At 38.7% G+C, this 72,089-nt stretch overlaps 1 protein-coding gene across 1 annotated transcript; it reads right to left on the bottom strand.

The window, feature by feature from the left end:
* Positions 1-11,442: 11,442 nt before the first annotated feature.
* Positions 11,443-16,858, bottom strand: LOC142520700 (choline-phosphate cytidylyltransferase 2-like). The gene is made up of 8 exons (XM_075623803.1): positions 16,623-16,858; positions 15,958-16,071; positions 15,227-15,322; positions 14,254-14,296; positions 13,977-14,132; positions 13,755-13,835; positions 11,941-12,051; positions 11,443-11,846 (listed from the first exon to the last, which is right to left on the bottom strand). Exons 1-8 carry the CDS (start codon positions 16,811-16,813, stop codon positions 11,655-11,657), a joined length of 984 nt encoding a protein of 327 aa, XP_075479918.1. The 5' UTR covers positions 16,814-16,858; the 3' UTR covers positions 11,443-11,654.
* Between the last annotated feature and the right edge of the window lie 55,231 nt (positions 16,859-72,089).

Genomic DNA, 72,089 nt, shown 5'->3' on the forward strand with positions numbered 1-72,089 from the left:
TATGTTCCACTATTTTTATTCTTGCCTATTTAATGACGGGGTCTTTTATTTCATGGCCCGGATGCATTATCGGTTTTTAACTGACATCTCTTCCTCTTTGAAGGGGTGGAAAACAAAATTTTTCTTTCTTCAATTCCCGACTCTTCCATCCTGTGCCTTGAGTTTCCTATCTTCCCTGCCCACACAACCTGAGCTTCCCCGGGGCTTCAAGCTTCTCCCCCCTTTTACCCACGCCTGGGATACTTTAGGGAAACAATCTTACCTGTCCTCGGTGCTGATCGGGTGGGGGGGGGGGGGCAATCTAGTTCATTATGGGATCGGGTCCCGGCCCAAGGACCCAGTGGATCGGATTATTGATGAATTTGATCAACCCGGGTCACAGGCTGGTAAATTACTTTCCTTGGTCTACTCATCTCTTGTATGCTTTAATTCTAATATGTCGATTTTCGATGCAGCTGAAGAAGATATGATCAGGGCAAGTCTTCAGGAGGCTGCTGCCAAGGGAAAAGCCGAGCAGAAAAAGATCCGGGCTGAGAAGAGGGCCCAGGAAATTCAAGAGGAGGAAGAACGCCAAGCCCGGGCGGCGGCTGAGGCCCAGGAAATTGAAGAACGCCGAGTTGAAGCGGAGGCTAAGGCCCAGGAGGAAACCACCCCTCCCCGGGAAGAATCTACCGTCCCGGCTACCGAAGAAGACCCGGCTCCTCTAAATCAGCGAAAGAGGAAGGCCACCCAGGAGCCGATCGCGGAAGCGGTGGTGGTGGTAGAGGATGAGGTCGAGGAGATCGCCCAGTCTCCTCCTATGACTGGTTCTTCTGCCGGTCCCTCCGGGGGAAGGCCCTGGATCCTCCCCAACATCTTTGGGGATGATATCAGCTCGGATCTTGTCAAAATGATCTGGGGCCTTCTGCGCCCTGACGAGGTGGCACACCTTCAGGGAGTTCATCCTGCTTTGCGAAGGAGTGTCCCAGACCTACTCTGTAAGTCCATAAAATTGCACTCTTTCACATCGCCTTCTCTGACCTTTTTATGTTTTCAGGGCTTGCAGATGCTCATACATTCTTACGAGCGAGTGGCTCAAGTAGCCAAGGGGGCCAATGCTCAGGCTACCTCGGCCCGGGAGATGCATGCTAAACTCCAAGAGGAGGTGGGTCGTTTGGATGAGCTTCATGAGCATGTGTTGGCTCGGGAGAGGGCTGTTTGGGAGCAGCAAATGAATCTGGTCCAGGCAGAACTTGCCGAGGCCCGAGCAGAGACACAGGCGACAAAGGAAGAAGCTGAGTCCTCCCGAGTCCGAGCCGAGGACTTCCAGGCTGCTGTAACCCTCGTTAAGACTGCTCAGGAGGAGCAAATGACCAACTTTTTGAAGTCTCCTAAGTTTAAGAAGATGGTGGCTGAGAAGGTCTTTCCATATTTTGAACAGGGCTTCAACAAGTGCATGGAGCAATTTGAGGAGGCAGGCTTAGTTCCGGCCGATCGGGAAGACTTTCCAGACTTGGAGAAGGCCGCTGCATCCCTCCCGGACGAGGAAGAGGAACAGGATCAGGGTCAAGGCCCCAAAATAGATTAGGACTCGGGTTTTTTTTTTTTTGTGCTTCCGGACCATTGTAAATTTTCTGCCGTTTAATGAAAGAATCCTATATTCCTTGCGTCTGGTAATTTTGAACGAATACTTTGCTTTCAGTGTCCTTGTAGGTTTTAATCAATATTCCCCACACACCATTAAATCGGGATGTAATCCTTGATCTTTGAAGAATGATCAGGGTGCGAGTCCCCAGGCCAAAATACAAGTCTGTAGATTTTAGGAAATAGTCAGGGTGGGGGTCCCTGGGTCACGGTACAGGTCCCTGGACTTCGTAGATAACCGGGGTACGGGTCTTCGGGGCCAAGGTACGGGTCCTTGGGATTTGTAGGTAACCAGGGTGCGGGTCCCTGTGCTAGGGTACGGGTCCCTGGACTTCGTAGATAACCGGGGTACGGGTCCTCCGGGCCAAGGTACGGGTCCTTGGGCTTTGTAGGTAACCCGAGTTCGGGTCCCTGGGCCAGGGTACGGGTCCCTGGACTTCGTAGATAACCGGGGTACGGGTCTTCCGGGCCAAGGTACGGGTCCTTGGGCTTTGTAGGTAACCACGGTGCGGGTCCCTGGGCCAGGGTACGGGTCCCTGGACTTCGTAGATAACCGGGGTACGGGTCCTCCGGGCCAAGGTACGGGTCCTTGGGCTTTGTAGGTAACTAGGGTGCGGGTCCTCCGGGCCAATGTACGGGTCCTTGGGCATTGTAGGTAACCAGGGTGCGGGTCCCTGGGCCAGGGTATGAGTTCCTGGGCTTTGTAGATATTTCTTTTAACAATTCCTTTATTGGAGAAACAGTAGATACACATACTTTTAAACATAATACTTCTTTAAATGAAAGGCATTCCATGGTCTTTTTAGAAGGTTTCCTCGAGAATCTCCGAGATAATAAGTTGCCCCCGAGCCGACTCTTCGAACTATCTTGAAGGGTCCTTCCCACCTTGCTTCCAATTTTCCCACATCGCCTACTGGTTTGACCTTTTTCATAACCAAGTCCCCAACCTGTAAATCTCGTGATCGAACATGCTTATTGTAAGATTTCATTACCCGGCTGCGGTAAGCTTCCATTCGAATGGCTGCCCGGTCTCTCCTTTCTTCAACTAAATCGAGTTCAACGGCCCGGGACTGATCATTGTCGTTCGGATAAGATTCTATCCGAGTAGAAGATTGCCCAATCTCCACAGGTAGGACTGCTTCTGAACCATAAACAAGGCTATAGGGTGTTTCCCGCGTAGATGATCATGGTGTAATCCGATATGCCCATAATACACTCGGTAGTTCCTCCACACAATCTTTACCCTTTCCATGGAGCCGGGCTTTCAATGCTTGCACAATGATTCTATTATTTACCTCAGTCTGGCCATTAGCTTGAGGGTAAGCTACTGAGGTGAAGGAATGAATAATCTTCATTTCTTGACACCATGAGGTGATTTTCTTTCCCTGGAATTGCCTCCCATTATCTGAAATTAATTTCCTCGGGATGCCATATCTGCAAACAATGTTCTTCCAGAGAAATCTCATGACTTCTTCCTCAGTAATCTTGGCTAATGGCTCGGCTTCTATCCATTTGGAGAAATAATCCACAGCCACAAGAAGGAACTTTTTCTGTGCTCGGGCTATAGGGAAAGGACCCACGATATCTAGACCCCATTGGTCAAAGGGGCACGACGTGGAGGTTGGTTGCATGCTTGCAGCGGGGCGATGATGAAAATTAGAATGGTATTGACAACCTTGACATTTTTGAACAAGTCGGGCAGTGTCTTGATTCATCCGGGGCCACCAAAATCCAGCTAATATGGCCTTCCGAGATAGGGCCATCCCTCCAAGGTGTTCTCCACAGCATCCTTCATGAATTTCCCGGATGATATATTCTACCTCACTTTCTGAAACACATTTAAGTAGAGGACCCTGATATGACCGCCTGTAATGAATATTATTCAAGAGAGTGAACCTGGGTGCTTGTTTCTTTATCTTTAAAGCTTGAGCCCGATCACTTGGAAGCTTGGCTTGGACTATATATTCAATCAGGAGAGTCATCCATGAATTCATTTGAGTAGGCGATGCTTCATCAACAGATAGCATCAACCGGGTGAAACACATGATTTCCCGGGTGCTTATTTCGGATATAGAGGTGGCCAACTTGGCGAGATTATCAGCTTCCCCATTCTCTTTCCGGGGGATTTGTTCAATGCTCCAGTCGGTAAAAGTGGCAGCCCGGGCTGTGATAAGTTTCAGGTACTTGAGCATTTTTTCATCTTTGGTCCCGTAAGCACCTTTAATTTGTTGTGCCACCAACTGAGAATCAGAATAAATAATCACTTGGGAGGCCCCAACTTCCTGGGCGGCCTGCAATCCTGACAGAACAGCTTCATACTCAGCCTCATTATTTGTGACCCAGGAATCAATTCTTAGGGCAAATTTGATCTTCTCTCCAGATGGGGCAACTATGACCACTCCAACTCCGCATCCGGATAGATTTGAAGCGCCATCAACAAAAACTCTCCATACCTCTTCTTCTGCTGGCTGGACCATTTCTATTAAGAAATTTGTTCAAGCCTGGGCTTTGATAGCAGCCCGGGGTTGATATTCAATATCGTACTCTCCCAGCTCTATTGTCCATTTGACCATTCTTCCTGAGACTTCCGCATGTGTCATTATTCTCCCGAGCGGAGAATTCGTGAGGACCACTATTGGATGGGACAAAAAGTACGGCCTTAATTTCCGAGCAGTTACCACTAGGGCTAGAGCTATTTTTTCCACTTGACTATACTTTAACTCTGCCCCTCGGAGGGCATGACTAACATAGTACACGGGCCTCTGATCTATCCCTTCTTTCTTGATGAGAACAGAGCTAACATCATGTTCAGTGGCAGACAGATAAACCCACAGCTTTTCTCCCGGCTCAGGCTTTACCAAAACAGGCAACTCGGCTAAGTGTTTCTTCAAGTCTCGAAAAGCCTATTCACACCCTTCATCCCAACCAAATTTCTGGGCCTTCCTGAGGACTTGAAAAAAAGGATAACTCCGATGAGCAGATCGATAAATGAATCGGGATAAAGCAGCAATCCTCCCGGTCAATTTCTATACCTCTCGAGCAGATTGAGGGGAGGGAATATCGATCACAGCTTTTATTTTTTCTGGGTTGACTTCAATTCCTCGGTCCGTGACCATGAAACCCAAGAATTTTCCACTCTTGACCCCGAACACACACTTGGCCAGGTTGAGCTTTATTTCATATTTCTTCAATGTGGCAAATGTTTCTGTCAAGTCATCAATAAAACAAGACATTTCTCGAGTTTTGATCAAGATATCATCTACATATACTTTAATATTTCTGCCTATATGTTTCTGGAAGACTTGATTCATTAAGCGCTGGTATGTGGCCCCAACATTTTTCAATCCAAACGGCATGACCACATAGCAAAAGGTGCCTCCAGAAGTGATGAAACTGGCCTTATCTTGATCTTCTCGGGCCATAGAGATTTGTTGATATTCCTGATACGCATCCATGAAACTTAACAACTCGAAGCCAGAAGTTGAATCCACCAACTGATCAATCCGAGGAAGTGGGTAACAATCTTTCGGGCAAGCTTTGTTCAAATCCCGGAAGTCCACACACATCCTCCACTTCCCTGTGGCTTTGGGAACAAGGACCACATTAGAGAGCCATGTGGTAAATTGGACCTCCCTGATGTGGCCGGCCTTCAACATTTCCTTCACCTGTTCTTCAATGATTTTGTCTTTTTCGGGCCCAAAATGCCTTTTCTTCTGTTTTCACAGGTCGGGATCCAGGGATGATGTTTAACTTGTGCTCGGCTACTTTGGGTGATATTCCCATAAGTTCCTGTTGAGACCATGCAAAAACAGAGATATTAGCTTTTAAACAAGTTAGGAGTTTTACCCGGGTGGAAGCTTCAAGGTCTCGGGCCACCCGGATACTTTTCTCCGGTTCTACTTCAACCACCTCCTGCTCATCTTCCGCAACAAAATGTTCTTCCTTCTCCTCTACCTCTCTTGCTTCCTGAGCCATCTTCTTCCCTTTGTCCTCCCTTCTCGCCTTCTTCTGGTCTACTCGGACTGTTTCACCATAGCATTTCCGGGAGGAGGGTTGATCTCCCTTAACATCTCCAACTTGTCCTCGTATTGGGAACTTGATCTTCTAGTGATAAGTGGAAGCTACAACTCTCATCTTGTTCATGGCTGGCCTTCCAATGATTATGTTATACGAAGATGGGGCATCTACTACGGTGAAAACCGTCATAACTGTCTTCCTCAAGTCTCAATTTCCAAGTGTTAGGGGTAGAGTGATCTCTTCTTCAGGGTATACAGCATGGCCTGCAAAGCCGAACAGAGCAGTCTCAACTGTTTCCCGCTGGTATTCATGTAAATCCATTTGGACCAGGGTTTCTTTGAAAATGACATTAACAGAACTCCCGTTATCCACAAAAACTCTCAACACATCATAATTAGCGACCCGGGCCTGAATGACCAGAGCATCATTGTGAGGTAGGCTGAATCCTCTGAGGTCTTCTGGGCCAAAACTAATAATCGGCTCATCCTGCCTCCTCCCATCAACTTCTAAACACATTCTTCTACCCCTTTCTTTCCTGGCCCGGTTAGAATCACCATCAGTAGATCCTCCCGAAATCATTTTGATTATTCCCCGGGGGGAAGGTCCTTCCTTTCTACTTGTCTGCCCCTTTCTTCCCGAGAACTCCCTTCTATTCTCCTGCTTCCACTCGGGATGTCGACCGAACTTCTGGGAGCATTTGGTCCAGGTCGCCGTGATATCCAGGGCGGTGACCTAGGCTCATCCCGGGAAGGGCGAGATTCTGGCTCAGAATGCTTTTTAAATCCTTTCCTTAGGGTTCGGCATTCATTCGTATTGTGAGAGCATTCTTTATGGAGAGTGCAATATCCTATCTTCTCTGGTCGGATTAGCCGGGCTGTGAGATTAGGAGGTGGGGCCACGTCCGAACTGCATTCTTGAACCTTTCTATCCCGGGCATTTCTCAGGGGAACGTGAGAAAGATGCCCGGAACCATTCCTCTTGTTACTTCTTTCCTCAGGCCTGACAACCTGGTCTCCCCTTGCTCTCTTTAATGGTTCTCTCTTCTGATGTTGGGCCTCTTCCATATTGATGTATTTTTCTGCCCGGGACAAAAGATCTTCGAAATCCTCGGGCAGTTTTTTGGTGAGGGAGCGGAAGAAATCCCCTTCTAGTAATCCTTGCGCAAAGGCGGTAGTTTTCGTCTCGGGCGCACAAGCAGGCACATCTAAGGCCACCCGGTTGAATCTTTTGATATAAGCTCTGAGAATTTCGTCCTGGCGCTGCTGCACCTCGAATAAACTGAAGGCAGTCTTTTTATATTTCTTGCTACTGCTAAACTGATGTAAAAACACTTTCTGAAAATCTTCGAAAGAACGAATACTCTGAGGAGCTAACCCCTCGAACCATCTCTAAGCCGAGTCGACCAGGGTGGTTAGAAACACTTTGCATTTGATCTGGTCTCCATAGCAATGCAGCATAGCCATGTTTTCAAACCTAGCAAGATGTTCTTCAAGATCAGAGCTACCGTCATATTCCTTGACTTTGGACGATTTGAAATTCCGGGGAAGTGGTTCCCGGACGATGGCATCATCAAAAGGACAGCCTTTAACAACCCGAGAACTGCTTTTGGAACCAACCTGCCCCTCCAATACCTTCATTTTTTTCCTCAATTCTTCCAATTTCTCCGCTACCGTAGGGGACTTAGAACCAGCACTGGATTCCCTTTCTTCCTCCCTTCTCTCCTCCCTTCTTTCCTCTTCTCGATTTCCTTGACCTTGCTCTTGCTCCTCTTGTAGTTGAGCAGAATGGTGGGGATGATCTTTCTTTTTTGCTAAGGCTTCTTCTACTGCCTTGGTTATCATTCTGGCCAACTCTTCGCTTGTCAGATTGAAGGTAAGCGGGGGCCATTGAGGGGCGGACCACCTGCACCAGAAACATGGGTGTTGTTTTCTCCCTGAACTCGGGAAGTGTCTTGATTTGCTGCTCTTCTAGTAGGAGCCATATCAACGCCTTAGAACTCAAATTTCCCACAGACGGCGTTAATGATGCAACCCGGGCGAAATGGATGAGTCGGATTGGGTACTCAGCCGGATTTGCAATCAAGTTATTAAAAGGAAATATGAGTTGAGCGTCTGGATTGAACTTCCTCCTTGAGAGATCCGAGAGATCTGCGAACAAGAAAGTAACCACGAGAATGGGCGCCAGAGGGGTGTCCGGCGTGACCACTTCGATGCTTAAGTCAGCAGAGTACTCAAGCAATAAAACCAATGTAGCCAAGTGATGGTTGTGAAATTGGTGTGGAACAATAAATGTGAGTGTTTAATGTGTATTCAATTTCTGAATTGAAAGTAAATGCAAGTAAAGAACCTGGTATTTATAATAGAGGATGCAATGATGACCTCGTTTTTTGTGTGTGAGCATTAATTATAATAGGGTGGCTGATTATACCCTATTCTTCTGACATGTCAAATCGCACACTTGTCACATCCAGACTACTTGATTCATTGACCACTTGCATTAATGTCGGAGATAGGTCGGCTATACATACTGTTTATCGGCGGCATTAAATACTTCACTCATATCGAGGTGACCGAGCAGAATGCCTCTCAGGTTAATTACAGAAGAGCTCGGGTATTCCACATCTTGGGAAAATCATGTCCCGGGTGGTCCAATGGCTCGAGACATTAATCCATTTTGTCATGCTATTGGCCTGAGAGCATCCCATCCTGGCCCGGGCACCAATCATGGATATGCTCCATGGCCCGGGAAGTCCCGCATTCCGGGGCATCATCATCTATGCAAAAATAAGGTGCTTTCCGGGTTCGCTTCACTCGATCTCATATGGCGAGAATGTTTGCATTCAAGGAAGGAGTTCTGGTGGCCTGTCAAATGCAATGTAAACAAATGGATTTTGGAATGTGATGCTCAAACAGTCACCCAAGCAATTTCCAAACCTTATGTCTTGGCATGGGAGGCTCCCATTGTTAATGTCATTACACACTTTGTTCACAAATGTTGGATGCTTTGGTTCACTTTTATATATATATATATATATATATATATATATAAAAGCTTAGTTTTTGCCTCAAATAGTAGGTTCCCGTCAAAATGACTATTCTAAAAAAGAAAGATATTTCATGCATCTCGAAATAGGTGTACTGCAATAAATAATTGAAAATATTTAATTTTATGTAATTTTTATTGATATTTTTTTATAAAGACTTCTCTATTTTCTCAACAACTACAAAAATCAAATGTGATTGAAGACGTTTGAAAATATAAACTTCAATTATTGTTTACATTGATTATATCATTTCATTCAAATTTGAATTTAATTCATTTTTATATCAACTCAAATGTAATTTATGAATTATGTGCTTTTTATTTTCTTTATTCAAATTGAAAATGAATTCCATTGAAACATAAACTACTTTTAATTTTTTACATTTATTATATTAATTCATTTAATTTGAGATATGATTTTGTGTTACTATGATATATTTAGTTGCTATTATAAATTGTATAAATAATTTAGTCTGATTTTTGCATCGTGTTCAGACAATCAATTTTCTATCAAAATAAAAATAAAAAATGAATGCAGTGTTCAGTACCACACGTGAGGTAAATCATTCAATAATACTCTTGGCGCTTAAACTCTGATTCGTTTGTTGATATTATCAACCTGCATAGGAAATAAATACATAATTAATTGTGAATTATTTTCAGTTTATTTTTTAAAATTCAAATTTAAATTTGATGTTCTTTGAAAATATAAATTAAATTTAAGTATTTGCATTGATTATATCATTCTATTTAATTTCGATTATGATTTTAAGTTGTGTATTACTTATGTATATTTTCATGTTAATTATATTTTTAATTAAAATTTATTCATCTAATAAATAAAAAAAAATTGAATTTTAAAAAAATGTTTATTTATTGTTTAAAATTTTGATAAACAAAATAATATATGTTTTTTAAAATATTTTTTATATTCTTTTTATTAATATCAGTTTCACTTAATCAAAATAAAAAAAATCAATTTAATGACAAAATATTGTTATCATCATTTCAGTGTTCTAACAAATAACATAAATATCTTGATAAAACAAATTTTTTATAATAATATTTAAAATTTAAATATATTCATTATATTATATCAATAATTTTAAATAATTATTCAAACAACAATACTTACTAATTTTAATACTTAATTACATAAAATAATATTTCGTGCATCGCACGAGTAAAATACTATTTAATAATAATAATCTAAAATTTATATTCATTATCTTCTCTATCGAGTACTATAAATTTATCTGATTAGATTAGATATTATTAAATCATAACACTGCATTTTTAATCGTTCCTATATCATCAGAAATAATATCTTTTTCTTTTTTATGAATCTATCAAGAATTGAGTCAGCGGTTTACTATTTATTATCTCTTCTTCCCGAGGATTTTTTTTCATATCAAACTCTAGGGGAATTATACAAGGATGTCTCGTTTGGACGCAACTTCATGATCCTCAAATTGAAATTATTTTCTGAAGTTAGGAGGACAAGAACCTATGTCAGGTCAGTGTACCCCCAGATTTTAATGTGCCTTACATGGTAAAGTACAATTCTTCCTTCACGTTAACCATGAACCTGCCGGAGGCGACGGCTTGGAGGTATGGACGACACTCGTGGCAGCGTTCTAGTAAAATTGGAGTTCCGCAATGCCTCAATCGATTTACGTAACCTATAGGTCCATGCACAGCGCGTTCTCGTATATCTGATAACATTTAAAGGATTTAAGTGTTTTAGTGCAGTTAGTTAGTATCGATGTGTGGTTGGACAAGTTGCTTCTAGGATAGGCATGTACCTCACAAGAAAGTGCTACGAACCCATGGCTGCAAGGGACTATCCTAATCCGACCCTTGATTAATCAAAGACGATTTTAGGATAATCGTCCAGCAGTGGAATCCATCATATGCAGGCATGTACCGTAGGTTCTAAAATCTACCACAATGGAAAACCAAACTAGACTATGCTCAAGCAATATAAATCAACATTTGCTAGAAAACTTTCCCAAAGGGTATAAATCTAGCCTTGTGGATTAGAAAAAATCAGTATTCCCTCTGATTTTCCAACCCAATATATACAAATTGCTCATGAAAGGAATAACTCACTGTAGACGTGACGCACATAAGCACAACTGGAATATTAAATAACCACGGTTGACGTTTTCTCTGTGCTCTTGTGCAATCACAAGGAATCCAAATACAAGGTTTCAGCTATGGATTTAATGGAGACAAAATAATTGAAGGTTGAAGATCACCCACCAAACTATCAAAAGCATGGCTCTCTTTTCTCTGCATGAACACGAAGTACATGATACGTGTAAAATTTCAAAAACTTAGTTTGTATCAATCCGCCTAAGGTCACACCACACGTTCATAAGGACACCGAGCTCTGGAGGTGAACTCGTCATTTCATCTAGCCATCCGTACTCGATTTTATCCCGATTGTTTCCAAACCCTTTAAATAAACTTCACGAGATCTCACATTATGCAAATCAATCTCATAACACAACTTTGGACAATTGAAACTGAAATAAACATTCAAGTCTCATGGCATTATATACTATCAACGGTAGGGGAACAGATTCTTGTCATTTTACAAATATTTTCTAGTGATAGAAAAGTGATTCAAGTCTTTTGAATCATATATTAGTTCAAACATCATGTTTCAGTCACTCTTTCATTAGGAGCAATTTTAAGTCCCTGGCACACACATTTTTATTAAACTTTACTTTTAAATTTAATTTCACAACTTACTAAAATAAAATAACCTAATTTTCTTCATCATACATAGACGAATATTATAATGTATTGTCAACAAACAGGAAACGAAAAAAAACAAATGCAAGGAAATATCAGCACAACTCACTCTCAAACTTACTATTTACAACAGCTACTGTACAATAGATATAACCAAAGTGCAGAACAGGAGTACCCGTGATGCAGTAGCCACTTGTATGATTCACCAGTCATTGCTTCTTGTCACTGTCATAGTATTTCTCATCACCATCATCATCATCGCAGTAATAATACTCGTCGTCGTCGTCGTCATAATAGTACTCTACCTCATCACCATCTTCATTTTCTTGGCCATTCAGCAGCAAGCCCCTAGCCTCCTGTCCTCCTAAACTTTCTTGAATTCGATCCCTAATGGCTGTCCCCTGAAGAACACCCGTTTTCTAATTAAAAATTTCATCCAGATTATAATTTATATGCAAGGACAAATATCTAAAAGAGCATAAGCCAGCTATTCACCATTTTATGGCAACCTTCCTCGAACATTTCAAGAAATCCAGCCACCCAACGATCAGCATTTTCAACCCACATATTGCGTTGCACCTCAGCTGTTTTTGCGACAGTTTGTATCTGCAAGATGGAATTTTAGAAATGAACATTTGGAACAAGAAATAGAAACACTATGATAATGTAATCTAACAAGTTTACTGAACTCAATGCTTAACCAATGGGTACTAGAAGTAAAAAATAATTATTAGCCAGCAGTAGACACCAAATCTTTGCTCACAAAAAAGTTGCAAAAAGCATGCCAACGAGCATCGAATTCTCGTTTCAAGGACTATGAATCAACAGTAAAAAAATTCAAAAAGACTATAATCACACATTTTCTGATGTATTAATATCCAAACGTGCAACTCCACGGAGCAAAAGAAATTGCACAGACTTCCGACACCAAAAAGGGTTTTAGTAGAAACAAGTAAAGTGAACAAATTCATGACATCGTATAGGAAGCCATAGATATGAAAAAGAGGAATGATAACAATGAACTAGAAAGTTAGGACTTCATTAAAAGGTTTATTTAGCATGCATTCACCTAGCACCACAAGAAAAAGATGAGATCAGAAGACCACAATTTCCTGGAAACAAGACCAAGCGGACAAAAAATTGTTCAGATTCCTCATCGTATAATAACTTCAAAATTCAGACCTTGCAATCTACCAAGTTTAATTACCACCTCTTCATATAGGGGAAAGGACATGTGTGGGAAGGTTAGGAAAATATTGTTAGTTAAGAGTGTTCACTGAATACAGTGAGGGGTAAGGAGAGAGCAGCGTGGATTTCCTTTCCACTATATTTCATTCCCCGCAGGTGATGTAACTGACTCTTTCATGTCTGCTCCCTATTTTTGGCCTTCTTGGTTCCCTAACATATATCCTCATTGGCTCATTTTAACAAAAATAAATATAACAGTCCCACCAAAAGAATGCATGAGTTTCTTATTTTGGAATTCCAAAAAACTACTGTGTCCAATGACCATAAACTCCTGAAAACACACGCAAATAAATTTTTTTACCAACCAATATCTACACATGATTCCTCAGAGTATTCACACTTTTTCTTCGAACATCAGAAAAGATATCAGTATGATAGGTCCTGAGTGACAGTGTTACATGTGTTTGTGCACTTGAAACTAACTAATACAAAAAAAGGAATCGAGATCAACATATCAACACGATGGGTCCTCGGCAACAGTTATAGATATATTTGTGCACTTGAAATAACTAAAAACAAAACAAAAATCGACGTTAATATAACGTCAAGGTTCCATCAAAAAAATAACCCACCTCCAGCTGCCTGATAAATTCACACATTACACTTTCGAAGTTCTATTACAATTGATTAAGGGATCCAAGCAGTTAACATTTTGCAGGGAGAGTAGCAACTACTAACCAATGATTGGAATTGGATGCAGCAGAAGGTAGATCAAAGATTGTGGTTCAAGCAATATTAATTTTTCGCTGAAGTAAGAACTAAATAATTGTCAACTTTAAGAGACAAGGATGACCATGATTCCCATATGCTATGGTGAAGGTGGAGGAGCCAAATGAACTGAGCTACTTACATGGAATCACCAACCAGATTCTCAATATTTATGATTCCTTTCTCCCATTCTTCTGCGACTTTCTTTATTTAACAAATAGTTGGTTAAGGTGTAAGGGAAAAACATTTAAAAGCCTTGCTTTTACCTAAGTTATAGTGCTTCATTCAAGCTAATATGTTGATATTGGGCATGGTGAGGCCAATAAGAGATTTCCTCCATAAGAAACTTTTACCTTCTCTCCCACTTTTTCTTGCTGCTCCTTCACTTTCTCTTGTAACTTCCTCAGTCTCATATTCACCCTTAATCCTTTTTCCTGCCATTGTAAATAAATATTTGAAAGTCATCAGCTTCACTGATACCAAATAACATACAGGATTTCTTATTATTTTTTATGAATGAGTTATATAAGAATCAATGCATGACAAACAACAAAAGAATAACTGGAACATCATACCTTGACATAGCTAACGTTAAGCTCCTTTCTTGTATATCCACGATCTAAATTGCGCAACACATATTGGTTATAATCTTTGACAATTCTCATTATGATATCTGATGTTGAAATTCCCTCAGTCCTTTTAGTCTCCTTAAATCGTCCCACGGCTTTGACCTTTATTAGAAGTAGTAAAATATTGAATGTCAATGAAAGTATAAGAGAAAGGATAAGAGAGAGAGATCAAAATTAGACAAATCAATTACTATTGAAATTTTAAAAAGCAATGTCCTCTTACAAATTCATAAACATCCTTTCCAGCTCCGCTTGTATCTGCATAACTGTATAATATCCACGGAAATAATAAAAGAATTGCTTAAGAAAATATATGGCACAGATATCTATGAAAAAACGAGTGAAAATGGAACACAACAGAGTCAGGCAATTCAAAATAAAACCTCCTTTTGCAATTTTAAAAACTCGATGACATGGCAACCAGTTTGTCTCAAAACACTTGGTTTATATTGGATGGCTAGTATCTATATGGTTCGGAGACCAAGCTTAAAGCTATTAGGTTGCTTTTAACACAAAAATAACAAATTTATGGGCCAAAACATGAATTTAAACCAAAGTTTGCCCCTAAAAATTTACACCACATTTCATGTTCAATGTTTTACAAATACACAGAGTAATATGTGCATGATTTTGCATAAATAAGTCTCTGATCTCATCCTGTTGATGAAACAAACTAGAGAGCTGACTTGATAAAAAAAAGTTGGAATCCCATATCGCGTAACAGTTTGTTCTGGATAATTGTAATATATCGAGTTGGATCTTAATTGATCTTTTTCTATGCTATAGCCACATAAGTCAACATCGACGAAGGACCTTTAGACAGCAATACCAAAGACACTGTGTTCTGATTTTCTTTCCTATGAATATCTTCCATCATCAAATAATGATGTGGAGTCTGAAGAATAAGAACTATTACATCAAAAGAAGGAAAATGTACTAGTCATGTACCTTTTGAGTTAAATGTGTGGCTTTGTTGGGTTTAGACATGTAGAATGTCGAATTCACCAGTAGTTAAATTCATAAAATCCAACTCAAAGCATGTTCTTTTCAAAGTTACGTTCGGCTTAAATTCCAACAGTCAATAAACTCACATCACATTTAGTTTAAAAGTCGAAGGACATTATATCTTCTATGTCAGATAGTTATGGTTGGATACACAACAAGAAATGAAAAAAAAGAGGAAACTGCTGACTTACGGGAGAGAATCATGTGCCACATAGTCAATATTGTGCTTGTCAAGAAATTCTTGATTTATTACCCATGGAGCATCAGGGATAACCTCATCAACCCATCTGCCAAACAAAAAGGTAAATATGAACTATAAAATTGCCAAAATTGTTTAACAAGAGAAGAAGTAAATAAAGAAATCATACAAAATAAATCGTATAAGGTGAAAGTAAGGCTCCAAAATCCATTCCCCCCTCTGGTATGACTGATTTCAATTCTTATAACATTCTCCAAGGGAGTACCAATTTCAATAGTTTGAGAAAAATGGGAAAACTGGGAGGGGAAATTGGGGAATTAAAATCAGGAAAAAGGGAGAAATGATGAAGCAATCTGTAGTAGAATAGAACTTTGGGGATAAGGAAATTATTTTATAATCATCATAATCCAAAATTAAAGACATTCACATTTATAGATATATGTGTGTTCCTACTTCCTAATATCAGTATCATATCACTCTGCCACGTGCACGAAAAAATGAAAATGTTCTTCCTAGCTAACTTGCTCGCATGCAAAGCATATGTCCATTCCAGCTACAACTAAAAGCTTAGTTCCAGAAGTAAACATCGTCACAAATTGAACATCAACATCTGTACTTGCCAAATAATGGCTAAACCACATCAGGCTAGATTAAAACCCTAATAAAAGAGAAAGATAATCCACAAAGCAACAAAAAACATGGAAAGCTGCAAACAGAACGTACTTGCAATGTCGGAGGGATTCATATCGCTCGGATTCGGTCATAACAGTCTTTCCCTTGTACTTGTGTGTGGTCTCATCATTGCAGCATCCCACCATCAAGTACGTATTTGGGAAACTATTAGATATATAGATCACAAAATATTTATCAGAATGTATTTTTATCGAGGATATAATCAAGCTAGAACCAAATTATTACAGGTATTATATAACATCAATTACACTTGATCCATCAAGAAATCATTAGAATGATGATATCAAGACCACAAGAATTCCAACACGCTAGACCGATCATCATGCCTCAAAAAGAAAAACCAATTTTTTTTATGCATAATACTCTTTTAAAAACTAAGTTTCAAAAGCAGATAAAATTAACACACCATCGTCGAGCTTTCGACCAGATTCTTAGGTCGTCCTGCCAAGAATCAATTCATATTCTAAAAAAATAGCTTTGATAAAACTTCCATAGGATAACACGAAATAGGTTAACCGCGGAAGGAAAATAGAGAACATCGTCCGATGACAAATACATAAAACCAAACACCTCGTAAGCAATCAACAGACTCTCTGCCAAAGCGTAAAGCTCGGAACACGTATTCACAAATTAAGAAGCGAGAAACAAAATTCAACGAAGGCCCACAAAATCTCATCCAATTAGCAGCGACATACGCGATTTTGGCTTGTTCGAGAGCTCGAGCATGGCCGAAGTGGAAGAGATCATAGATCCCATCAGCGTACACACGAACAGGGCGGTCGGACGAGGAAGCAGAGTCCCTCGAGTTGTCTTGTACGACATTCATGGGGCAATTATCGCCGGTTTGCCTCTGCTCCTCCGCTATTACCACGCCACTCACCCCCATCGCCAGCTTTTCAATCTCTCTCTCTCTTGATAATAATCAGTCACATAGATATTGGCTGACATAAATGAAAAGCGAAATCTCCGTTGGTTATTTCAATATTAGCCATTTAATTATTATTAATTTAGATTTAAAAATTAGGCTTCAATCTAAATGTTTGTACATTTTATATAAATTTAGCGTAATAAAAAAACTATTTTTACACACTACTAAATAATATTTTTATTTTAATATATATGAAACCGTCAACTTTTACATTGCATTTAAATTGGATTGAAAACTGAGACTTCAGCCTTACATATATATATTTATATTATATATACACACCTTAACTCAATTGCACCATTTAAAAATAATCAAACCAACTAATTAATTAAAAATTCATAGCTGCACTAAAATCATAAAATCGTAAACGTCCAATGAAACCTAAAACTAGCATTTTTCAAAAATAGCATGAACGTCTTAAATCATCTCAAAAACCACTCATTCGCATAAAAGTCATAAAAGTATTCAGAGTACTGTTAAATCATCAACTGTGCGGAAAACTATCAAGGTCATCGGGTTTCGGTGCACCATCAGTCAAGCCAGTTCAATCATCAAGTCTTCATGTCTCAACAGAAATATCCTCACATGCATCATTCACACCTAGTGAATTTAATGACGCAACAAACCTTAATCATAATAACAAATAGTACGTATATATATTTTACATGCAACAGTGAAAACTACATTTATAAAATAACTTTAAAATGAATATTTGCATAACCGTAAACATTCCTTCCATCATTGTAAATATACATTTCCTTTTTAGGGGAAATCAGTTCATTAATTGTGACCATCCTTTCATCTTTCAGTCAATTGATAAATCTCAGCTGTAACCATGGTACCAGACGGTGAGGTAATAGTAATCACTTTTCTTTTTTGTGCCTTGGCCTATAGTTGGGGGGACACCAGCAACCACTTTTCCGTTACTCGGTCGTGGCCTGGGGAAATAAGGTGTTGGGTTCACACAGGGCTTTGTCCCGTAAATGGGTTCCACTAGGGCTTTGTCCCTCACGAATCTCTATTTCCTTACCATAACAATCAAATCACTTTGTTCAAAACATTTTCATTATTTTCATCACTTCATAAAAATACATACTTAAATATCATTTTCTTTTAAACAAAGCATGCAACACGTCTTTTAGCATTTATCATTTTTCCATCATAAAAATTCCATAACTTTCGAATCCACATTTTAACATTCATTATAATATTCAAGACACTGCCAGGACCCCCTAAAATTTCTCAGGTGTAAAATAACCGTTTTGCCCCTGAAACCCTAATTTTCTCATTTTACCCCTGTACCTTAAAACTTCTACCCGAACCCATCCGAACTTACCATTACACCTTAAAACACACCCTTAATCATTTCTTAGACGTAAATTTAAGCTCATTGACTAACTCTCGTAATTCGTTTTAAAACTTGGAAGAGTCCCGGTTTTAACCCGAAACTTAACCAAACTTTAGCCATAGCTCAATAACACCTAACCAGACTCTGTACAACCCAATTCAATCCATTTAGAACCCTTACCAATGACTGGAACCTTTTGAATTTTTATGCACATTACCGGCCAAATCCTAGCCCCAAACCAACACATTTTCCTTCTATCCTAGCCCCAAACCAACGAGACCAGACCCTGACCCACCACCCTAGGACCATGACTGAACCCAAGCCATGCACGCAAAGACCCCCAAAGCTTACCAGGTTTAGCTAAAAAAATGAGTAGCAAACTCAATTAGGATTCTTATTGGTTGGAACTTCCAGCTATCTTGGTAGAAATTTTATATCTTTTGCTCTCTGATTCACCTCCAGGATACTGGTATGAAGCGAAAAAAATGTGATTGTTAACGTCTGTAAAGAGGGCGAACGATGGGAATCCCAATCAAGACTAGGAGAGGTCTTCTCGACTAGAGATAGTATATTACCCCTATCAAAGCACATGGAAGCCCACCGATTATTCCTTTCCAACCTTACCTTAGAATTTACAATCATGATGTGTCTATTCGATTATAGGAATCGGTACCTAGTATGGAGCCATCGTTCTTTAGATAAAAGAGAATGGTGAAAACCTTCTTTCTTTTAGTTGCCCAGCAATAAAACTAATTAAGCTTGCTTTTTAGTTGATGGGAAAAACCCGGCATCCGAAGAAGCAGTGGATGCAGAGGCGAACTATCATCGTACTTACGTGCATTATTAACCACTTAGATTGAAGAGCTGGTACTAATACTGTGGATTTGTGTATTTCATTTAAAAGACCTGAAGTAGCAAAGACAGGGATGTTTGGATCCAAGCCAGTCGATAGGCAAAGAAAGAAGAATCATCTGAAAGAGTGAACCCCGGATGCCTTTAAAGGTAAAAAGGTAGGGGGTCCGGAATAATCCTTTGCTCCACAGCCTTGGGGCTATTTACAACTCTATTCCATAGCCAGGTCGAATAAATACCATATTGGTTCCACATGTCGTCGAAAATAATATTCCAAAGCTTTCGTATGCAAAAGACTCTCATTATTTCACCGGAAACACGTGCACAATAATGGTCTCACGGCTACACCACGTGGCTCCAGCCTCTACCCACGAACCAAGCATGGCTCCGCCCCTCTAGGACCACAACATAGCCCTCGAAGGTCTTCTGGACGCGCCTCAACCGCAGCTCACGGCCTGCACCCTCCAAGAGCCACCAATCGAAACCCTAGCTCCTTACAATCCACAATTTTGTTCCGCCTCTTCTACCTTCCCTTCCAGACCCGTCCAGCCATTCCTAGGACTCCTAGACAGCCTTTAAATCATTTCTATAGCAACCCTAACCTGGCAGCCCCTTGTGCAACATCAAAATCGTGAGTTTCATGGCAAGAAATCCAAGTTTTCCATGCATAACCATAAAAAAGAAAATACTATCATGCTATTAGATTTTTCATGCAAGAATATGTATTCACACATAATACGGCATGAATGATGAGAAAAGAAGGTAGAAAGCATGCCTTTGCATGATTCACGCACGAATATTCGAGTGTAGACATGAAGGAGCGTTGTCTGTGGGGCGGGGAACCCTTGCTGCATTATTTTGCCTTCAAAACCGACGTTGTGTGTGTTCGGCTGCTGCTAGGGAAGGGAAACCCTAGCTTTTCTTTTGTTTAGGCTTGAGTTTAATGGAGAAATAATGGCTTGGAAGACAAGGCTTGAGTATAAATACTTTGATAGACAACTAGGCACAATAATCATAGTATAATAGGCCCATTAGGCCCATTAGTACGTAGGTAAAATATCTCTTTTAAGAAAATTTTCGAAAATATTAATCGAGCCTCTAAAAAGTCCTTATTTTAGTCAAAATTCAATTACCAGTTTAAAATATGACTCGACATGTAAAAGCATCTCAAAAGACCCTATTTTCGAAATTTACACTTATACCATATATTAAACAAATAAAAATAATTATTTAATAAAAAATATTTTTAATTTACAGTCCCCGGCTCCATTCCTCGGTCGCGTCTCGAATATCCCTTGAAAACCCTGATTTATGCATTCTAATAGAAAATCTACTTTAAACAAGCCTACCATATTTAATTAATGCAGTTGAAAGAATTTAATTAGGCATTTACCATTTCTTATATTTGCATGCCGTTGGATTATGTTATCGCATTTTGGACCTTACAATTTCTCCCTCCCTTAAATGAAATTTTGTCCTCGAAATTAAGACTTACTGAATAACTCTCGGTAGCCACTCCACATGTCAGTCTCCGTTTCCCAAGTAGTATCCTCCTCCGAATAATTTAGCCACTTGACTTTGACCATTTGAATAACTTTGTTCCGGAGCCTTCTCTCTTGCCTATCCTGAATCTGTGTAGGCCTTTCCACGTAAGACATATTTTTCGTCAACTGCAGAGGCTAATAATTCAGTACATGTGAAGGATGCGACATGTACTTTCACAACATCGAGATATGAAACACGTTATACACTCCAGTCAGCATCGGTGGCAAAGCCACTCTATAAGCTAACGTTCCATTCTTCTCCAGAACCTCAAACTGTAAGGTCCAAAATTAAAACGACGTAATCCAACTGCATGCAAATCTAGAGAAAATAGGAGATAGATAATTAAATTAATTTAATTGCTTAACTTGATTATGTTTGTCATGTTTATATGGTTTTTAAGTATTTTTCAACTTGAATGCATAAAATTGTATTTTTAAAGGTTATTCGAGATACTATCGAGGAACGGAGACCGAGGGCTGAAAAATGGAGAATATTTTTATTAAAGATTTGTTTTTAAAATAATGTTGATGCTTTATGATATTTTTGAAAATAAGGCGTTTTTACGTTATTTTATACGTCGAGACGTAATTTTTTACGGAATTCGATTTTTATCAAAAATACGAACTTTTTGACAACTTAGATAATAATTTCACGAATTTTACTTAACAAAATATTTATTAATGCATTAATGGGCTTAATGGTCCTAACTAACCATGTTAATGGGCCTAAGATATTATTAAGTGTTTTGATTAAATGTAAAAGCCTAAACACTACCCCCATTATTTTAAAATACATGCCTCCCTCACCCCCTAAAACCACAAGGACTATTTCTTCTCTCTAAACACACGCACACACGCATCAACAAGAGGGGAAAGCATCAATTTTGTGGAGGAAATTCAGCCAAGAGTTCTCGTGGTTGTTCTTCGCATCGTCAACGGATTTTCGTGCGTGAAATATGCAAAGGCACGCCATAATTCTTTTTTTTCTCATCTATCACACCCTAACATGTATTTGATCTGAATTTCATGAAAAACAAGTATCCCTTTTTATTTATTTCGTTTTTATGCAAACCATGTGTTTTAAAGTGTGATTTTTGTTCCAAAAACATGATATATGCCTACATGAAGGGGCTGCCATGGTTAGGGATCAATATGGAACATTTTTACAAGAGTTAAAGGTCCTAGGATGCATGTCTATAGGCTGCACACGAATTTGGAACAAGGTGGAACCATGGATGCACGGTTTTGACGGAACCATGTGCATGGCTTGGCTTTGGCGCGACCAAGGCTAGGCTGGGACATGGTTGGTCAGGAGAGGAGTCCTAGCCATGCTAGGACTCGAGCACAGCGGCCGGGAAGGAGTCCTAGAAAGCTAGGACTCTTCCCGAGCCATCGCGTGTGTGTGAAGCTATGCGCAAGCGGACTGGGCTCGGCCAGGGTGGTCACGACCCTTATCACTGGTAAGCTAGTTATTTAACGTTTATTATATTGTCTTTATTGCATGAAATGTTAAATTGGTTATTGGAATTGATTTGGGATTTAGGATAACCTAGTGGAAATTAGGTTGCATGCTCTACCTTATTTGGAATTAAGAGATGAAATTGGAAACTATAGAAATTGAACATGATTTTTGAGCCTTAATTTATGTAAAGGATGAAATAATTCCAAATAAAAATTTTATGACCAAAAATTGAGAAAAATCAAAACTTTGGGCATGTTGGAGTATTTTCGAAATTTCGAAGGACCAATATGCAAATTTCGAAAAGTTTAAGGATCAAATTGTAATTTTCGAAAACCTAAGGGACTTAAGGTTAATTTTCAAAAAATGTAAGGATCAAAAATGTAATTTTTGAAATTTAAGGGACCAAAAATCAAAATTCTAAAAATTGAAGGGGTAAAATAGCAATATTAAAAAATTTAAAGGTTCAAAATTGCAATATTCGAAAATTCTGGGGGACTAAAATGCAAATTTCGAAGAATTGAAGGGTCAAAATGCAATTAATCAGAAATTAAAGGGGGAATTGTGAATTTTTCTAGAAAAATAGGATCCAATCAATCATCTTCATGAAATTTTTGGGAAATTAATCACACAAATTACTTATGCTTCAACGCGAATAATCTAAAAATGTTTTCGACACAGGGATGATATACATTTTAGGTGTAGCTACCTATGCACTATTAGAATCGGGAGCTACACACTCTTTCATAACCGAGACTTTCGTTAAGCGACTGAATATGACACCTGAGGATATGAGTTTGGGTTTCAAAGTTTCTATTTCTTCCGGTGAGCAAATGATCACGTCTAGTATTGTAAAGACTCTGGAACTTCGTTTATATAAAGATGTGGTTTGGGCAGATCTTATCGTACTCCCTATGCATGAATTTGACATCATACTTGGCATGGATTGGTTATTAGCGAATGGAGCTTCGATAGATTTTTGTCAGAGATCGGTGTCTATTCGACCTCCTAGTGGGAAATCTTTTGTCTTTGAGGCGGCGAGTAACAAGCAAATGCCGCACATTATCTCTTTTCTGTGTGCGGGGAAACTTATGAGACGAGGATCCCAAGCTTTTCTAGCATGCATGTTTTACTACAGCACATGCTCCTACCAGTTAGAAGTTAGATGATGTTGATATTGTTAGAGATTTTCCTAGTGTCTTTCGTGAGGACATTTTTGGCATCCACCTGACCGCGAGGTGGAATTTTCTATTGAGTTGATTCCGGGCACTGTACCAATTTCTAAAGCACCTTATCGTCTAGCACATGCCGAGATGAAAGAACTAAAGGATCATGTTCAAGAATTGCTAGACAAGTGAAAGGGATCGATTTTAGGTGCTCGAAAGGCAACGAAAGCAACAAAATTTTCGAAAATCATATTTTCTAGCATAAAATTTCGAGCACCACATGTACTAGTGTGTAGCAAATACAAAAACACAACTATGACATTCATAGGGTGTTGAGAAATCGTTACCTATCAATCACAATGGATTGATGATGGCTCCAAATAATGTGTAAACACCATAGCTCTTGATGGGATGACCTTCTACAAGCTCTCCTCCTTTCCTTCAAAAATTCACCACTTGCTAACTAGAACCCTTCTTACTTTGCACTAGAAAAATAAGAAGATTTTTCTTTGAGAAGAGAATTGTTTCTCAAAATTGAAGAACAAAGTTTTAGAGAAAAATTGAGGGAGAAAACTAGATGATGTTTCGGCAAAGGTGAGGTAAATTAGGAGAGGGATGAGTTGCCTAGGTTGTGGAAAAAGGTAAAGCAAAAAAGTTGCATGCCATGCAATTTTTTAATAAAAAGTATTCCCCAACTCTTCACCTCCCAAGCATGCAATGCGACTTGGGCTTGTAACTATTACAAGCCCCATGAATTTTATTTAAATGTCTCAAACACATTTGAGTCCATTTAAAGTTTACTTGATTTTACTCAAGCCCACTAGTTTAATAATTATTTCTAATTGGGCTCTACAAGGCCCAATATTATTTAATTAATTCAACACTTGAATTAATTTAATTATTTGGACTCTACTAGGCCCACTAGTTTTAATTAATTCAACACTTGAATTAATTTAATTTAGTCCATAATAATGTTTATGAAAATCACAATTTTCAAATACATCATTTACTTGGCCAACTTTTAATTTAGGAACACATTCATAAATTAAAATTACATTTCCCTCATATAAGTCATACTTCTATTTTTGCTTACGCTTATAAACTCATTTATAAGCCGTTCAACACATTGAATTATTTTACTTCTCAACGGGATCTAGAAAGCTAGTACTTGTGTGGCCATCAATGGTTCATTGATACAACTAGCCGTGGGTTCACATCTCCATGTGATTCGGACTAAAATTGTCCTTATACGAGCATACCCCAATTGCTCCATTCGTACTTATCAACTCCTTGATAACAAGAATGTCAGAACTCAAGTCTGATAGTACCCAACCAATCATGTTAAACGCCTAGCAGCATCGCTTACATGATTCCCTAGGTATCAAATGATAGTGCCTGCAAGAACCATTCAGTTATGGTTAGCGTACAGTACGGTCCCTTCAACTCATATATCCCGACCGATTTCGACAACCGTTGGTATATCGAGAGTTGTCAATGAATCGACACTATGTGTCATGTCGTAGTTGCATCGATGGTGTAATCAATGAAACCCCTTTCATAATTACCACCATATTCTGATCAGAAATTTCATACTACACATACATGAAAACACATAGGATATCCATACCCGAAGGTAAGCGGTGAATCCCCGACTACAATGCATCGACTCCTATATGTTTCGACAGAACACCCAACCTTGCCACCTGATGACCCCATGAGAGTCGGTAAACAAGTCAAAGTGTAATTCTAGCACATAGAGTCTCAATGTTGTCCCGGGTCATAAGGACTAATGCTGTACAACCATAAACTAGGACTTTTCCACTCGATAAGTGAGAACCACTTGGAAAGTCCTTTTTGGAGGGTTGTTCAGTGCACTTTACATGGAGCACCTATCTGCATGCTCGGACATCACAATGTCCCCTACCAATGAAACATGGTACTCACATTGCAGATACTAGTCTCGAACTCGAGCGGCCTATATCCTTCTTAGCGGCGGCTGAATCGACTAGGAACTGTTTAGAATATACAGTATTACAAATATGAGTTTCATGATAATCATCATATGAGCATCTCATATTCTTTCTACTATTTGTATATTCAAGGGCTTTATCTATGCAACTAGCATGGGTATACAGATAAAGAAGTGCCAAAATAATAAATTCAAATATTATTAAAATAAAGACTGTTCATACATAGATTTTAAACATGAACCCTCGGCCAACACTTGGCTGGACGGGCACCTACTCTAACAATCTTCCACTTGCACTAGAGCCAACTACTCATATTCTTCAAACCCATCGATTCGCGATGCTTCTCGAACAATGGTCCAGGTAAAGGCTTAGTTAGAGGATCAGCAACATTATTTACGGAGCCGACTTTGTCAATCGTGACATCTCCTCTTTCCACGATCTCTCGGAGGATGTGGTACTTTCTCAATACGTGTTTGGACTTCTGATGAGACCTCGGCTCCTTTGCTTGAGCAATGGCTCCCGTGTTGTCACAAAACACCGGGACAGGAGCAACTCCACTAGGAATGACGCCCAACTCTTGGACGAAATTCCTTATCCAAACTGCCTCCTTTCCTGCAGCTGATGCAGCAATATATTCTGCCTCAGTGGTGGAATCCGCTGTACTGTCTTGCTTGGAACCCTTCCAAGAGACAGCAGCACCATTGAGCATGAATATGAATCCAGAGGTTGACTTAGAGTCATCGATATCGCTTTGGAAGCTAGAATCGATAAAGCCTTCCAATTTCAGTTCTCCACCCCCATAGACCAAGAACAATTTATTGGTCCTTCTCAAATACTTGAGGATGTCTTTCACAGCTTTCCAATGTGGAAGACCAGGGTTTGATTGATATCTACTCACTACACTTAGTGCGAAAGCCACGTCAAGACGTGTAGATATCATCCCATACATTATGCTACCAATTGCAGATGCATATGGAATGCATGTCATCGCCTCTATCTCTGCATCAGTCTTGGGAAACATAGACTTGGATAGGGACACGCCATGACACATTGGTAGATGTCCTCTCTTGGACTCATCCATCGAGAACCGCTTCACGATGGTATCAATGTATGTGGACTGGGTGAGACCAAGCAATCTTTTTGATCTATCTCTATAGATCTGTATTCCTAATACAAAATATGCTTCACCCAAGTCCTGCATCGAGAACTTACTCGCTAAACATATCTTAGTTGATTGCAACATCCCTACATCATTCCTAATGAGTAGAATGTCATCAACATAAAGCACCAGAAATGTCACAGCACTCCCACTGACTTTCTTATACACAGGGTTCCTCAGGATTCTTAGTAAAACCAAACTCTTTGATTGTACTATCGAATCTAAGGTTCCAACTCCTAGATGCCTACTTTAGACCATAAATAGATCTCTGAAGTTTGCATACCATATGCTCACTTCCGATAGATGTAAACCATTCAGGTTGAAACATGTAAATCTCTTCCTTAATATCCTCATTTAGAAAGGTTGTCTTCACATCCATCTGCCATATCTCATAGTCATACAATGCAGCTATGGCTAGCAAAATCCTTATGGACTTGAACATTGCAACTGGAGAAAAGGTTTCCTCAAAGTCAACTCCTTGTCTTTGAGTATATCCTTTTGCCACCAATCGCGCCTTGAAGGTTAATACCTTCCCATCCGCCCCAAGTTTCCTCTTGTAAATCCATTTACACCCTATGGGAACAATTCCCTCAGGTGGATCCACGAGATTCCACACTTGGTTCGAATGCATGGAATTCATCTTAGATTCCATTGCTTCAAGCCACTTGGATGAATCGGCATCAGATAATGCTTCCTTGAAGGTCCTTGGATAACATCCATGGTTAGGCTCATCATGGCCCTCTTCAAGAAGCAGACCATACCTCATAAGTGGTCTCGAGACTCTCTCGGATCTTCTAGGAGCTTGTATCTCCTCTCTTGGCTCTTCGGGTGTGGGTTCTATAATTGTGGGTGTCTCTCGAACCTCTTCGAGTTCTATCATCTCCCCTTTTCTATCCAATAGAAATTCCTTTTCCAAAAAGGTTGCATTCCTAGAAACAAACACTTTTGTTTCTTGGGGATGATAGAAGTACTACCCAATCGAATTCTTTGGATATCCCACAAAGTAACATAAAATGGATCGAATATCCAATTTATCTCCCACTACCTGCTTCACATAAGCAGGGCACCCCCATATTCTAAGATAAGAATATTTGGGTGGCTTACCCATCCATATCTCATATGGTGTCTTGTCAACTGCCTTTGTATGGACATTGTTTCATAACAGTGCCGCTATCTCAAGCGCATATCCCCAAAAGGATGGCGGCAACTCCGTGAACCCCATCATAGACCGAACCATGTCCATCAAAGTCCGGTTACGACGCTCCGAAACACCATTCAACTGTGGTGTAGTGGGCGGAGTCCACTGCGAGAGAATCCCATTCTCCCTAAGATACTCTTGGAACACGGCACTCAAGTACTCACCACCTCGATCCGATCGAAGTGTCTTGATGCTTCGTCCCAACTGTTTCTCTACTTCACTTCTGAATTCTTTGAACCTTTCAAAGGCTTCAGACTTGTATTTCATCAAATACACATACCCATACCTCGAAAAGTCATCGGTAAAGGTGATGAAGTAGGCATGTCCATGCTTAGTGGTGATGCTAAGCGGACCGCACACATCGGTATGGATCAAATCCAATAACCCTTTGGCTCGCTCCACATGGCCCTTAAAGGGAATTTTGGTCATCTTTCCTTTCAGACAGGATTCACAAGTCGTGAGAGCATTAATATCAGACATATCAAACATGCCCACTCCCACTAGCTTGTTCATCCTTCTTAGGGAAATATGTCCTAATCGAGCATGCCATAATTGTGCCGAATTTAGAGTATCTTGTTTTCGCTTGTTTGTTGTTGTTATTGCTTGGACATTGTTAAGTGGAATATCTTTCAATTTTAAGGTGTAGAGATCATTTTCAAATTCTCCAGTACCAATTAAACATTCATTCTTGTAAATATTGCAAAAACCTTTGCTAAATAAACAAGAAAATCCATATTTATCAAGCATAGAAATGGAAATAATGTTTTTTACCAAGTCTGGTACAAACAAAACATCTCTTAACATTAACTAAAAATCATTGTTCAAATACAAGCAAACATCTCCTACGGCCTTAGCAGCAACCCTTGCTCCATTGCCCATCCTCAAGAAGGTCTCACCTTCCCTGAGCCTCCTACTTCTTCCCATCGCCTGTAAATCATTACAGAGATGTGAGCCACAGCCGGTATCCAATACCCAAGAAGTAGAGTTAATTGAAATGTTTACATCAATGTAGAACATACCATTTCCAGAACCTTTCTGGGCAAGATATTCCCTGCAATTACGCCTCCAATGTCCAGGCTTCTTGCAGTGATGACAGATGTCAACAGTCTTGTCAGCCTTAACTGGTGCGGCTGCCACAGCGGGAATCAGAGTCTGCCTCTTCAAGGGCACGTTCTTCTTGGGACATTGGAAAGAACGCTTCTTTCCCTTCCCAGGTGGACCGGTCTTCGTACCAGATGAAGAGCCCACATAAAGAACCGGCTTCTCTTTCTTGATAGTGGACTCAAAAGTCACAAGCATATTCACCAACTCCTCAAGGGTCGGCTCCATCTTGTTCATGTTGAAGTTCACCACAAAAGGATCAAATGAGCTAGGCAATGACAACAACAACACATCGGTGGTCAGCTCCGAAGGCAACATCAAATCCATGCCAACGAGCTTGTCCACGAGCCCAATCATCTTTAGGCCATGCTCATGGACCGAGGCCCCATCTCGCATGTGCAAAGTGATTAGCTCCTTGACGGTAGCATGCCTAAAAGGCCGAGTCTGCTCACCAAAGAGCTCCTTGAGGTGCAAATGAATGTCAGCAGCACTCTTTGCATCCTCAAAACACCTCTGCAGCTCATCATTCATAGAAGCCTGCATATAACACCTGGCCTTCAAGTCATGGTCACACCATTCCTTGTAGGTCTGCAATTCCTCAGGAGTGCAGCTAGTCGGAGCCTCAACAAGGGGCGACTCAGTCAGTGTATATGCAATCTTTTCCGAGTTCAAGACGATCTTTAGGTTTCTTAGCCAAGTGAGGTAATTAGGTCCGGTTAATACGTGTTTGTCGAGTATTGTAGATAGCGGATATCAAATCAAAGACATTGTCAAAAATTGTACTGAAAAATAAAACAGATAAATGTTAATGACTATTTTAAAATATTTAGTAAGATATAAAGTATGGACTTTTACTTTATAAATTTTTGCTCCCACTGTTTTGACATTTTCACTACCCTCTAGTGAAAACGGGAAACTCCTTTCCTCAGTAGGTACGCAAGGTCCAATTAGCGAATTATGATCCCGAATAATATCAGCCAATCACAATTCCTAAAAGGTAGTTTCCAATTGCATCACCATGCAACCCTTTACGTAAACTTTTGTCTCACGTTTGATTAGGACCCAATAATATGATGTCGTTCATCTTCACGTGTCAAGCCTTACCCATCGATGTTGAACCTAAATGGACGGTCGCCATGAGTTCCCCCAATAGTATGAGCCGAAATCATGGGATTTCCACGTAGTTCACATCACCATGTCAATGGATGTCACAGCTTTCCGGCACCCAGGGCCCCCCCAATAATATGAGCCGAGCCCCGAACACGGGTAGCGTTCATCATGCACCCATTGTCGATGGAAGACATGGAAATTATAAACAAATTTATAATTCTCCTTTTCGGGCTTGATATTAATTTTGAATCTTATTCAAAATGAGGGTTTTTAATTTTGAAAGGTTTCATCATTAATTTTATTTAAAAGCTTGCCATGTTTGATCGTATGTTTGCCGGATTCATGCAACTTTGTTATTATCATAATAATAACGCACATACTCATTATTTATAACATATAATGCATATATTATAAACAGTAAACAAAACAAGGATGATCAATCGCCCCAAAACTAATGGCCCGTGTGAGCTAAACACGGGCCTAGGTCCAATCCTAGGGAAATGCAAGGGATGCAAATGCAACTATTACATTAGCTTCCAATATTTACATGTCTTCGATCTTCATAATCATCATTGCCACCATCTTCCAATCTTGATCATCCACTATACTAATATTACAAATAAATATCCATGGCAAATAGGGATACATCTCATGGGGGTGGGAACAGGCCATAAACCAAGCCCACTTTATAAATTGATAATTATTACAATTATTCAACACAAAATATCCTAGCATACATGTGAAGAGCCTAAAACTCCTTTCTTGAAAATTTGCGGAAAATTAAAAATTTTCTTTTTAAAAGAACTTAAATGGCCTCATTCATAAAATCACTGGTGAATCAAGTTCAATATTTCAAAATATTGCAGCGGAAGAAAATTAAACTTTTGCCAACAACAACGATTTAAAAATATCCAACGACTGATAAAATTGTTTGCGGAAAAAAATAACAACTGCTGCTCTGAGGTCCTCGGGTGCCACTACTGCCGACCTAAGCTGGCTCACTGGTCCCCGCCCTCGGCCCTGGCCTCATCAGTACCTACAACAATCAAGTCTAGTGAGCCTAAAGACTCAGCATGCATAAATCGCAGGTAACAAGTAAAAATCTGAATTTAAAATATGCATGTGATAAAATATCCTGTCCTGAGGCATACTGAAAATAATCTGTACTGAGCAATTATAATACGTGCATAACTGAACTGGAAGTCACTGTAAAAATATTTGCTCCTTGGAGCCTGTACTGAAATATCTGATAAAATTTTCTGTTGAGATTATGTTTTACGCCTGTGGCCACTGCACTAAGCTGAACTGATCGGTAACTGGCTACCGGGGAGGCTAAAACTGAACTGAACTGGCCGGTCACTGGCGACCGGGTGGTACCATACTGAACTGATCGGTCACTGGCGACCGTATAAAATAACACTCCCACATAGTGAATGAACCACAAGCCATATCGCATAAATCTCAAAAATAATCATTTTCTATTTAATGCACGTAAAATAATTAACTGGCTTAATGAAAATTCCTGTAATTTTACCAACTGGATTGGATTGGATCGTTCCCAGGCTCGCTGCAACCTAACTGTGCCATGAAAATATGCAATAGCTTAAACATGACTAACTATGCAATTTACGTTCAAAAGATGCGACTATGACGCCTAATGACTTCGCATTTAATCATGACTCCGAGCCAACCTGAACCGACACTGAAACGACGTATAGTCATGATTAAAGTACGCTGAAAAATCATAAAATAATGTTCCTAAAATGATAGGGTCGAAATCTAGGTGGAATGGAGGCCAAAACACGAAACGCTCTTTCGAGAGTCAATTTGGCACATTGCACCGTAAATTCTCGTACGACCTCAAAAATGATCCAAATGACAAACGGTCGAAAACATGACCTTCCTAACTCAATGAGGCACTGTCCAGTCCAAGGCCATGGGCTAAAAGCCAACCAAGAACTCAAACGACGCTTCTGAACAGCAGCATACTTGCTGTCAAAAAAATACAGCAGCTGCGCACTACAAGACTTGCATTGGTTTCGAGACTATCGGCCATTAGGGGCGTGAACCACCGACCAGAGACTCTTACCAACATCCCAAGGAATGATTTGAACCATGGCTAAGGGCCCTAGGCCAGCCACAATCCGCATCACACCAAATCTTAACCGAAGGGTCCAACCGAGAGCAACGTGCATGCGTGTGTAGTGTTTATGCTATGATCGATGTCTTGCGTCGTTCCAGTGGCCATTTGATTGACCATGGCACGATCTAGACATCTAGGAGCATGATATGAACCGTGGCTAAGGGCCATAGGCCAACCAAGATCCACACCAAGCCACAAAAGAAACGAACCATATGCTGAAAAATGGAAGGGCCGAATGGGGAAAGGGGCTGTTCTTGTTGATTATTTAAAAACCGATGAGCCATGGACCAAGCCACCAAAAGGGCGACTTAGTCACGTCTTAGACATGCTAGGGAAGTGATCCAACCATGGCTAAAGGCCCTTGGGGCAGCCAAGATCAGATCCACAACCCTTGACACAAAACTGAAATTTCGAATCACATTTCTGCACTTATGGGGAACTTGCTGTCATTTCGGTTTTCCAGCAAGTATGGGGCTGGTTTGAATGGACCAACATGGTCCTAATGCATCCTACTACATGTATACAAGCCGCCTTGGGAGCCTGAAGTCGATCCAATACCTGAAACCATCAAAACTCAGAAAAACGTGAAGCTTGTCAAGGGAAGTCGAAAATTCTGCATGTGTGCTCCAAAATATTTTGACATGGATCTCGATTTTTACTTGAATAAACATGATCATGTACTGAAAAATAAATGATAATATGACTTGATTGAGGTTTGAAAGAAATCTAGACATGCCTGGTTTCGTTTCGAAAGAAAACGAACGAAACGACGACGACGCGGCACGGAGGAGGTGGAGCGCTTCTCTTTTCTACCTTACCTTGCTCTCGATTTTTCTCTCTTCTTTTTGGCTAGGTACCTCACGATTTTTCTACTGAAAATGAGTGTGAATTCACTCTGAATTTTCGAAAAGGAGAGGGGGGGGGGAAAATGGTTATGAGGGGTGAGGAGAAGGGTGCACAATATAAGGATCATATCAAGACCAAGTCCACTCCCCTTTTGAATTTGAATTTTGAATTGATATCAAATGAGTTGGTGGATGCTTCTAGGAGGTGGTGGCCGAAATTTAGCTTGATTCTAGACTAGGATATGTCCATTTATTTAATTAAATTGTGCTCCCAAAAATCCTAGAATTATCCTACTAATTACATGCAAAGAATTGGTCAAAGTTGGTGAGTTGGAAAATGAATCTTCTAGCACTAAGGGTGGCCGAAAAATGCATGATAAAATAAAGGGAAATTTTGATTATCTAGTCAACTAATAATCCTTGAAAGCCTTACTAATCCTTTAAATAATTTAGTGAGCTAACCCCTTAATTTAATAACTTAAATGAGTTCATTTCTTAATCACCTCAAATAATTAAATTAAATCTTCAAACCTTCCTTTCTAACTTAAATGAACTTAGTTACTAGCTAAATTAACTTCTGGAAATATTTCTCGAATCTTAAATTCTATCTCAAAACTCCAGCTCCGGTCCGGCCTCACTGAAAATGCTGAAATGCTAAAAATCATATTACTGAACTGAAATAATAAATAATTAACTTCAAATAAATGCATTTAAAATAATCATGCAATGAAGTCAATTAAATTTAAAAATCTAGAATTATGCATGGCTTATACGTCTACTGATTTACGGGTTCTACAATACACCTAGCAAATTGGGCTTGGGCTTTTGATCATCCTTCATGCATAATATCACATATCATACCCCATCAATTAATTATCACAATAATTAATTGATCCAAAATTATATATCTTGATCCAATCACTAACCGCCACGATTATAAACTAAATTAACAAAGTATACAAACACATTTGTCTCCTTTCCAATTAATTTATTTATAACCGAATTTCTTGTAAATCACAATTTACTATAAATAATTAAAGTCCAACTTCAATTATTTATTTTATGAGAAAATATTTACAACTTTTGTAAATTTAAACTTAAGGGCCCAAAAATCATTTTTCACCAAAAAACATTTTGGCCCATTTAAATTTCACAAATATGTTAGCCATCCAATGGCCCAACAACTCAAGGCCCATGACACTTTGATATTTCAAAACACCTTTTGAAAACCCTAGTCGTCATCGCCGTCGCCGGAGCTCCGTAGTCGGATTCCGGCCAACATGAAATTTTTTTTTTCAAAGGGGCTTTTCGGGCAGCCCCTTGGGCTGCCCTTGCTTCCAGTTTTGGGCAGCAACTTGCTGCCCAAAAATCGCCCAAATATGCCTTGATTTTTGTTGCAAAAATTTCATCTCATGCGGTTAGAAATCGACCTCAATATAATATTATGTATATGCTACAAAAACTAGTACCCTTAGCTCATGATATCACTTGAAAGAGATCGATTTTAGGTGCTCGAAAGGCAACGGAAGCAACAAAATTTTCGAAAATCATATTTTCTAGCATAAAATTTCGAGCACCACATGTACTAGTGTGTAGCAAATACAAAAATACAACTATGACATTCATAGGGTGTTGAGAAATCTTTACCTATCAATCACAATGGATTGATGATGGCTCCAACTAAGGTGTAAACACCTTAGCTCTTGATGAGATGACCTTCTACAAGCTCTCCTCCTTTCCTTCAAAAATTAGGCCCACCACTTGCTAACTAGAACCTTCTTACTTTGCACTAGAAAAATAAGAAGATTTTTCTTTGAGAAGAGAATTGTTTCTCCAACAATTGAAGAACAAAGTTTTAGAGAAAAATTGAGGGAGAAAACTAGATGATGTTTCGGCCAAGGTGAGGTAAATTGGGAGAGGGATGAGTTGCCTAGGTTTTGGAAAAAGGTAAAGCAAAAAAGTTGCATGCCATGCAATTTTGTAATAAAAAGTATTCCCCAACTCTTCACCTCCCAAGCATGCAATGCGACTTGGGCTTGTAACTATTACAAGCCCCATGGACTTTATTTAAATGTCTCAAACACATTTGAGTCCATTTAAAGTTTACTTGATTTTACTCAAGCCCACTAGTTTAATAATTATTTCTAATTGGGCTCTACAAGGCCCAATGTTATTTAATTAATTCAACACTTGAATTAATTTAATTATTTGGACTCTACTAGGCCCACTAGTTTTAATTAATTCAAAACTTGAATTAATTTAATTTAGTCCATAATAATGTTTATGAAAATCACAATTTTCAAATACATCATTTATTTGGCCAACTTTTAATTTAGGAACACATTCATAAATTAAAATTACATTTCCCTCATAGAAGTCATACTTCTATTTTTGCTTACGCTTATAAACTCATTTATAAGCCGTTCAACACATTGAATTATTTTACTTCTCAACGGGATCTAGAAAGCTAGTACTTGTGTGGCCATCAATGGTTCATTGATACAACTAGCCGTAGGTTCACATCTCCATGTGATTCGGACTAAACATGTCCTTATACGAGCATACCCCAATTGCTCCATTCTTACTTATCAACACCTTGATAACAAGAATTTCAGAACTCAAGTCTGATAGTACCCAACCAATCATGTTAAACGCCTAGCAGCATCGCTTACATGATTCCCTAGGTATCAAATGATAGTGCCTGCAAGAACCATTCAGTTATGGTTAGCGTACAGTACGGTCCCTTCAACTCATATATCCTGACCGATTCGACAACCATTGGTATATCGAGAGTTGTCAATGAATCGACACTATGTGTCATGTCGTAGTTGCATCGATGGTGTAATCAATGAAACCCCTTTCATAATTACCACCATATTCTGATCAGAAATTTCATACTACACATACATGAAAACACATAGGATATCCATACCCGAAGGTAAGCGGTGAATCCCCGACTACAATGCATCGACTCCTATATGTTTCGACAGAACACCCAACCTTGCCACCTGATGACCCCATGAGAGTCGGTAAACAAGTCAAAGTGTAATTCTAGCACATAGAGTCTCAATGTTGTCCCGGGTCATAAGGACTAATGCTGTACAACCATAAACTAGGACTTTTCCACTCGATAAGTGAGAAACACTTGGAAAGTCCTTTTTGGAGGGTTGTTCAGTGCACTCTACAAGGAGCACCTATCTACATGCTCGGACATCACAATGTCCCCTACCAATGAAACATGGTACTCACATTGCAGATACTAGTCTCGAACTCGAGCGGCCTATATCCTTCTTAGCGGCGGCTGAATCGACTAGGAACTGTTTAGAATATACAGTATTACAAATATGAGTTCCATGATAATCATCATATGAGCATCTCATATTCTTTCTACTATTTGTATATTCAAGGGTTTTATCTATGCAACTAGCAGGGTATACAAATAAAGAAGTGCCAAAATAATAAATTCAAATATTGTTAAAATAAATACTGTTCATACATAGATTTTAAACATGAACCCTCGGCCAACACTTGGCTCGATGGGCACCTACTCTAACAACAAGGGTTTCATTCGCCCTAGTTGTTCTCCGTGAGGCGCACCGGTATTGTTTGTTAAAAAGAAGGATGGTACTATGTGACTCTGTATTGATTATCGAGAGCTGAATATAGTCACTATCAAGAATAAATATCCCATATCAAGAATAAATATCCCCTACTAAGAATTGAAGACTTATTTAATCAGTTGCAAGGAGCATCCATATTATCAAAGATAGATCTTTGTTCTGGATATCAGTAGTTGAAATTAAAAGAGTCTGATGTTCATAAGACTGCTTTTAGGACTCGTTATGGGCACTATGAGTTTATGGTCATGCCATTTGGGTTGACCAATGCGCCAGCGATCTTCATGGATCTCATGAATTGCGTATTTTAGCTGTATCTGGATCAGTTTATTATAGTCTTCATCGACGATATTTTGATCTATTCGAAGAGTAAAGAGGAGCAAAGTCGGCATTTGAGGATAGCACTGCAAGTACTGCAAGATAGGAAATTATATGCAAAGTTCAGCAAGTGTGAGTTTTGGTTTGATAGAGTGGCGTTCTTAGGCCACATCATTTCTAGTGGTGGAGTGGAGGTTGATCCGAGTAAAGTTGAGGCAATGAAAGAATGGCCAGTACCGAAGAGTGTAACAGAGATCCGAAGTTTCTTGGGACTAGCTGGCTATTACTGAAAGTTTATTCAGGGATTCTCATCTATTGTTGTACCCATGACCGCCTTGACAAAGAAGAATGCAAATTTCGTATGGGGATCCGAGTCCCAAGACACTTTTGACAAGTTGAAGCAAGCTTTGATTTCAGCGCCATTGTTATCTATGCCATCGGGGCAAGGAGAGTATGTTCTGTATACCGACGCTTCGAAACTTGGCTTGGGCGCAATTCTGATGCAAAATGATCGAGTTATAGTCTATGCATCAAGATAGTTGAAAGTTCTCGAGAAAAAATACCCCACTAATGATCTTGAGCTTGCAGCGGTAGTTTTTGCACTGAAGATTTGGAGACATTACTTATATGGGGAGACAAGATTTTCATCAACCATAAAAGTTTAAAATATTTTTTCACCCAAAAAGAATTGAATATGAGACATCGATGATGGTTTGAATTAGTGAAAGACTACGACTGTGACATTAACTACCATCCGGGAAAAGCTAATGTAGTGGCAGACGCATTGAGTCGAAATGCAGCAGATATTACTCAATTATCACTTCAAAGACCACTGCAGTCCGAGATTCAGCGGTTCGAGCTCAGACTATATGCTAGGGGCGAGGCCCCTAATCTTGCCACCATGACAGTACAGTCGACTTTGAGAGATAGGATCTATGAGGGACAGTCTACTGACGAGCAATTGCAAAAGTGGAGATTGAGAGATTAAGCCAAGGGACGGAAATTGTGTTCTAAGGTGGATGCTATAGTACGTTATCGAGATCGACTATGAGTTCCTAGTTACGACTCTTTGAGGGAGCTCATTATGAAGGAAGCTCATGACACGCCATATTCCATTCACCCTGGAAGCACGGAGATGTACAAAGATCTGCAATTGTTATATTGGTGGCCGGACATGAAGCGCGATATCCTGTGATTTGTGATTTAGTATTTGACATGTTAACAAGTAAAAGCAGAGCATCATAGGCCAGCGAGAAAGCTTAAGCCACTTCCTATTCCCGAGTGGAAATGGGAAAATAGGGCTATTAAAGGTTTAATGCTATATGGGTGATAGTGGATCATCTTACGAAATCAGCGCATTCTCTACCTATCAAGAAAACATTCACCATGACACAGTATGCTGAGTTTTAAATTCGAGAGATAATTCATCTGCATGAGATTACCGTATCTATTGTTTCTGACAGAGATCCGAGATTTACGCCATATTTTTGGAAGAGTCTGGATGCAGCAATGGGGAATAAATTATTATTCAGCACCAAATTCCATCCTCAAACCGATGTTCAGTCAGAGAGAGTTATTAAAATTTTGGAGGATCTACTTCGAGCTTGTGTGATCGATTTCCAAGGAAGTTGGGAATTGAAATTACCTCTAGTGGAGTTCACCTACAATAATAGCTATCAATCATCTATAGGGATGGCTCCTTATGAGGCACTGGAAGGAAATTTAGATCACCTATTCATTGGGACGAGGTTTGTGAAAGAGGAGAGTTTGGTCCGGACTTGGTCAAGCAAACAGCGGAGATAGCAGTCAAAATTCAAGATATAATGGAGACTACACAAAGCCGACAGAAAAGTTATGCTGACAAGCGACGAAGAGACCTAAAGTTTGCTGTGGGAGATCACGTATTTGTGAAAATATCACCTAGAAGGGTGTTATACGATTTGGCAAGAAAGACAAACTTAGTCCAAGATTCATAGGTCCGTTTTAGATTTTGGAAATGATTGGAACACTAGCCTATTGGGTGGCACTGCCACTAATGCTTTCTGGAGTACACAATGTGTTTCATATCTCGATGCTGCGAAAGTACATGTCGAGCCCTTCACATCTTGGCCATCCGATTCAACTTTTGAACAATGGTTGAGATCATAACCCTTCTCCTATATAAGATAACATACCTTCTTCATTTGTCACGTTTACAAATTTGAAATTTCTCCCCCACTCTCGCTCAGCTCTCTGACATGCGGCGCTTCATCATTCTGGCGATTTCCAGTCAAAAAACCCTCCTTTACATCATTCTCGTAAGTTCTCCTTCATTTCTTTTCTTCAAAACATGTCCAACTCCACTTCTTCTACTTCTGGAGCGAAAGCGCGAGGCTTGCCTAGCTACGAGTCCACCGCTATGCGCTCTAATTCACCCCCTTCTCCTCTCCAAAAATGATTTTTTAACGAGCTTTCTACAAAACCCCAAACCAAACAATCAAAACCTTCTTCTTTCGGCCCTTCCTGAGCTCTAAAAAAGGGCATGGGCAAAGGCAAAGGAAAAGCTCGGGCTTCTTCCACTACTCAATATGAGACCCCGGGAACTCCCTCGTTTGCTTCAATGAGCTGCACTTTGCGCTCAGGAGCGGATGAGGAGCTTAGGACTCTCGGTTCTATTCCTTCTTCTTTTCAAATTTTAATTCCTGGTCCCTCTGACATGACCGATAATCCTCCTTCTGGCTTTACTACTTTTTTCCGTGACCAAGTTAGAAATTGAAACACCCCCACTCCCATGACATTTTAATTAAGTAAATAACATACGCGGAAGCCTTTCATTTAAAAAGGGAAAGAACTAAATAGCATTTACATTATAACCATTTCCTAAAACTATCAACATTACTAGTCATAACATATTATATATACATAATCAAAAGCCAAAACAAATCCTTCCCCTCATTCATTACCAAAATACATGATATTTTGAAACTTTACATATGTTTACTCCATCACAATTCAAAGTGAAATAACCAAAAAGTCTTTCCCATGGCATCTTATATGACTTCTCCCGCCTCGAACAATCCATTTCAGTCCTTTTTATCACCTGCATCACATGACTGTAACTGGAATGAAAATAAAACTCAGTAAGTAAGATGCTGTACATAGCAATTACATATACATAGCTTTGGCTTAAAACATGGCTATGACAATGGCAATAAAGAATGAATCATAAATCTCAAATCAATGTAAAGGATATCATATCATGAATTAAAGGAAGGAAATGACAGTCCTGTGACCCGTGACCTGTGACCTGTGGCAAGTATCTCTTTGATATAAACATCAAAACTGTGAGAGATACTTCATAATCATGTAATTGGCCAGTGACATGTATGAATTACTATCATTCCTTGGCTTTAATCATAGGAAATTTCATTGAGGCATTTTGACAAACACTTGGTAGGAACAAGGAATTAATAGCTCCTTTGTCAATGAATTCAATGGTAATCTTTGAACAATGAATATATATAACGATATACATATCAATTATATGTTAATGGGATGAGCTAGTTAACAATAACATGGCTTGATACATATATAAATCATGTGAGCAAAAGGAAAAGCTTTCACTTACTACTCAATAAACACTTGGTTGCTATGATAACTTCAATGGAATTCCTACAGCATAATACACAAGAATAACCCTAATTTATCATCAATAATCAAAGAAATTCATCAATCCTACATAAACCTTCATCTTCTTAAATTTTTCTAAACTAAATATAAGTTCCTTACCTTGTAGCTTAGAAATTGAAATAAGAGAACCTAACCAATAAACTGGAATCCTTGAACATGAGGTAGAAGAAGAGGAAGAGAAAACTTGGAGAGAAAAGAAGCTTTGATCGATCAAGGAGAAGAGAGGACTTGAAGATATGAAGAACCCTCTAGAAAAGGGTTTAAAAAGCCATTCTCACGCCTAAAAACGCATTTTGAAACAGCACTTCTGCACTGAATAGCGCCGCGGCGCCTGCCCTTCGTGTTTGGTAGCGTCGCGAGCGCCTAGGCGCCATGGCTTCGGCCCTAGAAGCACCTAGGCGCTGCCTGCGCTTCCACCTGCAGCGTTCTGCGCGCAGCTTCCTCAAATATTGCTCCAGAAGTGCCTCTTCCCTTCATAATTAGGAACATGAAAGTTGTAGCACTATGTCTTGGATTGCATCTCCAATTAGCCTAATGTCATTTGAAGGTCTGAGTAAAAAGTCATGCTCATTCTCCCAACATGTGTCAGTGCAGGAACAACGATACACATGACACAATTCGGGCCACTTTTGGCTCGTCTTCCCTAATGATTTGAACAAAACTTAAAACATGAAAATTATAGCCTTATATCTTATCTTTCTAATGGAAGTGATCTCACATCAATTGGATCAATACACCAAACATTATGATAAAAACCACAACTACTGCCACATTTTTCATACCGTCTCTGCACTTTCATTTCCTATTTAGCTCAAGATCAACTTTCCATTATACCCATTCATTACCATTCCCAATCACAATTATATAACATATCTCCAAAAACTATTTCAATAAACATAACCATATCCATTCTAATCTCATTTCAATAAACAAATACCATTTAACATAATCAACCATTAAATCATAAAACATGTTATAACAATAATAAACCATAGACATTAACATGATAAAAGGTTGGGCTATTATAGAAATGGTCTTCGATTTCCCATCCCCTCCTTTTATATTGAGGTTGCCAAGTTTTTTGGTGTACCTGTTAACCAAATCCACCCCAATTCCTTTCGGATTATGACCTTCGTCTATATCTTTTTCAAAATGCACGACCTTCTCATCAAACCCCTCATTCTTCACTACTTTTTCATTTTTCGGCTGGGAGATAATGCCTTTTCCCTATCTGCGCGGCTAAAATCCCGATTCCTTGATGATATCCCTTCCTCCCAGAAGGGATTGAAAGGACGCTTTTTCTATATTCACCTTCCGACCCCTATTTCTTGTTTAACCGGGTTTCTCCCTTCTCTTCCTACACAACCTTCCCTTCCCAAATCATACAAGTTTGAGGAACCATACACCCGAAGCCAATATTTGGTGGAGGGTCAAAAATTTTCCTCTTCCACCCTCATTTCTGAGCAGAACTTAGTCACCTACGGGTTGAGTGTCCGGGCTGAAGACCCTATAGATCGAGTCATTGATGAAGTAGCTGTCTCGGGCGCTCAACCTGGTAACTCTTACTTTTTCTCATACTTATCTTTTTATTTTCTCTGTCTGTGTAAATTAATTACTTAATAGTTTTTTTTTCTCTTTTTCTGTTTTTACAGATAATTTTAAAATACAAGAGACCTTAGCCAAGAAATGGAGGGCCGATAAGGCATCCAAAGAGAAGAAGACGGCTGCCCGGAAAGCTGCGGCAGAGAAGAAGGTGGTGCAGCCAGCCATTTTTGAATCCCAGGCCTTTTTCTCGGCAGAGGAGGAGGTGCCTAGACAAGAGATTAGTTGGGAGAGAGAAATGATTTGGGCTGAGTCCACAGAGGATCCAACAGATAATGTTCTTCTGGTTCAAAGGAAAAGAAAGGCAGTGACCAGCTCGGAGCTAGTCCTCCTCGGGAGTAATCAAGATGGAAAACAGGGCACCTCTCGAGCCTTCCATCATCTTCTCCTCTCCAAACTCAGCCACTCCGCGAGACCCTACAGTCCAACCTGTCTACTAGGGCAAACATCTTTTCGGAAGGAGCTATGACCGACGATTTCGGTTGGGAAAGCTAGCAAGTGCACTAGGTCAAGTTATAATATAGTTGGATAGACTCCAAGTCGTTCCCACAGAGACTACTGTCGAATTACTAAGATATAAATTATTTAATTTAATCTAGGCCAAATAGAAGAAGTGATTTTTGTTAATAGTTAAAATAAATTAAATTATTCTAAAGAAAATAACACAATTCAATTAAATATCAGATTAATTTTATGAGAAATTCAAATTTAAATAAATGATCGGGAACGCACAATGGTAACAAACATCAATTATTGACAGATATTGGATTTGATCTAATAATAATTTTTTTTAAAATCACGATGAAATTTCCTATCTTAATTATTAATCTATTTCTAGAATTAATAATCCTATTTTTATTTAACAGTCCTACTATTTCTATTTGAATTTAATTAAATAAAAACGCATTCAAAAACTATGAAATTCTAGCTTTTTGCCTAAAATCGCACAGTGAAACCGAATACTATTTCTAGTCGGTTTAACCAGGTGTTGATCAATATTTATGAAGCTATTTTCAATCTATTCTCTTTCGAGTCAAGATCAAACAACAAACATGCAATTAATTGGCCAGATTAAACGCAAGAAATCTACGCAAATATCAATCAATAACATAAAATAAATCAAAACTCTGATCAATCCAATATGCAAACAACAATCACAAGTTTGGCCCTATCGTGGTCCCAATCATAAGACGACAACTCCATAAAATCAAAATTAGACAACAATCTAATGTTTGAATTCATGAAATAAAAGAAATAAAAATAAAGATAAGAAATCTCAACGATGGTGCGTGAATTTTCTCGTCCAGTGCGTCTTCTTCTCCTTGTTCTTCACGTATTGATGATGAAAATTCCCCTCCAGATTGTAGTCTATTTCTTGTGTATATGGGAGAGAGAGGATAGAGAATAATCTTCTTCCAAAAAAAATTCTCCTCCTTCTTTGATAGGATCTTCTATCCATAAGGAAAATTGAGTTTTTTAAAGCATAAAAATCCTATCAAATCTTTCCTTATCTTAATTTTAAAAGTTTTCTTTTTTCTCAAAATATTCAACAAATCAAATACCACAATTAAGATTTTTAATCATGGTATTTTTAGCTTTAAATTCGAGCTCCATGTTGTCACAAGGCAGAAGTGAATCAGACATAAGGCGTGATCACGACTTATTTCAAGACATCTTCTATTTTGTTAAGGCAGGAGTGAAGCAGACATAAGGCGTGATCACGCCTTGTTCCAAGACCTCTTCTGTTTTTCTCCTTCTTCCATAACTTCATATTAGCAACTTCAAATGTTATAGAATTCACATTTCTTAGCCCAAATTTATTCAAATATCACAAAACTTCCTCGATCTTATCATAAAAATTCTTAGAAGATAGGAGAAGTTCTTCATCAATTATTTCCTTCATTCTCGGAAATCTTTCCTACTTGGCATTGAACTCTTTGACCTTAACTCCAAAATTAAACTTTTTACACCTTTTGGTCAAAACTAAAAACAATAAAAATATGACGATTAAAGCGTAAACTCGGAATAAAAATGCCAGATAAGCACGAATACTACCAAATAAATTCCTAAAAGAGCTATATGATACGTTATTATCAGACCCCCAACACTTAGCTTTTGTTCCTCCTCGAACAAATTAGAAAAAATAGAGATGAAAAATATTAATGTTTTACAACACAAAGTGCACAATCAAAACCTCACAATCTACCGAATTTCGTCACACCCCTTCAAAAGATCATACTTTGAAAATTACAAGATTTATCTTCGTTGCAATTCAAGACTCAAACACTACCCAGAAAAGACCAACAAAATGAGACGTGTGTAGTGTGAACGTCAGAACTTACACTCTCAAAGGTTTATTAAGTTCAAGGTTCCCTCATATTTTTTCATCTTTTTTTTCGTAACGCCCCATATGCTCGACTTTCATACCCTCTCTACTAAATTTTGAACGATTATAACTCAGTCAATAGGTCTTTTCAAGCTTATAACGTAAGGCCACGGCTCACGGCTACAATAAAAGGCAGGAAAATCAAATAGAGAGTAAATAAACATATTTTTTATGAAGCGCACTCACTCAGCTCTAATTTTCCACAAATTATTGAATTCATCATCTTCAAAATTTCTCTTTTCTGATTCCCCTCCCTCAATTTTTTTTTTCACTCTTTAATTTTTTTTGGGTACTCTGTACACCATACATTTTTTTTCCATCAATCCACTTCTTTTCATTCGCAGGTAATCAACAACTCCTTCAAATAATTTTTTTCAAAATGTTTGAGTTTTTGAACATTTCAAAGCACTCCAAGAGTTTATTTGTAAAGACCATGGGCTATCCCGATCTTGGGCTCCCTCGGGGGCCTTTTCCCGTCTTGGGTTCCCACTGGGGCCTTTTCTTTCACGGGCTTTCCACATGCTCCATTACTCATAGGACTCTCCACACCAGGTTGGTGGAGTGATACCTCCCCAAGTCCCGAACCCATGACCTCCTGGCATAAGTACACAGTTCAAAGAGACTTGGTACCAGTTGGTCATGGGTTCGGGACTTGGGGAGGTATCACTCCACCAACCTGGTGTGGAGAGTCCTATGAGTAATGGCGCATGTGGAAAGCCCGTGAGGGAAAAGGTCCCAGTGGGAACCCAAGACGGGAAAAGGCCCCCGAGGGAGCCCAAGATCGGGAGAGCCCATGGTCGTTACAATAAAAGGCGCCTTTTTATTGTAACGACCATGGGCTATCCCGATCTTGGGCTCCCTCGGGGCCTTTTCCCATCTTGGGTTCCCTCTGGGGCCTTCTCCCTCACAGGCTTTCCACATGCATCATTACTCATAGGACTCTCCACACCAGGATGGTGGAGTGATATCTCCCCAAGTCTCGAACTCATGACCTCCTGGCATAAGTACATACTTCAAAGAGACTTGGTACAAGTTGTAGAACTCGAAAATCAGGTTACGTATAAGCCATGCATAATTTCTATTATAAAAAAAATGAAAAATGATGAAAATGAATGAAAAATGAATTTTTATGAATATATGAAGTGTTTGATTTATTTTAAAGATAGATGCATTGTTTTATCTTTTCAGGATAAATACGCGAGGCCAGACCGGAGTTTGGAGATTAGAGATAAGATTAATAATAAGAAAGACATTCCTAAATTTAATTTAAGTCAAGGAATAATTTAATTTAAAGAAATAAAATGTTTTAGAATTTATTTAATTAATTAGAGCTAAGTTGGTAAATAAATTCTTTTGGATTCAATATTTAATTAAAGCTTAAATTAAAATGGGTAAACAAATGGAGATGAATTAATATAGGCCAAATATATTCAAGAAATTAAACATAACATTTAAATACATAAATTATAAACCATGCAATGTCATGCAAGAGCTTATTCTAAATTAATGTGGTAATTCATTAAAATGTATAATGAGTATTTAAAACCTCTAGAATTTAAAATACAAGAATTTAACAATATTTTACCATGCAAGAAGTAGTAACAATATTTGGTCAAGACAATTCAAAAATGTAGTAAATTCATTCAAACCATCTCTAATTGCACTTCAAGGTGAATTCAATCCCCATTTTTATTCACTAGTAGTAGTAAATTCAAATACTATAATACCCATCATTTTTCCTCAAATTATTATCTTAGCAAACTGTCGAGTACATGCAGTAGAAAGGAGAAGAAAAATTGATGACAGCTAGGGGAGGAAATAATTCAAATGCTATTCAACTCTTTCACTTGTAACCTCCCACCTTAATGCATATTATTACACCTTTATCACCCCTTATAACACTCACCTTTATTAGTCTAGCAAATAAATGAGAAAATGCAAGAAAAATGAGAAGAGAATCGGCAGATAGGTGAAGGAGAAACCATTCAAAAACCCATTCAATTTCTTGACTTGTAACTCCCAAACTAAAGGCATATAATGGCACCTTTAACACCTATTATATTATTCACCTTCATCACCTACATTCCCCAAAACCTCACCTTCAAAAAGTAGCAGAAAACAGCAGATTAAAAATCGTGAAAGTAGCTGCAGAAAACAAGAAAAGAAACCAACTTCGTTCCGTCGCGTCGTATTGTCGTTTTGATTTGTTTTCTTCGAAACAAATACCAGGAATGTATATATTACTTCTTTGCTCTTCAATCAAGTTATTTTAGCTATTTTAAAACAATATATGATCAAGAATCATGAGACATCACGAAATTACAGCAAGGTTTACCAAGCAAAATCTCTACAGATTTTTCCTAAAATCTTTTGTTTCCAACTTCACGGGTTTGCTAAGTTTTGTTGATTTCAGGATGTTGCTCGGTTCCAGGTTCACATGGCTGCTACTAGGCATGAATTAGAATGTGTTAGGGTGTTTTTGGGTCAATGGTTCAAGTCCATACACGCACAACAAAGAATTGACAGCAACATTTCAAGGAGTTACAGCTTTGTGTCAAAAAATTTTTTTGTCATTGATTGTCCAAGGGATGTGTTCGAATCCTGGCGGTCCTAGGGGCTGTAGCCATGGTTAGAACCCTCCCTTAGCATGTCTAGGATGTGGCCAAGGAGTCCTTTCCAAGTTTGGTTCACGGATCCATCAGAATTTCTTCAAAAAATACAATTGCATTCTGTTTCTTCAAAATTCTGCATGAGCACACTTTTGGTTTTGGGTGTTTTGTTTGGATTATGGTTGGCTTCTAGCCCATAGCCATGATTTATACAACACTCCATCATGTCTAGGTCGAGCCATGGTTGATCAAATTGCCATTGTAACGACCTAAGACAGTAAAACAAGTTAATACATCTCAAGACACAGCAGGCTGCATTTCTCGGCTAGCATGATGCATTGTCCTAGGTGTTGGCTCGGTTTATGGTTGGCTTTTAGCCCTTAGCCATGGTCCAAGCCATGCCTTGGGATGTTGGTAAGAGTCCTTGGGCGGTGGTTCAAGCCCATAGTCAATTATTTTCAGAGTTTACTACAAATACACACAAGCTGCCACTGCTGCACTTTTGACAGCAGCTATGGGATCCGGTTTTTGGGGTTGTTTGAGTTCTTGGTTGGCTTTTAGCCCATGGACTTGGACTGGACAGTACCTCAATGAGTTAGGAAGGTCATGTTTTTGGCCGTTCATGATTTGATCGAGTTTAGAGGTCATACGAGAATTTACGGTGAAATGTGTCAAAATGACTCTCGAAAGAGTGTTTTATGTTTTTGGATTCCTTTCACCTATTTTCGTGTTTTGCAATTCTTATGCATGTTTTTTAGTATGTTTGGGGTATTTTTAATCATGGTTAAACATCGGTTTAATGTTGGTTAGGGTTGGTACGATACCATGATTGAAATACCAAGTGGTTGGTCCTCATAGTCTCATTGTTGGTTCTATTGTTAAGTTTTTTGGTTAGATTGTCAAGTTTAGGTCAAGATAATATTATTTGCATGTGTCACATATTAGAATAAAGTCGCAGCAAGCCTGGGAGCGATCCAACTCATCCGGTAAAATAAGGGTATAATTATATTACGTTCATAAAAATATAAAATGTTTATTTTTGAGATATGTGCTATATGTCTTGTGGCCACCTTATGCTTATGGGTTTGAAAGTCGGTAGGCTTAACCGAGGACCTCTCCGCCCGGTGACTTACGACCGGATTATGATTATGTATGGGTACGGACATCCAGTCCAAGGGTTGTGATTGATCTCTACCGCCCAGTATACTGTGGTTTAGTCTGATCAGGCGCTTACGCTATGTTATGGGCCACTAGCTTAGAAACATTATCTCTACCAGAAAAATTATGACATGTTATGACTGAGTTCTATTGAGCAAAGCTTTTACGTATGAAATTTCAGATATGCACGTAGTTGTAATTATTCATGATACGATTTTCACCGTACGCTTTACGATACTTTATTTTTACGTTGCATGCGATTTTATGATATATTTACTTGTTATTCACGATATATACATGTTGAGTCTTTAGACTCACTAGACTTGATTGTTGTAGGTGTTGATGAGGTCGAGACCGTGGGCGGAGACCAGTGAGCGATCTTGGGACAACAGTAGTAAACCCGAGGACCTCATGATTTAATTTATGCACCTTTTGATGTTTACGTTGAATTTTTTTTAAATTGTTGGTTGAAAACAATATTTGCTTCCGCTGTTATTTTAAAGTTAAAATTATTTACATGTTTATTTTAATTAAATGAGACAAGATAATTATTTATTTAGAAAATTTTTAATAATTCCGCAAAATTATGAATACGAAATACGGGCCTTTACAGTTGGTATCAGAGCCTATGATCTTGTAAAGGGTTGTACTACTACTGCTCTCGAGAAGCTCATGAATTCACGTCTTCGGTCTGTAAGTTTTACGATTACGCATTTATTTTAAAGCTTGAAATATTTTTACATCATGAGTGCATGAAAGATTTTATGTCAAGATTACGATTATGCATTATTAATTTAAATTTAAAGAAAATAGTGGAATTATGCATGTTGGTTACGTATGGGTTATAATTATGGAACAGTATGCCTCCTAGACGCCGTGTTGGACGCCCAAGAGGTGATGATGAGCGTCGTCATGAGGGCGGTGAGAATCAGAGACAAGGGGAGAACGAGGAGAGAGATTTACCACCACCCCCTCCACCAGACATGAATTCCCAGATGCTAGCTGGGATGACTCAGTTCTTCGTACAGTTTGCGGAGAACAATCCAGTGGGAGCCAGACAGACGGGGCCGGAGGCTATCTATGAGCGGTTCATGAATATGCGACCGAAGGAATTCTTAGGGACGTCCGATCCTATGGCTGCCGAGGGCTGGATTAAGTCCCTCGAGGTTATATTCCAGTTTATGGGGCTTGAAGATGGAGATAGAGTTTGATGTGCGACCTATCTGTTCAGAGGAGACGCTCGCCTATGGTGGGAAGGAGCATCAGTGGCTTTGGATTAGACTACTTTGAGCTGGGCGCGCTTTACAGAGGTATTCTACTCTAAATATTTTACTGAAGAGGTGCATTCGAGATTGACCACGGAGTTCATGACCCTGAGGCAGGGAGACTTGACTGTTACAGAGTTCATCCGTAAGTTCGAGAGGGGATGTCACTTTGTACCCCTAATTGCTAATGATGCTGGAGCCAAATTGAGGCATTTTCTGAATGGTCTGCGGCCGATCTTACGCCGTGATGTTAGGGTGGCTGGCCCTACTACCTACGATGTTGCTGTTTCCAGAGCGCTAGCGGCAGAGCAAGACCAGAATGATATTGCGCGCGATCGCCAGGGTAAACGACCATTTCAGGCACCACACCATCCTCCTCATCAGCATCATCAGAATAAGAGACCTTTCCACGGTCCACCCAAGAACAGAGGGCCGCAGCAGCAACAGCAGGGACGAGCAGTCCCGAGGACAGTGGAGTATCCAGTCTGTGCCAAGTGCTCACGTCGTCATGCTGGGACTTGTATGTATGGTTCGGGAAAGTGTTACAAATGTGGTAGTACTGACCACATATTGAAGAATTGCCCTCAGAAGAATCTGCCTATCCAAGGCAGAGTTTTTTCTCTACATGCTGAGGAGACTAATCCGGAGACGATGCTCATGACATGTATCATAAGTCCTTAAGTTGTATTTGAAGTTTAATGTTTTGGGTTAAGATTTCGAACTTAGAATTTATGATAGGATTGCATGTTCTAATCAGTGTTAGCTACGGGAATTTAGGTTAGAAGAACTTTGACCTTTGCATGTCTATAAGCATAGTTCTTGTAAAACTATTGGGTTTAGCATAATATTCCAATCTTTCAGGGAAAATTTTTATAGCCGGTTCAGCTACGAAAGCTTTGATAGATTTAGGGGCTACTCATTCGTTCATTTTAGAAACCTTTGCAAATTCTCTCAAGATCAAATCAATTGGGCTAGACATAGCATATTCAGTAGCATTGCCTTCTGGAGAGGAGATGACAGCTACTAATGTGATCCGAGATATAGACCTTGAACTTCATGGTAATCTTGTGTATGCGGATCTGATCGTTCTGCCGATGCTGAAATTTGATATAATTCTGGGGATGGACTGGCTATTGAGGAACCGAGTTTTGATTGACTTCCAACAGAGATCTGTTCTAGTCCGACCGCCTGGGATGGAACAATTCTTATTCGAGCCAGATAGGTATTTTAATTTACCGCGTATGATATCTTGTGTCCAGGCCAGGAAGCTCATTCATCGAGGGTGCCGAGCATTTTTAGCTACTCTTGTATCTGTTCCCGAGAAGCCCAAACAGTCAGCATCTGATGTTCCTATTGTCCGGGACTTTCTAGACGTTTTTCCTGATGACGTCTCTGGTTTACCACCGGTGCGAGAGGTAGAATTTTCTATTGAGCTTATTATGCAAGGTACCACACCGATATCGAAAGCACCATACCGATTAGCACCCACAGAGATGGCAGAACTCAAGAAACAGATTCAGGAACTTCTTGACAAGGATTTCATTCGCTCGAGCTTTTCTCCATGGGGCGCACCGGTCTTGTTTGTGAAGAAAAAGGATGGTTCGATGAGGCTCTGCATTGATTACCGAGAGTTGAACAGAGTTACAGTGAAGAACAAATACCCACTCCCGAGGATTGAAGATTTATTTGATCAGTTGCAGGGAGCTTCCGTATTCTCTAAGATTGATCTGCGTTCTGGGTATCATCAGTTACGGGTGAAAGACGCCGATGTTCTCAAGACTGCTCTCAGGACTCGTTATGGACACTTCGAGTTCCTTGTGATGCCGTTACGTTTGACGAATGCGCCAGCGATCTTCATGGATCTAATGAATCGCGTATTTCAGCCGTATCTTGATCAGTTTGTGATAATATTCGTAGACGAAATTATCGTCTACTCAAAGAATCAAGAGGATCACAGCAGACATCTGACCACAGTATTGCAGACCCTACAAAAGCAAAAGTTATTCGCAAAGTTCAGCAAGTGCGAGTTCTGGTTAGAGAAGGTGGCGTTCTTAGGCCACGTCGTTTCTAGCAGCGATATTGATGTAGACCCGGCGAAAGTTTCAGCAGTCAGAGATTGGGTTGTGCCGCAAAATGCATCAGAGATCCGTAGTTTCCTTGAGCTAGCAGGATACTATCGGAAGTTTATTCGGGGATTCTCCTCCATTGCAGTTCCACTCACATCATTGACGAAGAAGAATGTTAAGTATGTGTGGAGCGAGGAATGTAAGAAGAGCTTCGATACATTGAAGCAAGCTCTTATTTCAGCGCCAGTATTGGCCATGCCTTCAGGACCCGGAGATTTTGTTCTGTATACCGATGCTTTGAAACTCGGGTTAGGCGCAGTATTGATGCAGCATGGGAAGGTGATAGCATATGCTTCTCGTCAGTTGAAGACTCATGAGAAGAATTATCCTACCCATGATCTAGAGTTGGCAGCCGTAGTATTTGCATTGAAGATTTGGAGGCATTATTTGTACGGAGAGAAGTGTCAGATCTTCACCGACCACAAAAGTCTCAAATAATTCTTTACACAGAAAGAGTTGAATATGCGGCAGAGGCGTTGGTTGGAGCTAGTAAAGGACTACGACTGTGACATTAGCTATCATCCTGGCAAAGCTAATGTAGTTGCAGACGCGTTGAGCAGGAAAGTCGCAGGGATGACTCATTTGGTAGTTTCGAGACCTCTTCAGTTTGAGATGCAGAGGTTTGATTTAGAGACATATCCACGAGGTAGAGTTCCTCATCTATCTACTTTGACGATCCAGTCTTCTCTCTTAGACAGTATTTGCAGTGGGCAGTTAGCAGATGAGCAATTGGCTAAGTGGAGACAGAGAGACGAAGCCAAGGGCAGTATCTTGTACACAGTTAGAGACGGTATTGTCAGATATCGAGACAGAATGTGGGTTTCGAGCAGGGATTCTATTCGAGAGGATATCTTATCTGAGGCTCATATGTCGTCGTACTCTATTAATCCTGGGAATACGAAGATGTACAAAGACCTGCAGTTATTATATTGGTGGCCAGGGATGAAGAGGGATATCAGACGATTTGTATCCGAGTGTCTGACGTGTCAGCTAGTGAAAGCGAAACATCAGAGACCAGCGGGTATGCTCAAGCCTCTTCCTATTCCCGAGTGGAAGTGGGAGAATGTCACCATGGACTTCGTTGTCGGTCTGCCGAAGTCAGTCAGAGGGTCGAATGCTATATGGTTGACTGTTGATCGTCTTACGAAGTCAGCTCATTTCTTGCCTATTAAGACGACTTTCTCCATGATCCAGTATGCAGAGTTATATATCCGGGAGATCGTTAGACTTCATGGCATTCCCTTTTCTATAGTGTCTGACCGAGACCCTAGATTCACTTCATCGTTTTGGAAGAGTCTGCATTCAGCCATGGGTACGAAGTTGTTGTTTAGCACAGCTTTTCACCCACAGACAGATGGTCAGTCTGAGAGAGTTATCCAGATATTGGAGGATCTTCTTCGTGCATGTGTTCTTGATTTCTCCGGGAGTTGGGAATCAAAATTACCATTGGTGGAGTTTACCTATAACAACAGTTTTCAGTCGTCTATAGGTATGGCTCCATATGAAGCACTGTACGGTCGTAAGTGTAGACCGCCTATTCATTGGGATGAAGTAGGGGAGAGAGCAAAATTGGGTCCGGAGATTGTGCAGCAGGCTGCTGATGTAGTAGTCAAGATCCGTGATAGGATGAGGGCTGCTCAGAGTAGACAGAAGAGTTAGGCGGATCAGAGACGGAGAGATTTAGAGTTCGCTGTTGGTTCCAATGTTTTCGTGAAGATAGCACCGATGAAAGGTGTCATGCGGTTCGGGAAGAAAGGAAAGCTCAGTCCGAGATTCATTGGACCATTTGAGATCCTCGACAGAGTTGAGACATTTGCTTACTGTGTTGTTCTTCCGCCTAATCTGGCCGGAGTACACAACGTGTTTCACGTCTCCATGTTGAGGAAGTATATGGCGAATCCATCGCATGTCTTGAACTTTGAACCGTTGCAGCTCACTCCGAACTTATCTTATGAGGAAAGACCGGCGCAAATCCTAGACAGCCAAGAGAAAAAGCTTCGGAACAAAATGGTAAGGCTAGTGAAAGTCAAATGGCTAAATCATTCGGAGGAGAAAGCTACATGGGAATCTGAGCCAGAGATGAGGAGTCGTTATCCCGAGTTATTCGGTAAGTTTTAATTTCGGGGATGAAATTCCTTTAAGGGGGGTAGAGTTGTAGAACTCGAAAATCAGGTTACGTATAAGCCATTCATAATTTCTATTATAAAAAAAAACAAATGAAAAATGAAGAAAATGAATGAAAAATGAATTTTTATGAATATATGAAGTGTTTGATTTATTTTAAAGATAAATGCATAGTTTTATCTTTTCAGGATAAATACGCGAGGCCAGACCGGAGTTTGGAGATTAGAGATAAGATTAATAATAAGAAAGACATTCCTAAATTTAATTTAAGTCAAGGAATAATTTAATTTAAAGAAATAAAATGTTTTAGAATTTATTTAATTAATTAGAGCTAAGTTAGTAAATAAATTCTTTTGGATTCAATATTTAATTAAAGCTTAAATTAAAATGGGTAAACAAATGGAGATGAATTAATATAGGTCAAATATATTCAAGAAATTAAATATAACATTTAAATACTTAAATTATAAACCATGCAATGTCATGCAAGAGCTTATTCTAAATTAATGTGGTAATTCATTAAAATGTATAATGAGTATTTAAAACCTCTAGAATTTAAAATACAATAATTTAACAATATTTTACCATGCAAGAAGTAGTAATAATATTTGGTCAAGACAATTCAAAAATGTAGTAAATCCATTCAAACCATCTCTAATTGCACTTCAAGGTGAATTCAATCCCAATTTTTATTCACTAGTATTAGTAAATTCAAATACTAAAATACCCATCATTTTTCCTCAAATTATTATCTTAGCAAACTGTCGAGTACATGCAGTAGAAAGGAGAAGAAAAATCGATGACAGCTAGGGGAGGAAATAATTCAAATGCTATTCAACTCTTTCACTTGTAACCTCCCACCTTAATGCATATTATTACACCTTTATCACCCCTTATAACACTCACCTTTATTAGTCTAGCAAATAAACGAGAAAATGCAAGAAAAATGAGAAGAGAATCGGCAGATAGGTGAAGGAGAAACCATTCAAAAACCCATTCAATTTCTTGACTTGTAACTCCCAAACTAAAGGCATATAATGGCACCTTTAACACCTATTATATTATTCACCTTCATCACCTACATTCCCCACAACCTCACCTTCGAAAAGTAGCAGAAAACAGCAGCTTAAAAATCGTGAAAGTAGCAGCAGAAAACAAGAAAAGAAACCAACTCCGTTCCGTCGCGTCGTATTGTCGTTTTGATTTGTTTTCTTCAAAACAAATACCAGGCATGTATATATTACTTCTTTGCTCTTAAATAAAGTTATATTAGCTATTTTAAAACAATATATGATCAAGAATCATGAGACATCATGAAATTACAGCAAGGTTTACCAAGCAAAATCTGTACAGATTTTTCCTAAACTCTTTTGTTTCCAACTTCACGGGTTTGCTAAGTTTTGTTGATTATAGGATGTTGCTCGGTTCCAGGCTCACATTGCTGCTACTAGGCATTAATTAGAATGTGTAAGGGTGTTTTTGGGTCAATGGTTCAAGTCCATACACGCACAACAAAGAATTGACAACAACATTTCAAGGAGTTACATCTTTGTGTCAAAAAATTTTTTTCATTGATTGTCTAAGGGATGTGTTCGAATCCTGGTGGTCCTAGGGGCTATATCCATGGTTAGAACCTTCCCTTAGCATGTCTAGGATGTGGCCAAGGAGTCCTTTCCAAGTTTGGTTCACGGATCCATCAGAATTTCTTCAAAACAATACAATTCCATTCTGTTTCTTCAAAATTCTGCATGAGCACACTTTCGGTTTTGGGTGTTTTGTTTGGATTATGGTTGGCTTCTAGCCCACAGCCATGATTTATACAACACTCCATCATGTCTAGGTCAAGCCATGGTTGATCAAATTGCCGTTGGAACGACCCAAGACAGTAAAACAAGTTAATACATCTCAAGACACAGCAGGCTGCATTTCTCGGCTAGCATGATGCATTGTCCTAGGTGTTGGCTCGGTTTATGGTTGGCTTTTAGCCCTTAGCCATGGTCCAAGCCATGCCTTGGGATGTTGGTAAGAGTCCTTGGGCGGTGGTTCAAGCCCATAGTCAATTATTTTCAGAGTTTACTACAAATACACACAAGCTGCCACTGCTGCACTTTTGACAGCAGCTATGGGATCCGGTTTTTGGGGTTGTTTGAGTTCTTGGTTGGCTTTTAGCCCATGGCCTTGGATTGGACAGTACCTCAATGAGTTAGGAAGGTCATGTTTTTGGCCATTCGTGATTTGGTCAAGTTTAGAGGTCATACGAGAATTTACGGTGAAAGGTGCCAAAATGACTCTCGAAAGAGTGTTTTATGTTTTTGGATTCCTTTCACCTATTTTCGTGTTTTGCAATTCTTATGCATGTTTTCCAGTATGTTTGGGGTATTTTTAATCATGGTTAATCGTCGGTTTAATGTTGGTTCGGGTTGGTACGATACCATGATTGAAAAACCAAGTGGTTGGTCCTCATAGTCTCATTGTTGGTTCTATTGTTAAGTTTTTTGGTTAGATTGTCAAGTTTAGGTCAAGATAATATTATTTGCATGTGTCACATATTAGAATAAAGTCGCAGCAAGCCTGGGAGCGATCCAACTCATCCGGTAAAATAAGGGTATAATTATATTACGTGCATAAAAATATAAAATGTTTATTTTTGAGATATGTGCTATATGTTTTGTGGCCACCTTATGCTTATGGGTTTGGAAGTCGGTAGGCACAACCGAGGACCTCTCCGCCCAGTGACTTATGACCGGTTTATGATTATGTATGGGTACGGACATCCAGTCCAAGGGTTGTGATTGATCTCTACTGCCCAGTATACTGTGGTTTAGTCTAATCAGGCGCTTACGCTATGTTATGGGCCACTAGCTTAGAAACATTATCTCTACCAGAAAAATTATGACATTTTATGACTGAGCTCTATTGAGCAAAGCTTTTACGTATGAAATTTCAGATATGCACGTAGTTGTAATTATTCATGATACGATTTTCACCGTACGCTTTACGATACTTTTTTTTTACGTTGCATGCGATTTTATGATATATTTACTTGTTATTCACGATATATACATGTTGAGTCTTTAGACTCACTAGACTTGATTGTTGTAGGTGTTGATGAGGTCGAGACCGTGGGCGGAGACCAGTGAGCGATCTTGGGACAACACTAGTAAACCCGAGGACCTCATGATTTAATTTATGCACCTTTTATTATTGAAACTCAGTTTTAATGCGTTGGATTATTTTTAAGTTGATGTTTACGTTGAATTATTTTTAAATTGTTGGTTGAAAACAATATTTGCTTCCGCTGTTATTTTAAAGTTAAAATTATTTACATGTTTATTTTAATTAAATGAGACAAGATAATTATTTATTTAGAAAATTTTTAATAATTCCGCAAAATTATGAATGCGAAATACGGGCCTTTACATTATTTCTCTCAAAGTTCGGGTATAATAATAGTGTATAGGATAAAATAGGGTAGTCAATGCGGTTTTTGAAGAATTTACGAATATGGTCTAATTGTGTGCCATTAGCACACACTACTCGATTTTTTTGTCAGGCTCAAAAAGGGTCACTAAAGATAAGAATGATGCATCAGGTAGGCTCAAAAGGCTCAAACGGTCCAAAGATAGCCAAAATCATACCTAAGTCACAATCGTTCGTATTTTCGCTTCGAGGGCTAATCAGACAAGTTCTAGGTTGTTTACATTTTTTTTTCGAATGAGTTCTCCTCTCACCAATTCACAATCAATTTGTGTAAGTCTAACCATTGTGCATAGAAGATGTCTGAAAGTGTCAAAACCAGACTAGTTCATGTCTTAATCTCTTTATCACAACTCCAACTCATCTCATTCAATTCTAGGAATGAAACAATTTCTCGAGTGATCAAAAATCTAGCAGACTAATCGGTTTATCATGTAAACACAAGTGTGGTGCCTCAAAAGAGTAATCACATCTCAGAAAAAAATGTTGCTAAGTGTTGTGATGTGTAACAGTGTGAAACAAACAGCCCACCCCCACACTTTTAACAATTGCACTGTCCTCAGTGTAATTCCCAGAGAAGAAAAAAAATAAAGACATGAATAGCGAAAACTTCCCTGACGATATTGATTATTATGCTTCATTTGTCCATCAGTGCAAAGATCTCCCTAAATCCTGTTGACGCACTTCAATATTTTCCCTTCACGCACAGTAAATCGCTTGAAATTAATCCAAGGAAAATAAAAAGAAAATTCTAAAATTAAATAAAAATAAATAGAAAAACTGAAAAAAAACGATGTGTTGCCTCCCAGCAAGCGCTAAATTTATAGTCTATAGCCCGACTGTACCTCTCTTATCATCTAGGATCTTGCAACTCCAAGGTGGTTTGTTCATCATCACGACATCACCATGATAAATTTTAAGTCTATGACCATTTACTCGAAACTTTCCAGTTGCTTCGCTGGTGATTTCCACAGTCCCGTAGGGGAAAACTTGAGTGATGGTGTAAGATCCTGACCAGTGTGAACGCAACTTACCTGGCATCAACTTCAATCGAGAATTGTACAATAATACATGTTGTACAACCTCAAACTCTCGATTTACGATGTTCTGATTGTGCCATCGTTTAGTTTTATACTTGTAAAGCTTGGCATTTGCATAAGCGTCTAGTCTAAACTCATCCATTTCATTCAATTGTAGCAACCGCTCTTCACCTATGGCTTTGATATCAAAATTTAGAAATTTAGTAGCCCAGTATGCCTTATGTTCAAGTTCAATTGGTAGATGACATGAATTTCAATACATTAGTCGAAATGGAGACATTCCAATAGGGGTTTTAAAAGCTGTGCGGTAAGCCCAAAGTACATCATCGAGCTTATTAGACCATTCTTTCCTTGAAGCACCAACAGTCTTCTCTAGAATGCGTTTAATTTCTCTATTCGATATCTCGACTTGGCCACTAGTTTGAGGGTGATAAGGTGTCGCCACCTTGTGTCTGACCCCATATGCTAGACTTTCATACCCCTCTCTACTAAATTTTGAACGATTATAACTCAGTCAATAGGTCCTTTCAAGCTTATAACGCAAGGCCACGGCTCACGGCTACAATAAAAGGCAGAAAAATCAAACAGAGAGTAAATAAACATATTTCTTATGAAGCGCACTCACTCAGCTCTAATTTTCCACAAATTATTGAATTCATCATCTTCAAAATTTCTCTTTTCTGATTCCCCTCAATTTTTTTTTCACTCTTTACTTTTTTTTGTGTATTCTGTACACCAAACATTTTTTTCATCAATCCACTTCTTTTCATTCGCAGGTAATCAACAACTCCTTCAAATAAGTTTTTTCAACATGTTAGAGTTTTTGAACATTTCAAAGCGCTCGAAGAGTTTATTTCTCTCGAAGTTCGGGTATAATAATAGTGTATAGGATAAAATAGGGTAGTCAATGCGGTATTTGAAGAAATTACGAATATGGTCTATTTGTGTGCCATTAGCACACAATACTCGATTTTTTTGTCAGGCTCAAAAAGGGTCACTAAAGATAAGAATGATGCATCAGGTAGGCTCAAAAGGTCCAAAGATAGCCAAAATCATACCTAAGTCACAGTCGTTCGTATTTTCGCTTCGAGGGCTAATCAGACAAGTTCTAGGTTGTTTTCATTTTTTTTCGAATGAGTTCTCCTCTCATCAATTCACAATCAATTTGTGTAAGTCTTACCATTGTGCATAGAAGATGTCTCAAAGTGTCAAAACCAGACTAGTTCATGTCTTAATCTCTTTATCACAACTCCAACTCATCTCATTCAATTCTAGGAATGAAACAATTTCTCGGGTGATCAAAAATCTAGCAGACTAATCGGTTTATCATGTAAACACAAGTGTGGTGCCTCAAAAGAATAATCACATCTCAGAAAAAAATGTTGCTAAGTGTTTTGATGTGAAACAGTGTGAAACAAACAGCCCACCCCCACACTTTTAACAACTGCACTGTCCTCAGTGTAATTCCCAAAGAAGACAAAAAAAAAATAAAGACATGAATAGCGAAAACTTCCCTGACGATATTGATTATTATGCTTCATTTGTCCATCAGTGCAAAGATCTCCCTAAATCCTGTTGACGCACTTCAATATTTTCCATGCACGCACAGTAAATCGCTAGAAATTAATCCAAGGAAAATAAAAAGAAAATTCTAAAATTAAATAAAAATAAATAGAAAAACTGAAAAAAAACGATGCGTTGCCTCCTAGAAAGCGCTAAATTTATAGTCTATAGCCCGACTGTACCTCTCTTATCATCTAGGATCTTGCAACTCCAAGGTGGTTTGTTCATCCATCACGACACCACCATGATAAATTTTAAGTCTATGCCCATTTACTCGAAACTTTCCAGTTGCTTCGCTGGTGATTTCCACAGTCCCGTAGGGGAAAACTTTAGTGATGGTGTAAGGTCCTGACCAGTGTGAACGCAACTTACCTGGCATCAACTTCAATCGAGAATTGTACAATAATACATGTTGTACAACCTCAAACTCTCGATTTACGATGTTCTGATTGTGCCATCGTTTAGTTTTATACTTGTAAAGCTTGGCATTTGCATAAGCGTCTAGTCTAAACTCATCCATTTCATTCAATTGTAGCAACCGCTCTTCACCTATGGCTTTGATATCAAAATTTAGAAATTTAGTAGCCCAGTATGCCTTATGTTCAAGTTCAGTTGGTAGATGACATGAATTTCACTACATTAGTCGAAATGGAGACATTCCAATAGGGGTTTTAAAAGCTGTGCGGTAAGCCCAAAGTACATCATCGAGCTTATTAGACCATTCTTTCCTTGACGCACCAACAGTCTTCTCTAGAATGCGTTTAATTTCTCTATTCGATATCTCGACTTGGCCACTAGTTTGAGGGTGATAAGGTGTCGCCACCTTGTGTCTGACTCCATATGCTAGACTTTCATATCCCTCTCTACTAAATTTTGAACGATTATAACTCAGTCAATAGGTCTTTTCAAGCTTATAAAGCAAGGCCACGGCTCACGGCTACAATAAAAGGCAGGAAAATCAAACAGAGAGTAAATAAACATATTTCTTATGAAGCGCACTCACTCAGCTCTAATTTTCCACAAATTATTGAATTCATCCTCTTCAAATTTTCTCTTTTCTGATTCCCCTCCCTCAATTTTTTTTTCACTCTTTAATTTTTTTTGGGTATTCTGTACACCATACATTTGTTTTCATCAATCCACTTCTTTTCATTCGCAGGTAATCAACAACTCCTTCAAATAATTTTTTTCAACTTGTTTGAGTTTTTGAACATTTCAAAGCGCTCCAAGAGTTTATTTCTCTCAAAGTTCGGATATAATAGGATAAAATAGGGTAGTCAATGCGGTGTTTGAAGAAATTACGAATAAGGTCGAATTGTGTGCCATTAGCACACACTATTCAATTTTTTTGTCAGGCTCAAAAAGGGTCACTAAAGATAAGAATGATGCATCAGGTAGGCTCAAAAGGCTCAAACGGTCCAAAGATAGCCAAAATCATACCTAAGTCACAATCGTTCGTATTTTCGCTTCGAGGGCTAATCAGACAAGTTCTAGGTTGTTTTCATTTTTTTTCGAATGAGTTCTCCTCTCACCAATTCACAATCAATTTGTGTAAGTCTAACCATTGTGCATAGAAGATGTCTCAAAGTGTCAAAACCAGACTAGTTCATGTCTTAATCTCTTTATCACAACTACAACTCATCTCATTTAATTCTAGTAATGAAACAATTTCTCGAGTGATCAAAAATCTAGCAGACTAATCGGTTTATCATGTAAACACAAGTGTGGTGCCTCAAAAGAGTAATCACATCTCAGAAAAAAAAATGTTGCTAAGTGTTGTGATGTGAAACAGTGTGAAACAAACAGCCCACCCCCACACTTTTAACAATTGCACTGTCCTCAGTGTAATTCCCAAAGAAGACAAAAAAAAATAAAGACATGAATAGCGAAAACTTCCCTGACGATATTGATTATTATGCTTCATTTGTCCATCAGTGCAAAGATCTCCCTAAATCCTGTTGTCGCACTTCAATATTTTCCCTGCACGCACAATAGATCGCTAGAAATTAATCCAAGGAAAATAAAAAGAAAATTCTAAAATTAAATAAAAATAAATAGAAAAACTGAAAAAAAAACGATGTGTTGCCTCCCAGCAAGCGCTAAATTTATAGTCTATAGCCCGACTATGCCTCGCTTTTCATCTAGGATCTTGCAACTCCAAGGTGGTTTGTTCATCCATCACGACACCACCATGATAAATTTTAAGTCTATGCCCATTTACTCGAAACTTTCCAGTTGCTTCGCTGGTGATTTCCACAGTCCCGTAGGGGAAAACTTGAGTGATGGTGTAAGGTCCTGACCAGTGTGAACGCAACTTACCTGGCATCAACTTCAATCGAGAATTTTACAATAATACATGTTGTCCCACCTCAAACTCTCGATTTACGATGTTATGATCATGTCATCGTTTAGTTTTATCCTTGTAAAGCTTGGCATTTGCATAAGCGTCTAGTCTAAACTCATCCATTTCATTCAATTGTAGCAACCGCTCTTCACCTGTGGCTTTGATATCAAAATTTAGAAATTTAGTAGCCCAGTATGCCTTATGTTCAAGTTCAATTGGTAGATGACATGAATTTCCATACATTAGTTGAAATGGAGACATTCCAATATGGGTTTTAAAAGCTGTGCGGTAAGCCCAAAGTACGTCATCGAGCTTATTAGACCATTCTTTCCTTGAAAAACCAACAGTCTTCTCTAGAATGCGTTTAATTTCTCTATTCGATATCTCGACTTGGCCACTAGTTTGAGGGTGATAACGTGTCGCCACCTTGTGTCTGACCCCATACTTTGCCAAAAGACCATCAAACTGACGGTTACAAAAGTGAGTATCCCCATCATTAATTATGGCTCTAGGTGTGCCAAAACGCGAAAATATATTTTTCTTGAGAAATTTAATGACATCCTTAGAGTCGTTATTTTTGCAAGCCATTGCCTCCACCCATTTAGACACATAATCGACAGCTACAAGAATATATTTGTTCCTTAACGAAACTGGAAACGGACCCATAAAATCTATTCCCCACACATCAAAAATCTCACAAACCAAAATATTAGTCAGAGGCATCTCGTGTCGCCTAGAAATGTTACCAGTACGTTGACACTCATCGTATTTTGTAAAATATTAATAAGCATCCTTAAATAAGGTAGGCCAATAGAAGCTAGATTGAAGGACCTTTGATGCAGTTCTAGTGGCACCAAAATGGCCTCCTGTTGGACCCGTATGACAATGAAATAAAATTTTACTTACCTCTTCCATGGGAACGCATCTACGAATTATACCATCTGCGCATATTCTAAACAAGTAAGGATCTTCCCTTAAATAATATTTCAAGTCCGAAAAAAATTTCTTCTTTTGCAGATAAGTAAAATGGGGAGGTAGGAACTTACTTGAAAGATAATTTACAAAAGCATCATACCATGGTAAATTGTTGACCTCAAAGAGCTGTTTATCAGGAAATTTGTCGCGAATATTGCCACTGCTTTGAATTGGATTTTCGAGCGCGAAAGATGGTCTGCTACTTGGTTTTCTAAAACTTTCCTATCAACAATTTCAAGGTCAAATTCTTGCAGCAAAAGAATCCAGCGAATTAGCCTTGTCTTTGCATCCTTCTTATTCATTAAGTACGTCAGGGCCGAATGGTCACTGTGCACAATCACTTTGCTTCCTATCAAGTATGATCTGAATTTTTCTAGGGCAAACACCACAGCAAGTAACTCTTTCTCTGTAGTGGCATAATTTTGTTGGGCAGCTAATAGTGTCAAGCTAGCATAGTGGATGACATGAATGTTTTTGTCTCTCTTTTGTCCTAAGACTGCTCCTAGAGCCGTGTCATTTGCATCGCACATCACCTCGAAAGGTGATCCCCAGTCAGGTTATACGATCACTGCCGCAGTGATCAACTTTTGCTTTAGAGTCTGGAATGCCTGCACACAGTCAATAGAAAAATCGAAATGCACATCTTTTTTACCAGCAAATTAGTCAGTGGCTTGGCAATACTAGATAAGTCCTTAATGAAACGTCTATAGAATCCAGCATGTCCTAAACAACTATGCACTCCTTTAACATTGGTTGGGGTGGGAGTTTTTCAATGAATTCAATTTTGGCCTTATCTACATGTTCAGAAATTTTATGGCCCAACACAAATTCCTTCTCTCACCATAAAATGACATTTTCCCAATTCAAGACTAAATTTGACTCTTCACATCGTTCTAAAACCTTTGACAAATTGATCAAGCAAGCATCAAATGAAGAGCCAAAAATTGAAAAATCATCCATGAATATCTCAATAAAATCCTCAATCATGTCATGGAAAATTGACATCATGCATCGTTGGAAAGTAGCCGGTGCGTTGCAAAGACCGAACGACATTCGTTTATATTCAAAGGTCCCATAAGGACATGTAAACGTAGTTTTCTCTTGATCTTCAGGAGCAATGGGAATCTGCATATAACCCGAATAGCCATCCAAGAAACAATAAAAAGGATGTCCAGCTAACCTTTTTAACATTTGATCGATAAAGGAAAGGGGAAAATGATCTTTACGGGTGGCATCATTAAGTTTTCTATAGTCAATTCATACACGACATCCCGTAACAGTTCTAGTGGGAATCAATTCATTATTATCATTTTTCACAACAATAATCCCAACCTTCTTTGGAACAACTTGTACAGGACTTACCTATTTACTATCAGAAATCGGGTAAATAATACCTGCATCCAGAAGCTTAATCACCTCCTTCTTGACCACTTCTTGCATGGCGGGATTGATACGTCTCTGAGGCTGAGTTGATGTTTTGTGATCGGCCTCCATCAGAATCTTGTGCATGCACATCGAAGGACTGACCCCTTTTATGTCCGATATGCTCTAATCTATGGCCTTGATATTATCTCTCAACACTCGTGTCAGCTTTTCTTCCTCGCCCCCTGTCAAAGTGGATGAAACAATTACAGGCAATTTGTCATTGTCAAGTAAAAATAAATATTTTAAATGCGAAGAGAGAAGTTTCATTTCAAGGACTGGAGTTTCTTTAATAGATGGCTTCAGTGTTCTTGGGACATGTTCAAGCTCTCCAATCCTAGAATTTATCTTCCTCGAAAGTGGTTTGCCTGCTTCCAAATAGTGCATGTATTCCTCAATATTTTCGTTCTCCAACTCTCTAGGACATGAATGAGTCAAAAAAATCTCCAAAGGGTCCTCACAAATTAATCCCTGCATATCACACTCAACAAACTCATCAGCAGCATCAAGTCTAGAACAATTTGAAACATCATTGGGATATTTGATAGATTGAAAAACATTAAACACCACATTCTCATCATTTAATCTCAACACCAACTCACCTTTTTGCACATCTATCAGAGCTTTTCCAGTTGCTGAAAATGGTCTACCTAATATAAGAGGAATCTCACGATTCTCTTCCATATCAAACACAACAAAGTCTACTGGGAAAATAAACTTGTCGACCTTGACTAAAACATTCTCTACCACTCCCCTAGGGTATTTAATAGATCTATCGGCTAATTGTAAGGAAATTGTAGTTGGTTCAACTTCACCAATTCCTAGCTTCTCAAAGCATGACTAAGGCATTAAGTTTGTGCTTGCACCCAGATCACACAAGGCCTTGCTAAAGAATGAACTTCCAGTGGTACAAGGAATAAAGAAGCTACCTGGATCCTTAAGCTTCGGAGGTAATTTATTTTGTAAAATTGCAGAACATTCTTCCAAAAGCTTAACCGTCTCAAATTCTACCAGTTTCCTCTTGTTTGATACCAAACATCAATTATTGACACATATTGGATTTGATCTAATAATAATTATTTTTCAAATCACGATGAAATTTCCTATATTAATTATTAATCTATTTCTAGAATTAATAATCCTATTTTTATTTAACAGTCCAATTATTTCTAATCGAATTGAATTATATAAAAACACATTCAAAAACTATGAAATTCTAGCTTTTTACCTAAAATCGCACACTGAAACCGAATACTATTTCTATTCGGTTTAATCATGTGTTGATCAATATTAATGAAGCTATTTTCAATCTGGTCTCTTTCGAGTCAAGATCAAACAACAAACATGCAATTAATGTTAGAGTAAATGCCCTGCAAACCAACTGTTGGCTAGAGATTTTATTGACTCAGTTGTAATAAACAATTTTAATTTAATATAATTCATTATTTCAAGGTTTGTTATTTCTTTATCTGTATACCCATGTTATAAAACATAGAGAAAGACCTTGATTATACTTTAATACAAATGAATCGTAATTCGATGTTGAAGCTAGTTTGTAAACAATGTATGATCTAAATTCGTTCCTAGTCGATTCAGCCGCCTAAAACATGGATAAAGGTCGCTTGAGCTCGAAACTAGCATCTGTGATGTTGTGTACTGCGTTTCTTGGTAAGGGCATAGAGATGTCCAAAAATGCAGATGGGTAATCATATCATGATTATACCGAACAACCCTCCCTCGGACTTTCCAAGTGGTTATCATTCATCGAGAGGATAAGTCCGTGATTATGATTGTACACCATTAGTCCTTACGACCCGGGACAACACTGAGGCTCTATATGCTAGGGTTGTGCTTTGACTCGTTTACCGGCTCCAGGAGAGTCATCAGGTAGCGATGTTGGGTACACTTGCGACACATATAGGAGCCAGTGCATTGGAGTCGGGGATTCACCGCTCACCTATGGGTGTGGATATCCTATAAGATCTGATGAAATAATAGTGCGTGGAATCTCTGGCCAGAGTATGAGATGTACGTTAGAGAAAGAGTTCTCCAATAGTACATGTGATGCCACTATTTATATGTGTCGCATAGTTATCGATTTATTATGCAACTCTCAATGAACAAATGGTTGCAGATTCGATTGGGATATATGAGATGAAGGGACCGTACTGTACGCTAATCATAATCGACTGGTTTTTGCAGACACTATCACTGATACCTAGGGAATCATGGGGCGATGCTACTAGACACTCTTTCCATGGTTCGATGGGTTTAATCAGAAATACGATTTCTGACATTCTTATGATCAATTGTTTATACATAGAATGGGGCAAATAAAGGTAAGCCTGAATAAATGATAATGTCCTGAATCACAATGAGTTGTGAACCCACGGCTAGCTGTATCCCTTGATCATTGAGGGTCACACAAGCACTGTATCGTTTGTTCCGGTTGAGAGAATAAATTCAAGGAGTTGAATTTATATTATATAGTAAATTCAAAGAGTTGAATTTTTGATAATTAAATTTTAGGAGAATAAATTCAAGGAGTTGAATTTATAAAATCTGATAATTTAATTTATTAAATTCAAAAGTTGAGTTTATTAAATATTAAATTTTGGAGGTAATAAAATTCAAGTGGTTGAATATCTAATTTAAACAATAAATTCAAATGTTGAATTTATAATCGATTTAATTTATGAAGCTCAAAAGTTGAGTTTATTAAATTTTAAATTAAAATTGGTGGGAGGTATGTTTAATGGGCTTGTAGGAGTACAAATCCAACATACTAAATAATTAAAGTTATTAATGAACTTTGATTAATTATTTAAACTAGTTGGACAAGCCCAATAAATTAATCAAGTCCATTAATGTTAATTATGATTATTAGGTGATTGCTTAATTATAAATAGGAGTTAGCATGGCATAACCCTAGCCACCACCATAGCAAAATTTCGAAAACTCACTCTCCACTTTATTTTGGATTTGCCCGGAACAGCAGGGTTGCGCGCGCAGCGAGGCGCATTGTGCGGAGCGTCCGCACACTGTGCGCCACATTGCGCCACGCCGCGCAGCGTGCGGAGCGTCCACACGCTGCGCGGCGTCGCGCGCATCTGTGCGTGCCCTGCGCTCACAGGCAGCTGCCACTGCCCGAAACGTTCGGGCAGCGGGCGGGCAGCGTGGGCATCTGCCCGAGAATGTCTCGGGAATCGTGCTGGATGATGGGCTTGAATTGTTTGGGCCTAGAGTGCAATTTTCTGATTTTTTAAATTTTTGGGTAAAATTGAAATTTTTGAAAATTGGTTCAATTTTTCTTTTTGAAAATTAATTCTTGGAAAATTATTAATTTTCTTGTAAAATAAATAATTAGAATATGATTTTAATTTTTTATGGTAAAATGAGTTTTATAAGAAATCAATTATTATTGATTTAACTGAAAATTAAATAAAGACGTTTATTTAATTTATTAAATTTTTTAATAATTGTGATGATTAGTGATAAAATTATTAGATATATGATTTATCAATTAATTAAATTGATGTTAATATTTGATATTAAATGCATGAAGGATGATCAAGAGCCTTGACCAATGTGTTATGTGTATGTTAGGATATTTTACTGTTTTATTCATTTTGTTAATATTTGATATTATTAAAGTGGGCCTGGTTTATGGTATGTTCCCACCCTATGAGATATATCTCTTATGTGACATGGCTATTTAAATATAAATTATTAGAAATAGTGGGAGATCAAGACTGGAAGATGGTGGACCCGATGAACAAGATGAAGACATGTAAAATATTGGAAACTCTTGTAATAGTTGCATTTGCATCCCTGCATTCACCTAGGTTTTGGACCTGGATCCATGTTTGGCTCACATGGATCTAATAGTGTTGGCGATCGATCATCCTTGTCTGTTGTTGAATGTCATATTATAATATATGCGATATATAGTAATATGCATGTATGTATATTATTAAATAATATAGTTGCATGAATCTGGCAAACATACAAACATGGCACGTGATTTTTTAAATTAAATTGATGAGACAATTTTAAAATTAAAATCCCTCATTTTGAATATGATTCAAAATTTATATCAAACCGAAAAAGTAAAAATTAAAAGAGTTTAATTTTTCATTGCCTTCCATCAACCGCGGTTGCATGTTGATCTACCCTCGGACAGCGTCTGGCTCATATTATTGCGGAGGCCTGGATGCCAGAAAGCTGTGACTTCCACCGGACATACGATGTGAATTGAGTAGAACTCCCATGATTTCGGCTTATATTATTGGGGGAACTCATGGCGACCGTCCATTACAGTTCAATATTGATGGGTTGGTTTGACACGTGAAAATAAACGACGTCATATTATTGGGTCCTTATTAAACTTGAGGCAAAACACGCGGAGGTTGCATATGGATGCAATTGGATTCTACCTTTAAGAAATTATAATTGGCTGATATTATTCGGGATTATAATTGGCTAATTGGACTCTACGTGCCCACTAAGAAAATACGATTTCCCTTTTTCATCAGAGGGTGGTGGAAATGTCAAAATAGTGGGAGGGAAATTTATAAAATGAAATCCATATTTTATATCTTAGAATTATTTTAAAATTATCAGTAAACATTATCTGTTTTCATTTTCAGTATATTTACGATGTCTACTCGTAACCCGCTTTAAATCATTCTCGATCAAAACAAATTGACTGGCCCTAACTATCATGACTGGTTTCGAAATTTAAATATTGTTCTGAACTCCGAATGGATTGCGTATGTGCTTGATAAGAATCCAGCAAAGGAGGCGGCTCCTGATATCAGTAGGACAGAGTTGGCTATGCTTGAGAAATGGTGGGACCGTGATCTTAAAGCTAAGAGCTATATGTTGGCTTCTATGTCGAATGAACTTCAAAGGAGGGTCGAGGAGGGGGTGAATGCTGCTGACATTCACCTTCATCTGAAAGAATTGTATGTTGTACAAACTCGTTCAGAGAGACATGCTACTATGAAAGAACTCATGACTACACGCTTGCGAGATGGGACTTCGGTCCATGATCATGGTGTTAGGATGATTGGGCTCATGGAGAAGGTTGTGGGGCTGACGTGGTTATTCTGTTAGAGTAGGTGCCCGTCGAGCCAAGTGTTGGCCTAGTGTTCACAATGAAAGTCTATGTATAAACAATCTTTATTTTAATAATATTTTAAATTATTGTTTTGGCACATCTTTATCTGTATACCCATGCTAGTTGCATAGATAAAGTCCTTGAATATACAAATAGTAGAAAGAATATGAGATGCTCATATGATGAGTATCATGAAACTCATATTTGGAATATTGTATATTCTAAACAGTTACTAGTCGATTCAGCCGCCGCTAAGAAGGATATAGGCCGCTCGAGTTTGAGACTAGTATCTGCGATGTGAGTATCATGTTTCATTGATAGGGGACATTGTGATGTCCGAGCATGCACATAGGTACTCCTGGTAGAGTGCACTGAACAACCCTCCATAAAGGACTTTCTAAGTGGTTCTCACTTATCGAGTGAAAACGTCCTAGTTTATGATTGTACACCATTAGTCCTTATGACCCGGGACAACATTGAGACTCTATATGCTATCATTGCACTTTGACTTGTTTACAGACTCTCATGGGGTCATCAGGTGGCAAGGTTGGGTGTTTTGTCAAAACATATAGGAGTCGATGCATTGTAGTCGGGGATTCACCGCTTATCTTCGGGTATGGATATCCTATGTGATCACATGTATATGTAGTATGAAATCTCTGATCAGAGTATGATGGTAATTATGAAAGCGGTTTCATAGATTACACCATCGATGCAACTATGACATGACACATAGTATCGATTCATTGACAACTCTCGATATACCAATGGTTGTCGAATCGGTCGGGATATATAAGATGAAGGGACCGTTCTGTACACTAACCATAATTTAATGGTTTTGCAGGCACTATCATTTGATACCTAGGGAATCATGTAAGCGATGCTGCTAGGCATTTAACATGATTGGTTGGGTATTATCAGACTTGAGTTCTGACGTTCTTGTTATCAAGGAGTTAATAATTAAGAATTGAGCAATTGGGGTATGCTCGTATAAGGACATGTTTAGTCCGAATCACATGGAGATGTGAACCAACGGCTAGTTGTATCAATGAACCATTGAGGGCCACACAAGTGCTAGCTTTCTAGATCCCGTTGAGAAGTAAAATAGTTCAATGTGTTGAACGGCTTATAAAGGAGTTTATAAGTGAAAATAAAATAGAAAGTGTTGTAATGCCTGAACTAATATCACAAGTTGTTGATTTATTAATGTGAGATTACTAAATAATTAATGATTTTTAACGATAGAAATATGAGATATCTTTGTCATATGAAGTCCAAATGATTTGAAATTTGGATATAACGTAGAACACTGAAAGTTATAGAAGTTCCATGTTTTGAGTTTTGAACAATTTGATCGTTTGACTGGTCCAAATGGATATACCGGTGTTAAAATGTTAAATATTATATATTATATTATAATAATATAATAATAATTAAAAAAATAATAAAAAAATAAAAAAAAAAAGAAAATTGAGGCGGCCGCAAGCAACAGACGCACGAACAAGCGAGAGAGGAGAGAAAGAAATAACATTTTTTCTTTTCGATCGTGCGACTTATCGGTTTATCTAATCGACGAACCGACTTCAGTTCTGGGATCGTTGACACGAGGTCTTCGATTTGAGGTATAAATTTTATAGTTTTGATGATGTTTGAAATTCGTCGATTTTCGGAATAAATCTGATAAATTGTTAAATCATACTGATATTGAAGATTGTTGAGTAGTGTATGATTTTAACGAAGAAGAGAAGATTATAGTGGTGTTATTTTGAATTATTCCCAATTTATTATAATTAGGGATTTTTAATCGTTGGATTGAGATTTGAGAGTTGTTTGTCAGTTGTTATTAATTCTGATTATATATTCGGAGTCTACGAAGTATAGGCTACACGTTGATATAAAGTTTTCGTAATTTGACGGATGTTGTAAAATAGCCTATTATTTGAAGTAAATTAATTAGGGTGTATTTGATGGTAGTATTGTGAATTAAATACACCAGAATATTAAATTGTTGAACAATACAAATTTATAATCGAGTTTTATATTTTGTTGAATTAATTGTTGTTGGGCTATTTGATGTTATATATTGAGGCTGTTATAACTATGTTGATACGATGACAATGATCTGATAATTATTGTTGAATTATTTAGATACATCACAAGCCTCAGGATCAAAGAAATAGCCAGATTGTATATATACTCGATTATCAGGTACGTGTTGACGTACGAGCATATGTTGTTTTGTTTAGTATTGATGAATACTATTGTGTTGAACGATGATAAATCACCGGAATTGGGTGATTTGGTATTATATTTGTTGTTGTTTATTATTGTTGATATTGTTGACTATCGTTGTTGGGAGACGTCTCGTTGATGTTGTCATGTTGATGTTGCTCGTTCAACGATACTGCTGTCGCCGGAGTTGGGGTGCGACGTATCGTTGATGTTGTTATTCGTTCGACGATATTGCTGTCGCCGGTGTTGGGGTGCGACGTATCGTCGATGTTGTTGTTCGTTCGACGATA

Source organism: Primulina tabacum, chromosome 12 (assembly GCF_025594145.1).
Source record: "Primulina tabacum isolate GXHZ01 chromosome 12, ASM2559414v2, whole genome shotgun sequence".
Lineage (NCBI taxonomy): Eukaryota > Viridiplantae > Streptophyta > Magnoliopsida > Lamiales > Gesneriaceae > Primulina > Primulina tabacum.

What these genes read in the sequence shown, in the direction of transcription:
- LOC142520700 (XM_075623803.1), bottom strand. Translation starts at nt 16,813, where the DNA reads ATGGGGGTGAGTGGCGTGGTAATAGCGGAGGAGCAGAGGCAAACCGGC. An exon ending in GAATCCCTCCGACATTGCAA is followed by an intron (nt 15,323 to 15,957) that starts GTACGTTCTGTT and finishes TTTGTTTGGCAG; the next exon opens with ATGGGTTGATGAGGTTATCC. An exon ending in AAGAAAAAGTGGGAGAGAAG is followed by an intron (nt 12,052 to 13,754) that starts GTAAAAGTTTCT and finishes TCCATCTTGCAG; the next exon opens with ATACAAACTGTCGCAAAAAC.